General features: G+C 29.3%; 1 protein-coding gene across 1 annotated transcript; it reads left to right on the top strand.

Moving 5' to 3' along the window:
• Positions 1-3,418: 3,418 nt before the first annotated feature.
• Positions 3,419-54,796, top strand: LOC142321115 (glutamate receptor 2-like). The gene is made up of 16 exons (XM_075359107.1): positions 3,419-3,554; positions 6,599-6,745; positions 11,205-11,411; positions 12,104-12,270; positions 13,423-13,602; positions 13,763-13,927; positions 23,607-23,828; positions 27,142-27,357; positions 30,724-30,823; positions 32,269-32,446; positions 38,068-38,251; positions 41,775-41,896; positions 45,266-45,413; positions 47,121-47,290; positions 50,460-50,581; positions 54,385-54,796. Exons 1-16 carry the CDS (start codon positions 3,419-3,421, stop codon positions 54,621-54,623), a joined length of 2,703 nt encoding a protein of 900 aa, XP_075215222.1. The 3' UTR covers positions 54,624-54,796.
• Positions 54,797-60,526: the final 5,730 nt, after the last annotated feature.

Below are 60,526 nucleotides of genomic sequence, written 5' to 3'. Positions count from 1 at the left end.
AAGGCAAAAGCTCAGTTATTTGCCTCGGTGGACACTTACATTAGTGCACTGATGTAAATGTTTACCAAGGTATTTACACCGGTGGCATCCCAACGAGGCCTGGCTTATTACTATGAGATGTAAAAAGTTAGAGGGCAAAGACGATTCCCATTAAAACCCATCAGGGCTATGAACGGGGAGAATAATGTGGCAACCAGAAGCGTCACAAGGAGGGTGTCTTCCCCTATGAGGTTGGGACGTGTTTGTGACGATTTAATTCAGCGATTGTATTATGTATTTCGGTGACAACAGGATATCTGGATACAAATAATACTCTAAAGCTTGAAGAGCCCTATACGAAACGCTACAGATAAGGTTGTGACAATATTTTGATCTAATGATATTCAAGGCCATTTTGATGGTGTAAAGTTCAGCACTGAAGGCACCTGTAATACCAGTTAGGCCAAACACATAAGTTTTGTCATTTACAACAAAAGCGCATCCTACGGTATTATTCTGCTTCAACCCATCTGTGTATACTACTGCATCTGGGTTTGCCTCTGATAGAAAATGGTAAAATGTTTGCTGAAAGATAAGAGGAGTTGTTAATTATTTATTACATTCGATGAGGTTGTAATTAAAATTAATGGGGGTCATCTCCATGGAGAATATGCACAGGAATAGGCTGGGAAAATAGGCGGTGGGTCAAGATGTAGAAGGTATATTAATCGCCGGGTACAGACACCCACTGGTGCTATGTGGCACCACCATGTGGATGGTTTTCACACCATTGGAAATGAGAGTTTGCAAGGACTGCTTTAAGAACCGGGTGATTTGGTTGTCCTTTAAAACAGGTAGAGTAAGATGCCAGTATCTGGTCCTGCCTATCCCAAAGTGATGGCTCACTGCAATCAACAAGTACCCTTGCGACAGGACTTGATCTAAATGCACTAATTGCAAGAGAAGAAAAGAGTGGTGTACAGCATCCAGCATCTTAAGCATGGTATGATATGCAGAAGAATAGATGATACAACCATAATGTAATCAGGATCAGACTAAAGAATAATAAAAACATAACATATGTGGTCGATAGCTCCTCATTTGGTGTCGCTAAGAACTCAAAGCATATCTAGAATTTTTAAGCATCTCTGATTTAACTATTTAATGTGTTTGGACCACGCAAAATGACTTTTGAAAAGTAAAGCTAGAAATTTAACATCAGGAGAGATAGCAATTGGCTCTTCATTGAGCAGGACTTGTGGAGTGAAATGGTCTAGTAGATGAGAAAAGACTACACATTTTGTTTTCTCCAGTGAAAATGTGAAGCCGGTGATTTTGGACCAAGTTTCAAGGTGAGATGTAGTATTCTGTATGCTGTATTTGTCAGCTGTGGCTGTTAAACGAGTCATAGTATATAGAGCGAATAAAGAAACAAGTGAAAACAAATGGTTGCTCACACTTAGTAATACTGTTGATGGCTGTAGTATACAAGGTGGCACTAAATACACTTTCTTGAACCACTCCATTCTCCAAGGTGATGCTAGTCGACAAAGAATCCTCCAACACAAACTCGAAATGAACAGTCATCTAGGAAACCCCTAATAAGGGCAAGCATATTACCCACAACTCCCCATTCTTTATGGGTATTTAGAATACCTCATCACCAGACTGTATCATACACCATCCTGATGTCAAAGAAAATAGCGAGGATTTGCTGGCAGAACAGAAAGGCATTTTGGATAGTTGTTTCCAGTGATACCAGATGATCAATGATAGATCGTCCTTGGCAGCAAATATTTCTATTCATGCAATCAGCAATGTTACTTCTAACTTAGAACCCAAACGCAATGGTTTTATCCATATCTTAATTAAATGTAACAATCCATCCAGTGATAAATTTTTTCAACTGCTATTATAGTACAATCACATTAATGCAAATAAATATCCTTCAATATAGATACAATTCCGTTAAGAGAGTAACAATGAATGACTCAAGATTTTGAGGCAGGTCATTAATAAACTATAAAAAAATCAACAGACCAAGGCATTTCCCTAAGGTACTGCAATTCTACACTTTGAACTGAAAATCTACATTTATAAAAAGAAGAAATTTTAAATTTCAGTTACACCTGGTAAAGTATGACTTTTACCTGTTGTAAGTTCCTCTTCTTATACAATAAGCACTAAGTTTTTTCATTGGTAAAAAATAAGGAACTGAATTGAATGCTTTAGTTAAATTGTAAAAGAATGAAAATGGCATATTTTTGTTATCTGTGCAATTTAAAATATTCTCTAAAACTAGGTATTGGTTGTGTTGGACAATTTTTTGCAAAAACCATGCTGAAATTTTGTTGTCAGTACGATAGTTATACTTTTCAGTAGATTTCAAAATATTAAAAATCAATTTTTTTATAATTCTTTTAAAATACTTAAGAAAACAACACAATAATATAATTAGCTTATAATTTAATAAATTAGGTGTTGAATTTTCCTAGAAGGATAAAATATGGAAGTCTTTTGACAGCTGGGAAATAATCCATTGTTGAAAGATCCATAAATTAAATTTATACAAGACAATATTACCATCTACGGATTCTTTTAAAATACATGATATTTCTGGTTTTTTTTCTCCTATTCTCACTCATTTAAAAAAAATGAATTTTTACGAAGTAATTTTTTGACAAATAGCAATATTTTAAATTTCACCTTGTTTTATGCCACTGTTTCAGATTTAAACTTCTGAAAATGTTGCACTTGGAAATATACTTCACATTGATAGTTTTGGTAAACGTATTCAGTGAAACAAAAGTAAAAATATGTAAGTAAAACATGTAGATTAGTTCATTTTGATTTTCAAAAATAGCAAAAGTTAATTTTATGTAGATTCATTTAAAACTTGTGAGAATATTAAATCAGTTTTAGTTAAGGTAATATAACTCGCTTCAACTACTGCAAACAAAAAGTGTTTACAAGAATTTACTTGCCAATAAATAGATGTTTCAAATGCAACTGGTAATTGTTGCTCCATATCATAAACAAAGTACAATATTATATAATGATGATACTTTTCTTCATGATAATTGGCCGTGAAAATTATATAACTTTTAATTTACATTTAAAGATTACACTACATAGAAGGCAACAAATTCTACAATAGAACTACTACTATAGTAACAGAGCAAGTACAACTACAGTTTATTCATTTTTATTACAACAGGATATTTAAGCAAATATTCTATAAACAATAATACAAAATATTCTTATATAATAGAGCAGCACTAAATCAGGCAATTTGGTAATACTACATAAAGTCTACCACTGATTCTTAGGCATAATGGAAATATCACTATCTTGTCCCCCTTGTTTTACCAGTTAATTATAATGGAGACATGGAGAGGTGCACACCATGTTTTTGCTATTAAAGTATACTACAGATACAATGGCAGTTACAAAACCATGCAGCGAGTGTTTTGGAATCACTTATGTTCCTTATAATTCTCCCCATGCAATAAAATTAACAGTTAAAATCTTTAAGAAATCATGCTCCACATTAAAAAGAACTGGAAGTGTTGAAAGTGAGCTCATGCCAGAAAATTGTGCGAGAGAGAAGACTGCCCTATGACAAAATTCTAGTCAATCATCTTAATGACACAAATTATCATTAGGCATTTCTGATCACAGTGTAAAGATGATTTTTCACCATGATCTCAAATACCATTTGTATAAAATTAAGATCATGTACGCAACCAATGATATCAACATCCGCAAATCAATTTGTTTTTTATCATCAGTTATCAAAACCTTTTATTTATTTATGTTTTATTTTCAATTGTCCAATTTACTATTAACCCCTTTATTAATAGGATGTTCAGGTCATAATGAATATTTAAAAATATTTTTATGTTTTAACTTTCTTTCTTTATTAGAAAGTTCAGTTTATATAAAATGGTTTACAAAAATGCATTCTATAATTATTTTGTGTTTGTGCAAATCAAGACAGTAAACTAACCCTATCTAGGATAAAATCAGATGCAGTTGCTGTGTAAGTTACTCATCTGTCTTCTTTCTTATTCTCCTTCCCTTTTTTCTTTGAATTGGTAACATGGAAATTGTGTTAGTCAATACCTTGGCCTCACTAATGGCTTTGTTGTCGCACCTTGTAATAAATACCAAAACCGCTAATTTGTTATTTGGGCTCACTAAGGTGACTATGAGGTGATCTATGAGGCTATCCAAAGACTTTGCTTGTTACCTAGATGTTGTACAGAATGCCAAACTACTTTTGAAAAGTCAGGCATTCAACTTCTAAAATCGAGATTAAAATCAATGCGTTTATAAATCTATGGTTGAACATATATCCCTAATTCTAATCCTGTGAAAATTAAAACTAAAACAGTTTATGAATGAGTTGTCATTTATAGTTCTTTTAAGCTTAATAATCATTTATTAAATATGTTTTTTTGAATTCAGCATGTACTGGTGGATTTTTGCACAACATATTAAAAACAAAAATTTCATTGTACAAACTACAACTTTTATCTTAGCAATATTAATATAATTTTTGCATTTTGACTATGTGTATTTAAACAGAAAATCCAAAAATTTTTATTTGTGAAGTACCCACAAAACCAGAGAGATGAATGACAATCCAGCTTCTAAAAGTAATACAGAAAAGAAAGAAAGGAAAACCCAAGTCTAAAATGACAGATACTCTGCCATTTTAAGTAATTTAATACTCTGTCATTTTTAAGTAAGGTAATTAAAAAGTCAGAATAAATGGCTGTGAAAATGAGAACGCTCAGGATAGAGAATTTAAAATGGGACACTACCTCATATAAAATAGAATAAAACTACATTTTCAACTACTAAAACTTTATAAAAATTTTTAAGTAAAAAATATATCACTATTACAAATATAGTAAAATCAAAAGTTCTTTATGACTAATAAACTGACAAACATCCTGTCATCTTAGAAAGTCATGGTTAAGCATTGCAGACTTTCTTGAAGTGAATATAACTGCCACACTCATACAATACAGTGCTATAATAGAATTATTTATTTAAAGCAGGCTGAAAAATTTGCCCTCCAGGAAATGGATGGAATTCTGTAAAGGATTCTGTAAGTCAACCATTTGACTTAGATTTTTGGAATGAAGTATTACAATGTGATTCACTGTAATCTACATTACTCTGTCATTACCATTAGCATTAGAAAATTTAATTTGACAACTGCAAAAACATCTTAAAAGGAAAAATTACAGTTCTACTGAAGTAAACAATTGTAATTTCCTTCTTTAAATCGTTAGATGAGAGAAATAAAAGAGATGAAACTATAAATGATATCTCCAATTGGTAATACCACATAATTGAGAATGTTTGGAAGAGAAATTAATTTGCTGTAGGCTGTAGTAAGAATATGATAACTATTAATTTTATAATCTATTTAAAAATAAATTGAATTAATTTTTAATTTTACCTTAACAGAGACAACAAAGAAATTAACCAAGTTCAAATTGCTTCTGAACACAGAAGTCATAAACACGGTCCTATTATAAAAGTTTATTATGAATCTATTCCAATACTGACACTCAACTGCCTGTTGAAAATAAGACAGGTCCACAAAGCATCAAGGTAGTTGTCCGGTAGCAACAAGTAACTTATAATCTTGTTACAAACCCATCTGCCGTCTATTTTATTTAGTTACAATAAGAACTCCAATAAATGAAGCATGATTGTAACTTCCATTTTTTGCTGCCAACTGTGGTATGATTTAATTTTTTTAAGCTGAAGAAAACTATGCTGATTGAAATGAACAGAGCTCACATTGTTTCTATACTAATAATAATAATACTTTGAAGACAGCATTATGAGAATCTGATGATGGAAGAAATTTACTTAAAAATTGAGAGCAGAAATTATTGAACTGACATATCATGGCAATACTGTTTTAATATCACAAAAAATCTGGCTGATACAATCCCTGTTACCTGGGACTACAATAACATAAAAAATACATAATGTAACATGAAAAATCTTTAGAAGCCAATCCAGTACAAACAACATGGAACGCTCATAAAAGGTGATGTAACTGTGTACGTCACTGAACAACCAACCCTCTCTGTAGGTGACACACAGGCTTTACTTGAGAAATTCAGGGGGGAAATTTTCAATCATCCTCCTATACCCACTGTTGCAAAGTGAAACCACCTCTTCACGAAGATGAATATTTGACTGGCTACCATGCTTTGAAATCCATGAGGACTTTGTCAACAGGTTTAGTAACTGGCTAGGAACCTAATGATAAAATTGTTTGATACATGTCAGAAAAAGCTTGTTTCACAATAAGATAAATGGATAGAGACTATGAAAAGAAATAATATATATATATATATATATATATATATATGTATGAAATGTAATTATTTCAATATTGTCCCAATTTATTTTTTTTGCAAGTTAAATTTAGAATAGTCTTTACAGGTAGGTTATAATTTTACAGTCCTACTGAAATTAATATATTTTTATTTACATTTTACAAACTTTTATTTTTCTCAACAAGAATAATGAAATTCAAAACATGGTGATTTTTTTTTCATTGTGTCTTTCTTTCATTATACAGTAGTAATACATGAAGAAAATGACATTTTGGCAGCCACATTTTCAGATACTCTTAACAATACAGAAGCTAGAATAGGAAATAACATTTTAATATCCGAGCAAGCGATCTCCCTTTCAAGACAAGATGAAGAATCTAATTTTCATCAAGGTCAGTAATTTTTATTTATACAAACATAGATTTTTAATTTGTCATAACTCTGTTTTTTTTTGTTTTTGTTTTTTTTAAAACCTAAGTAATATTGTTTATAATAAAATTTTAATTTTACTATAATTAATTAAATTATAATTTTAGTTTTATTATTATTCTATAATTCTAAATGTTTAAATAAATAATATAGATTTCACCAAATACATTTGAGGGCTTTTAATTTATTAATCTTGTTATTTATTAATTTATTTTTTTATTAATTACTCGGAAGCTTACAAAGAAGTGTGTATGTTTATATGGAATATGGAATTTAGGAACATTTGCCATGCCTGACCAGGATTGAACACAGAACATCCAGATGAAAGACCCTACCACTCTGCAATGGAGATTGGGAGAGTGTTATTATTTTAAATCAATTAATATTTACAATTAAACTCATCTAAACACTACTGCATTATAAAAGTGCTGTGAGAAATAAAGCAACAGTTTATCAGGAGTGCAGAATCACAACTACTTTGTGGGTCAATGTGTTTTATGGTGTTATAACCATTTTTTAAATAATTTTCAGTCATCTGTGTGGTAATAAGATTGTTACCACACTGAAGTACTGGAGTTGCCTGTAAATTTTTAATTAATGATTTGTGATCAACTCTAATAATAAAACTATTAATTAACTCTACTTGCATACTCCTACCCATTAAATATATTTTAATCAAAATCCATTAATATAAAATAAGAATATTACATTTTTTGAATACATATATATATATATTCAAAAAATAATTTAACTACCAAAACACAGTAACAAAAAAAAATCTAATATCAAGATTCTTGGAATTAATATAAGTTTAGTTTATCAACTTTTGGAGGTTTAAATTGCATTTAATATAAGATTCTATTACCCAATATATTAATAATTTTAAACTATAAAACAATATCTTAAATGAATATGTTAAATGAATTAAACTTCATTTTCAAAAAAAAACATATAACTTATATATATAAAAACATATTGCAACATTGGAATTTGATAAATTTATTACTTCACAAATATAAATAATTATTTTTAAAAAAATGTAACCACCAAAATACACTAAAAAGTAAAGATAATTTCATCCAAATACTTAATAATAATTCCATAGACACTTTTTTAAAACGGCGCCTGCTTCTACAGAATTAATTTTTAAATATAAACCTGTTTTATAATAATACTACATAACGTATACTTCATAAAATCCAATACTAATATTACACCAGTCGCATTGATATTCATGTGCTTCGACTGCTTTTGCAATTATCACGTGTTTTTTATATACCCCACGTACGGGCATATATTAGGTTCATTTAAGTACCACATAAGTTTTGGTGCAGATTCAAAAAAGTGTTAAGGAATTAATTAAGTATTTGAACAAAATTATTTCTTATGTTTTGGTGCATTTTGATGTTGGTTCCATTTTTTTTTTTAAATAATTATTTCATACTTTTCTGCAGAGTTTATTCAGCGGAGTTAATGAGCTCCTTTTTGGTAATAATGCAGCTGCCTCCAGTCAAAGGCCACTGCTGTTTTGTTCAACCTCCTTCATGTGAAGCAGAAATAAATTTGTGACATCAGTTTTTATTCTGTGAGCTAATAATAAACATGAGACAAAGAGATGACATGGAGTTCAATGATATATTAAATAACTTTTAGTGAATTTACAACTGACCAATTGGAAATACTTTGTAAAAGAAGCAGGGTACCTTTACAAAATGAATTTGCAGATGGAAATGCTGTAAGAATATTCCCAACTTTTACATTAATTGATGAATATAATCGTAGTATGACTGATATGATATAAGAAACAAGTAGAACTTATATTATAAATACTATTGATGAATCATGAGAAATTACAACATATGTGAAACTACTTCTGGGAATGTTATTCCGGTAGACATCAATAACTGTGATGACCTGTTGCACAATTGGAAGAGGGTTCAAGAGTTATGTTAAGGTGTAATATATCGATTTCTGATGGTTTAGTTAATGGTGTTAAGGGAATTGTAAGTAAATTCAAATAGTCTGCCCTACAATGGGATTAACTGGAAAGGGGTAAGTTACCAAGATCTGTGTTAATAAAATTTAATGACAAAACAATAGGTACAAAAATAAAAGATAAAAGTAGTTGTGTACCTGTTACACAGCTAAGTACAATGTTTCAAGCTAATAAAGGTCATGGAGATAGAAAGACATATGCTACCTTTAATTTTAAGTTGGGCTGTAACAGTGCACAAATTGCAAGGTACAACATTAAATAGAGCTGTAGTAGATTTGGGGAAAAAGTATTTGCAAAAGGACAAGTTTATGTTCCTCAGACAAGTCAGAAGCTTAAATGGTTTAGCTTTGAGTGATTTAGATCAATGTAAAGGACTGAATAGCCCTCACAATTAAAAAGCACTTGCTGAGAAATGGAAAGATTGAGAAACCTTGCAAGCACAGGATTGAATAATGTGCTACAATTCACTCAAGGTGTCGATACATTGATTACTAATGACATATCAACAGTGTTATGAGTATTATGAAGAAATTTAGTTGTCTGACCTTGCAAGAGGCCACAAAAGACCACTAATGTGATGCACATAGATAACTCAATTTTTGCCCTACAGAAGAACATATAACATCAACAAATGTGTGCGTGATGAATACATTATCACTTTTCCCACTGTCCCAACCTTTCAGCTAGACAGTGAAGAACTTTTTTTTGCCAATTTTCAGACTGATTTTTTGTCAAAAATTTTTTTTCTACATCGTGGTACCACCACAAAAGGTAGCTGTGTTGATTGCAACATTTATTTGAATCGAATTTATAAGAAAAAAGTTATGCGCTAACAAAATAAATAAAAAATACAGGTTGAATATATAACCTCCTTTTACAAAGTGGTTAATAAAAAGGAATGTTACAGCATTTGCCAGAATGGTTCAAGAGAAATCATAATAAAACCTTTATCACAAAATACATAATATCACAAATACATAATTAGTTATAAAATAAGAAATACATGGAATTAAAAGTTCACATTAATTATTCAAAATATAAACACATGAAATAATATTAAATATAAGTAGATACTAAGTATAAAAAACTACAAAATAATTTTATAATTTAAAAATGTCCAGTGAAAATTACTTGAGCACATATTTATAAGCGTATTGAAAGAATACAAAAAATTCAGGTTTTTTTAAACATTTTTTATTAATATTTAAAAATTAATCTACACATACAAAGAATTCAAAGAAAGATCCCCTATCTTTTTCTACAATTGTTAATTCAGAAAATCCTGACCAATGCCAAATTAATTTTGCATGCTAATACTATTTTTTAACTTATTTTAAAATCTTGGTTGTCATCTTGAATTTCATTGATTTTTTCATATATCTTATCATTCCTGGTTAATAAACATGTAAAGGCAAGTAAGAGATTGCCTCAAAATTTAAAAAATTCATGTCATTACATTACAAATAATACAATCAAGTACTGTATTGTTGTACATGTTATGCAAACATGGTTTATTTTCAAACTCTTTTCATTTTTCCACTTTTTTGAATTGCTTCAGGAATTGCTTTGAATACAAAAAAGAAAAAACGTTTAGAAAGTTCATATTTTAACCTAGCTAATAATGATAGCAAATGTTTCCCTATTAAACAAACCACGTTAAGGTTCAGTTGTTTTCAAAAAAAAAAAAAAAAGTACAACAAAAACAAACGCTAAGAGTGGTTATTATAAAATCATGGAATTTGCTTGATTTGTTCAACTAATAAGTTGTCTCCTGCACAACTCAATTGTGTCAAATACTGAGGTACTATAACTTTATCCAAAATTTGTCTAAAGTAATAAACCAAACTCATTTTTTTTAAACCATTCTTCTATGTCCTTTTGTTCAACTAGAGGCATACTTATAACTACTGACATTTGTATAGTTAAGTATATTTATAGTTGTATATTACAATGATTCAAAGAAAAGATTTTTTATCTTTGGCAGAGGCAGCAAGCAAATGCATTCTGGACTTTCATTGTTTAGAAGATAACCACTGAGTGCGAATAGGTACACTACATATATATGTATATACATACATATTATATATGTAGTATACATAATATACATATATAGAACATATAGGTTCATACAACATACATATGTTTTTTATTATTAATCATGTTGTCCAGTATGTTCCAATTAATAACCAACAAAAACTACCAAAACACATGAAATATTAGTCTTACTTTACCTGTGATACCTTATTTAAACACCTGATGAATCAATCGATTCAAAAAGTAGTTTATTATGTAGATTGGTAAATTTATATTAAACTTGCTAATAATTTGGAGTGTTTATGGTGATTTTTGTTGGAGATTATACGTGTATAAAATAATTACTATAAACTGCTTTTTTCATGAGGAATATTATAATATTTTTTTAATAGTTTGCAGAGAACTTGCATCAGGTATAAGCCTCATTCTAGATTTCAGTTGGACTGGCTGGAAACAAAGTAAACTGTTGTCTAAGGCAGCTGGAATACCTTATATTAGAGCAGGAGTAACAATTCATCCATTTGTGCAAGTTATAGATAATACTCTTACTACACTTCATAATGCTACTGATGCTGTCTTGATCTTTGAAAATGATATACGTAAGTAATTTTATTTCTTAAGTAAGAATATAATTTCTTAATAATTTGTAAACTGAAAGTATTTACAGAAATAACTGCATAATTTATAGTTTTCAATTAAAATTGTAATTTATAATTAAAGATTGTAAATTTGTAGCAAAATTATATCTGATAATTGCATAAGAAATGTAATAACCAAAGTAAATATTAATTTAAATATTTATTTATGGCTGACTTCACAACAGAATAGTAGAATGTTAGAAATTTACATAGCATTTATATTTTTGATTGAATTAGACAGTAGTTGTTTTCTTCTTGTTAAAAATCTATTTTATATTTCGATTTTCAGTTGACTTTCATAACTTGTTAGTAATGAACATAAATAGTTATGATCTAAACTTGGAATTAGTTACTGGTAGTAAATATGTTAAATTGTAAATTAAATATTTGTCTTAAAGGATTTTAAGTTTATTTTGTAAAAATGCCTATATTGCGCTTACGTTTACATACATCTTCAATACATGATTTTATGATGTTATTCTAAACTACTGTATATATTCAAACTCTAGTACTAAAACAGAATTTTCTTATCATAATTTGTTTTCAAATAGTGCATTAAACATTGATTTTGATCAGATTTTTTTGTTAATAATAATAATAACTTGACAAATAAAATGATTTTCTATTAATTTATCTATATTAACTTTTTTTAGAGCTGGAGCAAAGCCTTTATTATTTGGTAGAATATTCTCACCTCAGAGTACTAGCTCTAAATGGTTTAAATGTAACAACAATGAAAACAATAGCAAATATGCTTCCCATGCCATCATTTTTTGTCATTATTGCAAACACATTTCATATCAACACTATATTTTCTCAAGTAAGTGTAAATAGTAATAATTTAATTAATTTTACATTCATTTAAAGTACTAAAATGCACAAAAATTAATGTTATTACAACATCTAATATATTTGATATTTAGATTTTGAAGCTATAAAATAATGATTTTACTATTTTTTTTTTTTAAATTTCCCTATTCATAAGAAAAATATTACAAATATTAAGTTTGCTAAATCCAATTGATTTAAAGGTAGTAGTAACGTTGAATTAAACTAAGCTGCCAATTAAGGATACATCCTTTTGTTTAGCAATTAAAAATGTCCTAAACAAATTATTACACAAGATTGGGTGTGTTTACAGTTCTTGACATTCCATGACCAGCAAAAAAGCACAATTTTAACAATGAAAACTTTCAGGATGTATATGTACTGGTCAGGAGTGAGGGATATTAAACCTAATTTTGTTTTTTTTGTCAGTTATCATTTTGTTTGATAACTTAAATCAAGACTTTCATAAAAATTGGTTATCTATGAAACAATTTTTTATAAAATGTTGTATAATGGACTTCTGGATATGGATCAATGAGTAAAATGTTTCTTTTTTTATATTTTTCTTAAATATTTAAATACTTTAATGAAAATATACACGAAAAGAAATTTTTTTTATCCTTAGTATTACTCTGTCAAGGGGTTTTGTCCTTGGTAGCCAAATTAGTAAAACTCTCCCAGCTTTTCCAGGAAATTTACGCTAACATTGGGCAGCTTTTTTTTATTAAACAGAAATTATTTAACTTGTACTGTTTAACTCTCTTTCAATTACTCTCTTATCTCACTCTCTGTCTCCCGTACCCCTGACTGTCATTTTTTATCTTTAACTTAATTTTTTATTATTATTGTAATTAATCTACGTATATCATATTTCTTGGGTTGGTATATTTTGTTGTTTCATATTGAATAGTAATAAATAAAAAAATAGTAAAAAATATTTAAAAAACAAAATAATATTTTGTTTTTGTATTATTTTATCAACAGATACAAAGTAGCGATAAAATGTTCAGTAGCAAATAGAACTTGGGTTGACAGGGTTGGTTAACTTGGGTTGGCAGCCAAATAAATAAAATAAAATAAAATCTCTCTCTCTCTCCCCCTCTATTACTGCAAATTTAAATAAAATCTGAAATTTGGTTTTCAGGCAATCGAAGCAAATTTACTAAAGAATGATCGTTGGAATTTAGTATTCACTGACTTTAACTATGAAAAGTTTCATACAGGACTTCTATCAGTATCTATAACAAAATATGTCATGAAAAAAACTGTTTGCTGTCCACTAGCTCAACTTCCAGAAACTTGTGCCTGCCCAGAATCTGTTAAGGTATGTTGAAAACCTATATAAATATATACTACTATTAGCCACTAATGTCTCAATGGTGGGCAAAAACCTCTTCAAATTAATACACAGTTTTGTTGGTGTAATTTAAATAATCATCCCATAAATTATGACTATGAATAGTATTTTTGTATATGAATTACAGGTAACTCCAGCTTTTATTAGTTTATTATCAAAGACAATAGGTGAAGTGTTTGCTGGTATGATAAAAAATAAAAGTTATATTGAACCAGTGAAATCTGATTGTCTCTTAGCAGACACAAAAACTCCAAACATTCTAGCTTCAAGGTTTAATAATGCTGTATTACAGGTAATAAAATTATTAATTAATGATTTATATAATGTAGATGATAATTTAAATTAAATGTTTGATTATTGATATTAAAATGAGGGTGAAATATTGTAAAATCCAAGTGCTATTAAAACAGTAATTAAGAGAAAAAATTAATGGAATACAATCAGCCAAAGTTTTCCACTGGAATACTGAGAATTGTTTGATAGACTAAAGTTATATATAAAAGTGGTAATAATTATTCCGAGATCTGTTTAATACTTCACAGTTGTTATAAGACTATTGTATGATTTACATATGACTAAAATGAATGCATGAAATTCATTTTTTTATGCTACAAAGAAATAATTAAGGCCCATTGTTAATCTGTATCACAGAATGGTACTGCCTTTGTCTTTTACCAAAAGATATATGTTAGAATCCCATAAAGATAATTTTTCATATATTAAAGACAAAATATCTCTTTATAGTTGGTCTTGTCACCTAAAATATTGAGCTTCTCATCTAAAAAAATTAAAATCCCACCATAAGCCAATCGAAAAAAAGATTTATTGCATAACTTTAAAATTATATGTTTTCAGAATTCAAGGTTTGATATATTTTTTTATAAAAAAACAACAACTATATTTGTAATGCTTCTTCAAAATACTAACAAATTTTATGTTACGATTTTTATTAGAAACTTTTTACAGAATGAATGTTATTTTTCACAACATAATAATTGAAGATATATTTTAATAATCATAAAATACCAGAAATTGATATCAAGCTATCTAATTTTAATTGGAAAATAATAATAACTGGAATCAGTCAATAGTGATAGATGATGTACCATCAGAATTGTTATTGTTTAAGATAAGCAGGTGTAGATATAAAGATTAGTATTTAGATTTTAAGAGAGTAGGTATATGATCAAATTTTCAAAAAATAAGAATAATTGCATAATAGAAATAGGAAATGATAAATGTAAGAGGTTTCTGCATTATCAGTCTAATGATTCATGAACAAGATGTGATTCATTTTTTAATAGAGATCAGCGAGTTGTAAGGGAGACCATTCTGGGCTACAATAAGAAGGTAGACCTAAAAGGAATAAAACTGACTAATTGATATCAACAAAGCATTAAATAATCTAGAATGGAGCAAATTATTCACAATTTCAAATAGAATAAAGAATTAAAGTATAGATATAAGGTTATACACAACTTAGACAGTCAGTAATTGATTAAGTTGAGTTCCAGCGTTCAAGTCCTAGTGAAGCAGATATTTTGAACAGATTTGAATACTAGATCGTAGATACCGGTGTTCTTTGGTGGTTGGGTTTCAATTAACCACACATCTCAGGAATGGTTGAACTGAGATTGTACAAGACTACACTTCATTTACACTCATACATATATCATTCTCATTCATCCTCTGAAGTATTATCTGAACGTAATTACGTTCAGATAACTAAGAAAGTCAGTAATTGATTAATTTGAGGTCCTGGGTTCAAATCCCAGTCAGGCATGGCATTTTTCACACGCTACAAAAAACATTCATCTCATCATCTGAAGCAATACCTAATGGTGGTACTAGAGGTTTAAAAAAATCAATGTAATTGATTAACAGTAATAAAAGAATGAAAGATAGCTCTCAGAAAGAAATGAGACATATAAAGGAAAAGCAACACAGGAATGAAGGGCAAATTTAAGATTAGAATTCCTATCTCTTTTTACTTCCTTGTACAAAGTAAAGGTCCAAAAAAAAGAATTAGTGGGCTCTTTGCAGATCCACTACAGAAAGAAAATTAGTGGGTATTTACAGACCCACTAATTCTCTTTCTTTTGATATTTTTATTGGCCTCAGGCTGAGAAGTAGAGTAGATGGACTCTAACCGGGAAAACGTTGAGCAATGTTAAATCTATTATTGACCTTACCATCACTATCAGATAAATCTGATCCTACTTCAAGATCTCAACCTTTATCCTCATCGTCTACTTCTCCTTTAAATTCAGAATCAAAAATTACTTCATTTAGAATTTCAGGTCGAATTTCATTTAAACTAATATTTATCATCAATATCAGAATCTGAAAGAATATCATTTATCAGGTTTAATGTTTTCGCATCGTCTACGCTATCACGTTCATTCATATTGAAAAAATGTTTACTTAGATCAAATAATAAATATCAGAAAACAGAATAATAAACGCACCTGGAAAAATCAATACATCACTCGCATTTGAAAAAATAACAGCATGTACACCACAAAGTACACAAAACGTTACCGGCGTAAAATAGGCAAATATTTTATAAAACTAACATACTAAAAAGAATAAACGCATACACAGTAATTCTTTCACTAATAAAAACTAAACATATCATGTTGATATCTTAGTGAAATATCAACATACACACACGATAAAATCACGCACTGCCACCACCAAAGTGACCACAGCCTAGATTTTTGCCGGCAAGAAAATACACGTTAAAATAAAATTAAGTAGTTTCCGAAATATCTAACAGATCGCGGGAAGAGATAATCAAAATCACCGTTCAAAATGAATTATAGATCATTGTGTGTATCTACTCACCAGAATAGCACGTGTGCCGGTTGTAATAGAATTAAATGTGCGATGCGGGGCTGTACATGGGTTTCGGTCATCCGTCCGTGTTATTCTACGCGGGCTATACTCGGGTATACAAAGAGATTTAAAGTGCTAAAGAGTCACCCGACAGCTTTTAAATATTTCCGTTGAAGGAGCAAATCTTCTTATTGATGTAAAACCTGATGATAACTTAATCATTAGACAACCTTAATGCCTTCTATTTCAACAACATGAAAAATATTCTTAACAAATTAAGACTATCTGAAAGTTGATTGGACACCCATTACTTTATTTAATTAAATACCGCGTAACGATGCTTAGTCCTATATTTCCATACTTTGTTTTCTTTATTTTTTTTAATTCAATTTATTTTTTTTTTTTTTGGCAGTCCAGGATTTTTAATTATTTTTATTATTTAATACTTTAGTGATCAAGAAAAATACACTATTAGAAAAATTAAGAATATAACGAGTGATCCAAATTAGGACATTGTAAGGATTTCAATTTATTTATTGGCGTATGCCAATCTAAACTTACAGATTTCTCAAACGACTGAGTTCCTCAAGAGACTTTTTATCGTGCGGATCATATAGTAATTTTCTGAAATCCAAACTAATCGCTAAACACTTCAGTTGTCTTTTACGATTCAGTGCTACGTAGGCCTGGGCCCTTGGCAAAGATGTGAATGCCCAGATCTACGACAGAGCTCTATCTAGGATAGTACCTTGTAATTTATGATGCACCATCAAAATCCCAGCACAATAGTAGTGGTAGCATACGCCGTTCCACTTTGTCCTAAAGCATCAAATTCGATAATAGTGGGCTGGATTATTAATCCGATGCCGACAACATTATCACTAATCGTACCGTTTGTGGGAAGCTGGTCTCGGAGCGCAGACCACTCGATTTTTGTTTGTATACAAGTTAATTTTTTTCTTGTTTGGTTCTATATTGATTTTGTATTATGTTAGCCAATACCCAGTTTGAATTTTGAAAATCGGAATATTGGTTGCGAAGATATACATTTCTGAATAACCGTGATCTGTTAGATCGAGAGTGTACTTGATGCATGCAAACGTTAGCCGTCAACCTACTAACAAATACCCGTTTGAATTTTGAAAATCGGATGATTGTTTGCAGAAATACTGTAAGAAGATACCACTTCCCAAAAAAGAGCTCCAGAGGCTCTGCGTTTGTTACCAGTTGATGATTGGTGTAGCCTTGCACGAGGTGCTCACATTATCTCACCACTCTAGCCTCATATGCAGTCCACACGGTAAAGCCTAAACAAATTAAATTACTAAACAGTCATTTTTAAGCGACTCCCAAAAAGGAATGTAATCTATTTAGGATGTACTTATGTATGTTTGTTCCACTGTAGCGGCTTAACGGTTGAACCGATTTAAATGTATGACCCCGCGTTGGAATACTTACATTACCGGGAGAGTCAAAGGCTATATAATTATGTACGTACGCGTACCCAGCATTTTCTGCAGGGGGAGGAAAAAATAAGATAATTTTATTATTAAAAAATTGCTTTATTTGAACATTTGAAAACGCTAAAAGTAATTTGTTGCAGTGCTATTCAAACCTATCTAAATCTTATTTCAGCACTAGCCTACAAGAGTTCTTGCTAAATCTTGACAAAATTTCTTTCTCAAATTTATTTTTAGTTTCCCGAACACTCTTTTTATGCACACTAATCATACAAAGATCGACAAGCCGATTTTCTCTTACTGTTGACCGTAACCAAGTTTTTACCCTGCATAAGGTGCTGAAGGATCTTTCATAATGCACGTTGAGCAGGGCTGTGGAGGTGAGATAAGTAGCGGCCGTTTTATGGATGGGTAGAACAATTAGGTTTTTTTTAACTATTGCAGCTAGTTCTAACTCCTTCAGTTGGGCATTTGGCACATTTTTTTCCTTTCCATTGGTTGTTCCAAAGTTTAGCTTCACCGAAGAAATCATTCAAATTGTAGTAATTACAAAAACTTGTTTTTTGTAAAAATCTTCATACGTCACATCAGGCATTAAGTGAGGGTGCAACGTAAGCAATGAGAATGCGAACAAGTTCTGCTCAGAAAAACGCTGTTTTAGAGATATTATTAATGAATCTATGTAAGAAATAATTAGTGATCTCCAAAACTCGCTAGGAGACTGTGCTGGTGGATTCGCAAGATGTTTCTTCTGATTTATGACAAGCGACATATTGAAATCCGTTCCAAGATGCTCGGAGATTGTTTCAGCCTCTGCTATAATACTTTCACTTTCACCAACCGCATTTACACATTGTTTTCTCATGTGATTTTTTTTATGTGATTTACACATGCATAAACTTGTTGGCTGATGAGCATTTACGACTGGTTACAGGGTGCCTAATATTTTGCTATGAGACAACACCAACAATGAATTCTGATTTTGTAGCAGCGCAATACATTTAAAAAACCGTTTTTCAAGTTGCATTGTTACCGTCAGTATATAGTTTATCAAACGCCATAACGATTTGCAAATCATGAATTTTGAATGTGACGATACTTTTTATTTTTGAGATCATCGGGTTTCACAGAGCACTGGTATATTTGGTATGCATTTTCGACGAAAGGCTGATTATCGGAAGAATCGTATTATTTATTTTATTGTGGAGACCGTATTTTGTATCGCTGCTATTTTAAGTTGTTTACAATTAAGTTCAGTTTGTGACTATCACACTGAAAGTAAAATATTCTTGTATACTTTTGTTGAATAATTTTCTGGACACCACCATCCTTTCCTGCCATACTGGAACAGCCATCGTATCTCTGTCCAATGCACTTTTCTGGATCAAGGCCAACCTTTTCCACAAATATAGTTGCAGATTCTACAGATTTCGCATCCATGTCAGTCAACTCTACAAAACCTAGAAATTCCTCATGAACTATCATCTTTTCTTTGTGAAAAATCTAACCCCAATGTAAAGTTGCTCTTTCCCTGATATGTCACTGCTTTAGTCTGCCAGGACACTGTATGCACATGCTTTCTTTACATTAGTAGTGATGTTGTAACCACCACTTATGATTATTTCATTTTGAATCTGTGGTGACAAGTAAGTGGCATTTTTTGCACTCTTTTCTAAAATTTTTGCTAAATTTTTTTCTATATTTTTTGCTTTTGCTTTTTTAAAATGTGGTCACCAGCATCAATTTTGAGTTTTATCAAGTCTTCAAAAACATCTTCATGATTTTCTTTGCCACTCAAAGCTAAGTCATGTGTACAACAAAACATCACAGTCAAAATTATTGATAGAACAATCTTCTTATTGGTGTCTGTTACTTGTTGGTGGACAGAAATCAGTTGTACATCCATGAGTATATTTCAACAAAACATTTTGCTGCTGTGGCTGCCTGTGTCACTGGATAACGTGTGAGAATTCACAAATTCATGCATGTCTTTATAGCATCTAAAGGGCCTTACTATGCAAGTTAGTTGGTGGAAACAACCCACAGTAAATGCACAATACATCTTTTAATTTCTTGGAATACACCAGCCAAGGAGCATAATCTGCCAACTAGCTGTATTTAAATTTTCTTTTTAATTGCACAGCATCCTTAGCAAAATCATAACTTGGAGTTGGTGACCAACAGTTTTTTAAAACTTCCATTTTTTGAGATGAGATTCATACTAAACAAACATCAAAGTCAGTGGCCCACATCATTATCCAAATACATTTGATCTTGTACACCAGAACCAAATAGTAGCAAAGATCCACTTGATTTTTTCTCCAACATTCTGCTTCGATTTCTCTTCTCTGTCGCTATCACTTTTACTACTACTTCTTTTTGGTTGTTCCTCTTCTGTCTCCCTAAAAGAAAAAAATAACTACTACTACACTTCCCCAAAAAATTAAAGCAATTAAGAATTTAAACTTATGAACAGACTCTCTACTAGAAACTTCAAGCTTAAAAATGTTTTTTTTCATCATCTCCATACAATAGTTTTTCACAATGTTATAGCGTTTTGAAAAGTAGTAAAATCTTTTTTGTTCATGAAAAATGTTCTTAATCTAAATGAGTTGATGAATTCCAATACCATTAAACTGTCATCGTTTTCAAATTTATGAAAGTAATTTTTTTTTTCATTTCTATAAAAGTGTACAAGTGGAGTAAGTAGAAAAAAAAAACACAAAGATACTGATGAAATGGTCAAATCTAACAGGCTGTTGCTGTGTACAGAATGAAATTATTGTGAACCAACATGGTTCTGATTTGAGATTAAAAAATTTGATGTCAAGATTGTGTTGTGTTTAACATAACTTTTGTAGTGGTTGAACTTGATGACAACAAAAATTGGACTATATAAATTTTGAACCATTCACTATTTCTTAGCTATTGAACTTTTAATGGTTTTTTATTATTGAATGACTGTACTTTCTTAAAGACCTTTAATATTTTGTACAAATCTGTTTTATTGTTTGCAACTAGCAGAAGTAGCTAGTTGCAAAATCAATCACTTCAAAATTCAAAACCATCTAATTAAACTCCTGCAAAACTGACAATAACTCCTACAAAAGTAGCTAATTACAATTTTCAATCATTATTTATAATTGTTGGAGTATGGTATAGTCGTTACTATTTCCTTATTTAGTATTGTATGATTTTTCTTAAAAATTCAATTATAAAGACAGTATCAAAATCCACTATTATTACAAACAAGAAAACAGTCTTCGCATTTCCTGAACATTTTGGACTACTTTAATCAGATGGTTTTGCAACTCATCAACTCAAATAAAAATAATATAGATACCTTTTGTGCTAAAAAGGTTTCTAATATCTATTTTAGATTGCTACTGTTATGGGATTGCTGTCTGAATTAGCTCAAATGTGTCAACTCACTCAACTGACTCACTCGCACTGATTGCAGCACTTAAATAGAGAACAGAAGGTTCTTGAAATTTTCCGCTAAATTCAACCTCAAGCATTTTATAACTTCTGAGTTTTATCATAGACCACCCAACCTTGAACCGCCAGTTCCCCACTTGTTCACCACAAAGCGCTCCTGCTGCGATTTAAACATGTTTTCTTGCTGCGCAACACAATTATAACATATTAATATTGACCTATAATTTTTCGTTTGACTAAACAAGCCAGGAGGGGGCAAGAGTTCCACCCTGCCCCACTGTGGTTACGCCTATTAATATGCATATATATGTGGGTGTGTGTAGTAGTGGAAATCTGCCAGTTGAAACACAAATTTTAATGAATTGTGAACTGTGAGTTCCTATTATGTGAGCTGGGTTTGAACAGGATTATTCGAATAATCGAATGAATAATATTACAAAATTAATAAAATTAAATTTACGTTAAATAGAATAAAGTAGTATTAAATAAATGTTAAAAATTTCTGTTTAATAACAATTTGATTCCCATGGGGACTGCGTGTGAGGCTAGAGTGGTGCGATGATGCGAGCACCGCGTGTGAGGAACCTTTTATTTATGAAAAGGTGTAATTTGTTAATGTGATCTGTATATTTTCATTCATGTCAATGACATTAATAAAACTGTATATTTTCTTGAAATATTTTTTACCGAAAAAGGAGTGTAATGTATTTAGGATGTATATATGTATGTTTGTTCCACAGTAGCAGCTCAGCACCCGAACCAATTTAGATGTATGACCCCGCCCTGGAATGCTTACATTACCGAGAGTGTCATAGGTTTTATATATAACTATCACGGCACGTAAGTTGGCACAAAAATCGGCAAACATTTGGCACGGTACTAGGTGACTAAAAACATTGTCAGTTTAATATAGATGATATTTATAACCAAAAATACATACGATGTTATTTAATTAAAACTAGTTTAGTATCCCAATTAATATTATTATTTTTAAATATTTTAAATAATTATCTTTTCTACACACTTTATAGCTGTAGCTCCCAAATTCCGAAGTTGCTGTCGTTGGTAGATTCTAAAGAGCTCATGTTTGATTCTGAATTCACATTTACCACAAAACTGTCGATGTGCACATCATATAAATTTTCATTTTCAACATTGACAACATGCTCGCAGGCATTGCTCTACTCGGCTTTACACTTTATGAAATTCCTCTTCGGCTAACTTAAGAACATCGGACATGTTAAAAGTTGTATTTCTTTTAGCTACTTGCCCTTTCATTTGAATCCAAATCATTTCAATGGAATTTAAGTTAGGGTGATAAGGTGGCAACTGCAGAAATGTGTGATCATAATTTTCGAAAATGTCATCTATTAGAAATTTTTTTTGGTTTTCTTTGTGTAATTTTATATCATATAATTCGGTCTTTGTCGTAGCAGACAACAGTTAATTCGTTGTTTGGAGGGGATTTTATCATATCGCTTTTTAAAGAATTAGTATTTGGCTTGTTAGAATTTGCATTGTCCCAATACAGAATCAAATCAAAACCATATTAATTTGTTTGTTTGATAATAATGGCATTGTCCATAAGGAGTTTTTGGCTACAGGAGAGACTGTAAATCAATGCGTTTACCAAGAAATTCTTGAAAGACTGCAGAAAAGAGTTGTCCACATGAGACCAACCATCAAAGATAATTGGATGCTGCATCATGATAATGCACCTTGTCACACTGCACTCTCAATTATTTAGTTTTTGGCAAAGAAAAACATTCCTAAAGTTCCTCAACCACCTTTTCACCTGACTTGTCCCTGCGATTTTTTCCTGTTCCCTACTTTAAAAAAACACCATTTTGGAACATTAGAAAACACAAAAAAAATGTAACCAACCATCTGGAGGATATTCCAGTTTCTGAGTTCCAACACTATTCTATGGAGAGTGGAAAATTTTTTGAATTGTTGCGTGGTTTCCCAAGGAAACTATTTCGAAGGTGATGTCCATGTACAATTGGATTGTAAATAAAAAGTTTCTTCTGAATCAATCACATTACTTTATTTACAAACCTCATATTACAGAATAAATGTACCCATATTACTGTGGAATTAAATGCACAATAATACAATTAGTAACAACCACTTTTAATAAATAATGTATGCTATACTGACAGGTGACAGCAAATTAAATCAATATTAAATAGATAACATAAATAAATAGATAATAATTTTATGTCACTTGCATAGGTAAATAGAAAACCAGGGATACATTTTTCATCTAATTCTTTAGAAATTTATCCTCAGTTAGAATTTCTAATCACAGTAACATCTAGCAGACCATCTTCCTTAGAAGGTAATCCTGCTGGTGATACCAAACTGGCTAATTGGGATACTGAAAATGGTCTTCAAACTGCTCCAGGACTTGTTGTCAATCCAGTGAAACGCTTTTTCCGTATTGGGATGTCAAAGGTACTTGTAAATTTTAATTACAGTTCATTTTTCATTGTAAATATTTTTAATTAATAATAAAATTATAATATAGTGTAGCATAGTCAACAATTGAGCCTTAATAGCTCAACCATTAGAATTAATGAATATTAATTGAAGCTCATCAGTTTGATTTAGAGTAAAACAAGATCACCTTTGAAGATATTTCTGTCAACAGAAGTCCTACGAAAAAAATAAACTTTGAATGTTATAAGAAAATGATAGGTACAGAAGTTTACTGGATAAAAATAAATTGTTTAATTAAAATTTATTTCGTATTTTTAATGAACAGTATAATATACAGATCATCAACAAGCAGAAAGGACTTCACATACCTCCTTACTACATTTGTTGAGGAGCTGAAATTATGATAATGAAAATATTAGCTACAAACCAGATTTCTCGATTTGGTACACCAGCACAAAATATCTGCTTGCTAATATTGAAATGCATGCACAAATACTTTATCAAATAATATATTCATAAAGTGTCTCTAAAATGGTGGGATGACTACTTTTTCGCATTCTAGTTGTAAAACTGAACAAAAAATTTCCATAGGAAAAATTGTAATTTCTCCTTCGTTCTCCCTTCGTCTGTCATTTTGTTATTTTTATATAAAAATCTATTCCTCAAGTTCAGATAGAGGAATCACATTAATATTTTGTAAGCGTCTAGATAATGAAGTTTTAAAATTAGCAAAAAATACTTACAAAAAACAAATACTTACAAAATACTTTCACAAATTACAAAATGTTTATTTTTCAATCTGTTATATCTCCATAAACACAAGTTTTACCAAAATGTTTTTGCTAAAATACTAAGCCTTTTATTTTGAAAAAAATGACATTGTATTTTTTTAAATCAGTTAAAAAAATAGCAAAGTTATGGCAGAAAATTGATGTAATTTTGTGTCTATTTTCATGTCCTTCACTTATGTTCAATTCGATTAAATATTGGTTGTTAATTCTAAATTACAGAATTAACAACAACTGCCCGTGACAATCCTACGTTAATTGTTGTAGAACATTAGGTATACTGTTTTTTTTAAATAAACGGTTAACAATTGTTAAAAGTTATAAGAGATCTCCAAAGTGTCCACCATTAGAAATTACACAAGTCTTCAGTCTTTTTCTGAGAGATTGTCTTAACCATTTAAAAATTCTAGGAGTATCCCAATTTCTTGAAATCCATTTTAAATCCTTTGTTGAAGATCCTCAATGTTGAGTATTGAAGTTGAATAAACAATACGTTTCAAATGACCCCACAGGTAGAAGTTAAGAGGGTGTAAGTCAGGTGATTGAGCAGGCCAGGGCACTGGCTCTCCGCTATCCATTTTCATCCATTTTTCATGGAAAGTTTCATGCAGGAAATTTGATACCTACTGAATGTGCTCGAGCTGTATCGTGGTGAAACTACATATTTACTCTTAATTGCAGTGGTAGGTCTTCCAAAAAATCTGTAAGATTTTCGGTAAATGAGCAAGATAATTTAAGTCCGAGCTTCAATGGCAAGGTAATTTTCCGAACGAACGCAAGTACAACTTACCGCTAAAGATTTTACGGCATCAATGATTTCTGGCGTACATACAGAGAATACACGACCGCTATATTTTATTTTCAAAGCCGAACCAGTCTCTTTAAAATTATTTATCCAAGTTTTGATTGCGTGTGATGAAAGAACTTGACTGCGGGGGCATCTCAAAGAGTCGCCAAAACACTCTTTGTATGGCTATCAGATTGTCACCATGTCTTTAAAACACCCTTACGGCAACCGCACGCTTTACACCATTCCACTGCTCCATCACAATTCAATGTCCGTTACTGCTACTAATTTTACACCTATAGAACTGTCAACACCAAATTCAAAATTTCGCGTTTCTCTACGCTATTCTATATAATTAATTTATATAATTTGTCTACCAATCTACATGGTCAAATACAGATTTAAAGTCTGCAAAAGGTCTTCAAAAAGTAAATTTTTTTACTTCAGTAATTAGAAATCAGATTAATTGCGCAGAAAAAATGAAAAATGTTATCTACTGTGGAAAAATCCCTTCTAAAGCCAGGCTGATACTCATTTAAATCTCCATTCCTAGAAATCAATTTTCCATTCTACTGAGCTAAATCGTCATAAAGATTTTACTGTTTGCATTAATGAATGTTATACCTCTGTAATTTTCTACTAAGATTACAACTCTTATCTTATGAATTGGAAAAGTAATTGATATACTATACTGGCATATTCTCCTTTGACCATATTATATTGTATAATTAACACTGAATTTAGAAGGTAATTAAGTAGTTCTAGGATTTTCTATTGGCTTTCTAAAAATTACTCTTTATATCCAAATTCAAAATCTTTTGCTCATTTAAAAATAATCAAACATTTCTAAATATCATCATAGTTTTATATTTCATATCTATAAAATACAAATCAGAATAATAATAGTGTCATTTTTATATGCTTTTATTTACATTGCTCTGCACTGTGGAATGGTCAGAATTTTGCCAACAATATTTAACCTACTTTCAAATGAGATAGAGGGCTAAAATTATGCACACATGCTTGTTGTCGATGAAAATGCATTATGATAACAAAAAATTCATAAAAAATCTACTTTCATAGAAAATTTGTTGTTTGCAAAACAAAATGCGTATTATGTAGAAAATTATCAATGAAAAGATTATAAAATATAATGGAATAAAATGGAGGGCGCCCCATGCTTTTATTATTCGTGAAATAAAATGTAAAGGAATTTTGTTAATAAATTCATTCAATATGCATTATTATAATTATTCATTATGTTATCAATATAAAATAAAATATACATCATCATTATCAATATAAAATATTATCTGAATTTAATTAAACAGTTTATTATAAATATTTATGCTTCATTTATTATGAAAGTGAGATTATTTTTCTTTGTTTAGCACATCTAATATATCTACTTGGGAAAATTTTTCCAAACAATTTATACTTCAATTGAATAATTTCCAAATAGTGAAACTTTGGTCCTTTTTTCTAATTTTTTTCATTAGTTAAATAAAAGCATATTTTTAAATTACAATTTTTTTTTAATTATTATCTTCAAAATTCAATTATTATAAACTTTAATTGCACCACAAACTACATATTACAAATTTCTAATAAAAGGACAACTGCCAAGAAAACTGTTTAGTCCTATGACAGAAAATAAAGAAAATAGACACAATAACAAATGCTATCACATAATATCAAATACGAGTAGTTCACCTGTTTCATTACAGGAAATAAATCTCACTTTTTCTTTTAGTCAATTCCATGGGCATATCCATCAAGAGATCCACTTACAGGAAAAGTTAGGCTTGACAGTAATGGAGCAGAAATCTGGGAAGGATACTGCATCGATTTTACAAAACGCCTTGCAAAGGATATGAATTTTGAATATGAGTTAGTAATTAACAATAAATTTGGAGCAAGGGCAGCTGATGGTTCTTGGGATGGCCTTATTGGCGATCTTAGTGCTGGAGTAAGTAAGAATCATTTCTTTTGTTTAATATAGTGCATAACCAATAATTTTATTATAAAAATCATAATAAAATGTTTTTGTATTCATTTTTTTATTACCTTCTTTTAAAATATCACAACAATAAGTTTAAAATGCTAATTGGTAAAGTAAATTACATTAATAATACTGCAACCAAAATTTCAGTCCACCTAAACAATAGTGCTGGAAAGATAGGAAAATGATCTAGGGCTCAAGGTATAATTCACACACAAATTTACAAACATATATTATTGTATTTTGGAATATGTCCTACAAATGAAAATAAACAAAAAAGTTCATAAACATGGGTCTAGAAATGCTTCATTTTCAAAGTATTACTTGTGAAAAAATTTTCCCTGATTTAAAGATAAAATGAAGCAATACTGATCTTTGGAACTTAAATTAAGAAGTAAATTTCGATACTTAATATGGTGTTTGATCTGAACAATTGAATTAAACGGGTCTTAAAACTAACTGTATCTCTAGTAATTCTTTTCAGAAAATTATAAAACAGAAAAAAATGATATCACAAACACATTTTTGGTACTTTGTTCAAGTGCCAATAAACAAACAAAATTTTGTAATAAAATTTTTAGAGAATTTAATTCTAAGATACTCTATGCAAGTAGTATTAATTGAACAAGAAGAGTAAAAGAAATTCAATTTATTTTGGTTTAAAAAGATAATATAGTATTTTTCTTCCATGTTTTGCTTTGTTTTTCCAAATTTTTTCCAAAGTAATTTACTTTTTAAAAAAGACTCACTTTCTAATTATATTTACTTTCAAGAACATCCACAATATCTAATTATAAATTTAATGACCCTCTTTTGTGGCATAGCTTTCTGGTGTCCATTTTGGGTTTATTAGAAGATTGACTTTAGTATGTCACCAAAGATACTTTAATATACTACAATAAAAGAAAAAATCAAAAAAACTTTTCACAATGTAAGTGTTAAACATAATTTTGACTTTTTGTATTCTGATAAAATACAAATAAAATTATGAATACTAAGAAATAAAGTAGACTGAATTCACATTCAACCACAATACAAAATATACTTCCAAACATATCATAATTTTATTTTCTAACTTAAATAACTAATGAAATTTGTTTAAAAACTATCTTCCTTGGATGGATATGCTATAGATTAATTGTATCACTACCTGGCTGGTGTAAACAACAATTAACCAATCTACACTGGTGCAAAATTTCCCTATCTAACTAATTTTTTCTCTATTTCACAATTTTAAATACAGATAACCTATAGTATGTCAGGAGAGGTTAAAAAATGCATAGAAAAAAATAAGTAGGTACTTTTTGACATCAATAATAATTACCAAAACAAGAATGATAGAATATTTAGCAGGAAGATTTACATTTTTTATTCACACTTCGCCTGGATAAATAGAAATTCTATCAAGAGCTTTAGGCAGTAGTACTCATCCCTTAGTTTATTACATTTTCTAAAACATCAAAATAGTGGGGTGTAACTCAAGAAAAATATGCACAATAGGGAATACTGTTATAAATTATCTGATTAGCTTTAAACCTTTTTCATTTTAACTGGACTAACTTAATATAAAAATTATATCAAGTTATAAAAATTTTATCAAGAAAAAGTATTTACAGAAAAAAATTGCAGTCTTCATCTTAAAAAAAATGATATCTACAAGTGCATTAATTTTATTTGTTAATCTATTCAAATCTATTCTATTAACAAATTTGATAAAATTGAAATTATAGTACACTGTGTTCATAAGGTTGACACAAAATGGTTGCAATCCTACACTTCTAAGATTGCTGTTAGTGTTCATGGCTTGACAGATATTTTGCTGAGATTGAACTAAACAAGGTCAAACCCCAGATCAGTTGATCCATCGACACTTCATCTTTGTCATTAGTTTTACCATAGAACAAGCGTATTGTTTTCAAAAGCCTACCACATATTTATTGTGTAACATTATTTAATCACTCAATCTTATTCTGAATTCCAGAATGTTTATATAATTAGTTTTTCTAATGGAAAAATTAATCGTAAATAAATTGTTATTGTTCCAAGTAAATTGATTATTTTCAGTTGTCTAGATTTTATGAAATAAGAAATGAAGCTGATCATAAAAGTAGGGGTTGTCTGTCAGTATTATATGATGAAGTTTGTATAATATTCATTAATCATTTGTATGTTCTCCAGGGAAGTCAACCCAGAAACTTTCTTGACGGAGTGGATTTTTTCGATTAGAGTTGTTTACAAGGAGATAAAAAACTAAAGTTATTCCCATATTGAATCTAATAGCGCATAACTAGTTGTACCATGTTATTGACAATTTTTATTTAGGTGAAGGATGGCTTTATTTTTTGGATATGTTAACAACCAAACCAATATAGTAATAGAGTTCTGAGAAGCCTTTCATTTATTATGAAACCATAGCACTCTTTAAAACTGGTATTTGGTATAAGACTTCATTTGGTAATGAATGGTCAGACCCTTTTTTTTTCACAGAAATATTAATTTCTAAATAAGATTGTAAAATTTTCTTCAGAAATTATTACAAATTTTATAACCTTGAATGGTTTTGAAGAGCAATACTCTTGGTTCAAGTAAAATAATGCTGCATGCCACATTTCCAATTTGACAACAGAATTGTTACATGGATGTTTTAATGATGACCACATAATTTCCAGCAGACTATGAACTCCAAAATTTTCAGATGGTTTTCACAAATAAATTTTTATTTAGGTTTCTGAAAGGTCATATTATAAAGTGCCTGCAAAATTCTGATGAGTTGAAAGAAAATATCAAAGACAGTATCTCTAAGGAAAGTTGTAGTAAATATAAAAAAATGAGTTCATACCTGCATTAATATTGAAGGTCGATTTTGAACATTCATTGTGATATATAAATGAAAAAAAAGTTCATTGTAGTTTGCTTAGTATCCTGTATCGCATAATTAAATTACTCTTATTATTAAATATAGTCGGTTTAACACGTGGGTTTGGGAGACTTTATGAAAACTTTTGTGTTTACGTTGATACAACTTGTAATATAATATAATACCAAGATTCCAGTTAATATCACCATAAAGGTGAAAGATTAATACACCTATTATAACTTAATGTAAAGTAGCTAGGGCAAATTTACTTTTATTTGAAAATAAATGAACATATTATCAGAATATTTTTGTTATAAGGGTTTCATTAATGGCACATTCTCAAGACTAGTTGATTTAAGTTAAGATAAACCACTCTCAAACAGTGATAATGAGTTTACAATTTTTTTCTCAATTCAATATTACTTATAAAACCTTTAATCAATAATGCAATGAGTCAATTTTTTTCTTTATTTCAGAAAACAGATATTGTAACGGCACCATTAACTATGACTTCTGATAGAGAAGAGGTTGTCGATTTTGTTGCTCCATATTTTCAACAAAGTGGTTTTACTATTGGTAAGCAGAAATAGTAGTGTTATACATACTAATAAGAATTATTTTCTGATTATTTTGGCCAACATTTAATGTAAAATGCACTCTTTCTGCCTAAATTATGCAAGAATCAGTTTTCATTCATTATCACAACACATGATTTTTTAATACAATATTCATGAAAAATGCATAAAATATATACTGATTCTTCAAAATTGTGATAATTGTTTAAAAAAACTACTTGCTATGTAATCTTTACTTTCTGGCTGTATCTCTGCTGCAGCAACATAGCTCTAACAAGTAAATTATAATGATTGCCAAAATTTTGGGTACTGGGATTTTTACAAATTTCAGTAAAGACCACTTATCCAAAAAGCACGAAAATGTTATAAAAATTTCTGGAAGATGTATGTTTGTATGCTTAACATAAATATTTGAAATTATTTAATCTTGGATTTGCTGAGTGCTATGTGTGGAGTATCTTATATGAAAATGAGGCATGGTTGATGAGGAAGAGGGAATAGGAATGGATTGAGGTTTTTCATGGATATGGAGGAGGATAGAGAGAGTATGATAGATGGATAAATTGAGAAATGAAGCAGTAATGAACTGGGTTAAAGAAGAAAGAGAGAGCACTTATGTGAGAAGTATAAAAATAAAAAAATTAGTTAAGACTTGTGGTGAGAGAGAATGGAATCTTGAGAACTGAATTAGAAGGATCAGCTGAAGGAGAAAGGAAATAAGGAAGAAGAAGAAGAAGAAAGAAGTTAATAGATGAGGTGAAGATTGGAAATTATGAGGGATGAAGGAGAATGCTTGGGACAGTGATGGATGAAGGAGGCAGTAATGCCGTAAGAGACCTGCCACCAGGTAGAACACTGGGTGATGATTGACAAATTGTGAGGTTGTCACGAATAAAATGCAAACCCCATAAAAAGTAAATTACCACTAGAAACTTCTGAGTAGACATAATCTACTATTGTTTCTAATACAAATTAATACATTCATTTTTTGTTTTCACTTTCCGTAGCAGTCACTTTATGATTATATGCAAATAAACCATGTACTCTCTCTGAAAGTTAAGCTGTTTTATATAGCTAATTCCTCTGGTTAACAGAATGATGTCACAAAGAGGCCTGAATATCACTTGTATTTTGATTGACTTGATTTATTGATGCCCAAAACAAAGTTCAACTCAATGAAGAAAGCAACTGGAAATCACTTCAAATTTTTGTTAATAAATCTGATATGGATCTTGTTATTTTAAAGAATGACTACACCATTTTAAGAGCAACTTAAATTATTGCAAGAAATCACTGCAAATATTTCATATCTGACTGAGAAACACTGCATTTATGCAATTAATCCAATGTGTTCTTTCATTCAACTTTTTTCAATATTTCATTAAGTTTTTTAAATTCCACATTCACTAACAGAGAAATAATATGCACCAATTGTACTTGTTTCAGTAATACGGAAACCAGTCCATAAAACATCTCTATTCAAATTTATGACTGTACTAAGATTAGAGGTCTGGCTCAGTATTCTAGCATCGCTTATAATAACCAGTATTATGATTTGGTTTCTTGATAAATATTCTCCATACAGTGCACAGAATAATAAAGAACTCTACCCCTATCCTTGCAGGTATGATTTTAAAATTTAAGCCAATAGTCACAGTAATCTGAATATAATTATTTAGATTACTTGGGGAGTAATCTAAATAAGTATTATCCTTAAAAAACTATTTTTTATACATACCTTCACAAAGAAAAACCCTAGAATAAGCAAAATATTAAGCTAGTTTTATTTTAATATTTTATTTTACTAATACAATATTATTTCTAGGATATAAAATAATATTATTTGAAAAATATTTAATGTATTAAAATATTCAAAGTGTATATTTTAATATTTAAAATATATAAATGAATTATATATTTATTTTAAATTAAAAATTTTTATAGTTAAAGAATGTTTTATATTATTTAAAATAATATTATTTCTAGAATGAAAAAGTAGAATAATATATATATATATATATTCTACTACACTGAAAATTTATTCTACAGACATCAGTATTATTATAAATTATTTAACTATAATAGCTGAAAGGTTCATAACTACTGAAAGATATTGTGTTGATGTCAATGAATGAAAACAAACAATGTACCTACAATCTAACCAAAGAACAAATAATTATTTGGTTGTAAGACAGAAGTGATAAAAATATTACGATGACAAGTAATGAAGAAACAACATAAATTTTGTATTCTACATTTTACTGTAAAGCACTTAAGAATTGTTTATCATGTGCTTATGAAAATAATCTTAAGCACATGTAACAATCATTATCATACATACCAATCTTTTACTATTTTAGCATATATACTGTCCTGCAATTTCTTTTAAAAAAAAATCACAAAAAACAAAATTTTTTAAAGAAAGTAGACTAAGTATTAGCTATAGTGATTATGTTATATAATGAAAAGAACAAAAATATGAAGCTGTATGTGTAATTTAAATATTAAGTCAATAATTAATTAATGACAATACTTTTACATCCCAAAATCTAAATGGTTTTGTCATTCAAATGAATCTGACATTATAAGTTTCAGATTGTTGTGACTGTTCTATATATAAATTGTTCTATTATTTTATCAATTTTTAGTGAGCATAAATGGCACATTAATAAGTTTCTTATTACTTTTCATTTTATTTTTGATACTGATTTATGATAGTGTAAATTCAAAGTTAAATAAGAAAAAAAATTAAGTGATTATTTATGTATTTTCATCTAATTTAAATGTTTATAATAAAATAGTCATTTTTATTATGTCTATTAACATTTATTCAGCTTTCCCTGCTATTTCTGGCTAGATAGTAAACAGGTACCACATCCAGGTTTTACATAGGTAAACCTGAGAATGATGTACTGTCTTACATGTAATTTATAGAAATCCTAATCATTCTGGATTGAAATCAATCAAAGTTTTGTAGAAATATTCTCAAAATTTGTTGTTGAAATTCATTTAGAAGTTCAAAAATTTTGCAAAAACAATATAACATGATTTATTCAACTTGAATGAGTTCATCAATCATCATTTGCTCTTTTCCCATCATTGTTGGTATCAGTTCATCCATCTCCAAATTTGTAGCTCCAGTCATCCACAGCATTATCATTTATAATATTATTGCTAGAGTATGTTCGAAAAGTTGCTGTGGAGTATGCTTTAGAATTATGTGGTGCATTCTCTTCTTTTGGCATTAGGTTTGGTTGTTCTGTTGGTTCGTTGGGTACTGCTCAGTAATAAATAAAGACAGCAGTTGAATTGTGATTGAACGTGCTTCATTTCATTTTGTCTTGTTTTGTTAATTGGAATCAATTGTTGAAAGAAACATAATGGTTCTTTCAGTAGAGGAAGTCATTTTTCTCATTGAACATATCTTTTGTGAAGGTGATAAGTATACTGATTTAGTTAAGACAAGTTTTCTGAAAAGTTTCTAAATACTCTTGTTCCTCACCACATAGCAGTTTGAACTCTTATCGAAAAATCTCAGGTAACAGGCACTGTTGAAGATGTTGATTGAAGTGGAAGTCCACTTAACCTAAACGAACAGAAGCTGCTTGATATTTCAGATGCTATGGTCGAAGTCCATCAAAGTCAATGCACAAGTTAGCACAGCAGCAAGATATCGGACTTGTTACCGTACATAAAGGTGTAAGAAAAGAACTGAAACTTTCCCCCTATAAGATAATGTGTGTTCAAGAAGTGAAACCTATAGATTATGCCAAAAGACTAAATTATTGTCAATGATTTAAACATTTTATTGACCAAAATTCCGTAAGTATCCTCGACATTACGTTTTTTACAGATGAAGCATGGTTTCATCTAGGATGGTATATTAATTCACAAAATATACTATTGTGGTCAACAACTAATCCCCATGAATTACACAAACAATCTTTACATGAAGTGAAAATTGGAGTCTGGGTTGGTGTGAGTAGAATGTGCATTGTGAGTCTTTTTTGAAAATTTAGTTAATAATAATAATAATAGTTATTGTGCTGTTTTGACAAATTTCATTAGTCAGTTAACATAAGTGGATATCAATCAAGATTGGTCCCAGCACACACAGCTAACAGGTAAATTACTTTTTTATAAAATGTCTAGTGAACAAATCATTTTGATGTGTTTGTGGCCTGCACGATTGCCTAGATCAACCACAATCTGACTTCCCCATTTTACTTTCTATGGGAGGGGAGCAAAATATGAAGTGTATCATAACAGACCATGCACATTTGACAAACTAAAAACTGAAATAATTATAAAATAATTTTTTATATCAATAAAAACAGAAAAATTATGCTGAAAATTGGCTGTCTATTTTTATTACTCATTGAATAATGCATCATTTTGGCACTAGGGATGCAATAATACTTGATAGTATTTATCAGTAGTGTTTATGTATGTGTGTGTTTTTCTTACAGTATCTCATAATAGAATATTACAAATCATATATGTTTAACAAAATTAGCACATGCATATTAGTTAGTTACCACAACCAGAGTGGATTAGGTTTGATTCTTCCAATACTCGCTTACATAGATAGCTTTGTAATTATTTTCTATTAGATTGCCATGGTTACTGGAGTGAGTAATCAGAGGACATGCTAACAGGTGTTTGTAGTCTTGGATCAGTCCGCAATGATATCTTGTGAGTTCTTCAGCATATCTCAACTTAGTGAACTTTGTTTTTGGATCCATCACGCCTGTTTGTAGGCAATTTAGAGTAAGCGATTCAGAGGCATGTGGTAACTGTAATCCCACCAAAAATTTTTTGTAATGTTATGAAGGATTGTAGAACTAGATTTTGCCCTATCTCTAATTTTCATGTCTTGAAAGAAACAAGAACTACTTCTGACAAACAAAGCAAGCTTTTTCTCGACTTCAAGTGGTTGGTCTTCATAGTCAAAGACAGGATGACAAGGGTCTGAAGTCTGTTTCTTTTGCTCACCTTCTGTCTCTACATTGCATCATATTTGTAGTGAGTTGACTCCAATGAGGGAGAAGATCTTCCTAACAGTCATAGGTCTAACAACATGCAGAAATGATCCAAGTCATCTCATTAATTGCCACATCTACTTGTTTCAAGAGGCCAAATTTCTGCAAACTGGCACTGCATATTTCACAGCTAAGAGGCACACAGCCATGGCTAAGGTTTGGTGAGGTGCACAGCCCATGGCTGTGCAAACCTCATAATGTACCTTCAGTTTTCTAGCACAGACCTTCATGTTGTTTCTAGCACAGACTTTGAATTTTGTTCTGTGATGAAATTTAATTGAGTGTGCTGGATAGTATATGATTAAATACCATGCCTTACAAGGCTTTGAATAGATGATATAAAAAAAGCCTGGTAGGGAATACATTGTTTCAATTGGTTTTATCTGGTTTCAGAAGAGCCACAACTGGGATTTTCCTCCAGTTTTGAGTATTTTCAGGATGTGATGCAGTTGTTCATATGATCCACACCCATTTAACAGTTCTTTCATCAATCCGCTTTACTAAACATCTAGTCCAACACCGTTGTTTTTCATTTCATTAACAACTCTGTTAAATTCTTTAATTGTGAATGGGGTACTCAAAGATGAATGTTCATTTCCATGTCTTAGTTAATTTTCTTTTGTTGTGATTTTTCAGTCTATCATTTTACAGTAGTTGGTCAGCTACTTGGTCAGGTGTCACATGGCTATGAGTCATTATATATTATAATAGGCATAGAAAGCTGTACGGTCATTACTCATATTCTTCAGTAGTTTATGTCTATGCCTGCTGTTCTCCTTCATGTATAATCATTGAAAGTGGTTGCACCATTTCTCCTGTTTGGATGCTGATATTGCAATCAGAAATTGCTCTGGCTTCAAGAGTTTGGTCTGTTACTTTGAATAGTTACTGATATCCTTCCAATGATCTTTGAGATTGAAAATTGAGACCTGCAATGTACTGCATAATGCTCTCTCTTAGTATATGATGTTGAGATATTTTCTTGACAAGATTGATGAACACTTCATAGAATTTTATTTCTTGGAGATTATCTCTAGATCTAGTTGTTGAGCAAAATTATCCCATTTAGACTTCTTAAAATTAAATAACTTTTGAAAGGAACTGTGTATGGCTGTATTGATACTGAAACTATGTAGGTTATGAGTTGATATCTGAGAAATGGGTCTTCTACATGCATGACAAGTAACTGAGAAATTGTGGTGCTTGTGAATATTGGTTCAAATAACTGTGCTTTTTATTATTCAGAACTTATGCTGCTGGATCATTAATATCTTTAAATAAAGTCCTTGTTAGTCTGATCAATATATGTTTTATTTGTACTTAATTTATAGTACATTTAGATACATTGTCACTTCTTTAAATATTATGTCATTAGTAAATTATCTCACACTGTTAAGTTTAAAATAGTGTAAAGATAGAATATTAATGTTTAAAAAGAGTATTACTAATTAATGTATTTATATTTAGTTTAATATTTTAAGTTACATCCTTTAGTCATTGATTTAGACTAACAATATAATTAGAAAGAAAAAAAGTATATCATAAAAAACAGCTGTTGAACTCATCAACTAGAATAAAAAATTTATATGCTTTAAATAAGTTAAGAAGAAAAGAATTAGTTTATTTACCATTAATAAGGACATGAAACTGAACAAATATGTTGTCTGCTGGGTTATACTTTTGTTGCCATCTCCTGTGTTTAAAAAATGATGTTAGCTTCGTGTTGTGGTTTAGTTTTAGCTCCTTTTGTTCTGCCCAGTTGTTGAGTTCTTCACCATTTAGATCTGTTTCATTGTATTCCTACAATATTGGCAACTGAAACCACCCATGACAAACTTAATCTTATGGTTTTGGAAGTTACTGAATTACGTTCTGAGGTCACTGTATATGAATCCAGTTTGATGGTTAGAATTTCAATTTCATTACATAACTCGTAACCGATTTGATGGTTGGATCTGATTTTGAGGTAAATAGTTTCTGGTGTGTCAGAATAGTGGCTCCTATAGGTCATGCAGTCTTTTAATGACTAATTTCATTCCATTAATTTTTGATCCATATTAGCTTACCCTCTATGGGTTTCTTATAAAACTAAAATATCATATGTCACTGAATAAAATTTATTTATTTGAAGATATGCCTTTAAATAATCAATATTCAACTACACCTTTGTGAGAAAGAAATTAATGATAATTTTTTTCAATAGGTATTTCACTCTGAAAGAAAGCTTCTGGTTTGCATTAACTTCTTTTACACCTCAGGGTGGAGGTGAAGTACCTAAGGCATTGAGTGGAAGAACATTAGTGGCAGCATACTGGTTATTTGTTGTACTAATGGTAGGCACGTTTACAGCTAATCTTGCTGCTTTTCTTACTATTGAAAGAATGCAGGTTAGTCTCATAAACGTTTTTTAAATTGAAAGTTCATAATTATCATTCAACAAGTATTAGTAAATTTTTTTTTAATCTATTATTAGGTTTATTTTTTAATGTAATATCAAAAAATAAAATGTCTATTTTAATTTGAAATGGTTGTAACTAGGCTTATTTCTGTAATAATTAATTTAGTTTTAATATTTTATTATGCTTTTTATATGATCAACTGGTTTTATTTTAATAAAACATTAAATAAATAAATAAAAGACATCATTTACTCTGATTTTTTCTCTGTAAGTAATATACCTACAGTAGTATACTGTAGGTAAACAATTTGGAAAACAATAAGGAATTGCACACTTCCTTCTACTTACACTGAGAATGAATGAAAACCAGCTAAATAAGGAAATCTCTGACCAAGAATAACAATAGAAAAGTAACTACCAAGTGGTTAAAATGAGTCAAAGAAGATCTAAAAGAAGCAAAAACAGAAACAAAAAATCATAGGCAGGGACACACTCAGGGAAAAACTCAAAAATTTTGAAGGATTCCAGGATAAAAGGAAAAGAAAATGAACCCAGCAAAGGCGAGAACACTAATACAAAATGAAAAATTACTGGAAATAAATGAAAAGGGATGTCAATAAGCAAAATAAATATAAATATAGAGATGACAATAAATAGATGTAAAATTATGGTTCTATAGATATGTATCGAAAAAAAATTAAAATCATTATATTCAAGAAGTATTTATTTAATTGATTTACCTTAGATAATGTTGAAAACAAACAAATTCCACCATTCTTAGCTTATTACTTAAGACTTCATCTTGCTCATTTCAAAACATCTTCAAGTTACTTTACGAGGACAAAACTATTTAAAATTTGAGTGATCAGTTCAAGTACCATATTAACTTTGAATTTTAAGACCTCACTTCATCCAACCCCCGTGAGCAGTAATCTAATGGAGTGGGATTTGAAGACCTTGGTGGCCAATTAACAGGTCATCTTTGAACAATCCATTTTCCAGCAAAATGTAAATTTAAAAATTATCTTAAAAGACAAGTCCTTGCTGAATTTTACAGTAGAGAAGCTTTGATGTTGAAAATAGTGTACATTTATTTTGAGAGTAGGTCATTTTCGAGTAGAGAAAAATTCATTCAGTAAAAGTTCTTGATAACACTGCCCTGCAAGATGATCTTCTAACATGAAAGGGCCAATTAACTGATCATATCAGTTAATTATCATATCACATCACACGATCACTGAAAATCTATACTGAAAATTTGTATTCAGAGTAGCATTTGGATTCTCTTTTGACCACCAGTGCTAGTTTCTGGTGTTGTTAATACAACCACGGATAAAAAATCTTTATCTGTTAACAGTAGTCATGAAAGTATGCAGTGGTTAACACTTTCCCATTTACAAAGTTGTAATTGTTCAGCATAATCTCCTGGCTGAAGGGCTGCACTGTCTTCACAGCAATGGATATCCACGAGAATGTAATGTTTGGTAAACTCAAGTTTGTTGAGTATTAAGGTGTCTATGTATTCTCTGCAAAACTGTTGTGTCACTATGTTCACTCTTTAGAGAATATTTTCAGTTTCATTTTCATAACAATGTTAGATTAGAGCTAATAAGTCAATGTTAGCTCAAGGAAGAACACCTACTCTCATGTAAATTGTTAAAAATTCTATAATACTTTATGGTTGGAATTCTGCCTCTGCGATATCTGCATCCATATTTTACTACTGAAGCTTTAACTACTCTACTTCAAAATCCATACTTTTAATCCATAACTGTGTATTTGGCATGAGTGAATAAGTGAGGCATTGTTAAAACTGCTTAACACAACTTTAGTTTTTATAAATACAAACTGAATTTATTCAATTTTAAACATAAATAATAAATTGTAAATTGGGTCTGTGGTGTTACATACGAACGCCTGTGCCTGCATGCACATATGCATTCCATTGGTGCACTCAATACACCACAGGTAATGAATGGCAACTAGACGCACTGTTGTTTGTTATTTTTCACGAAATTTTCTTTTTGCATACTTTATTTATTCTTTTATTTTTCAAATTCTCAATTATATTTTTCAGAAAGGAAAAATAGAACAGTATTGATTGGGTAGATTATAAATCATGATACTGTATTATTTTGTTTTTTAATAAACCATGATTTATTTTAGACAGTCAAGTGGCTCAATGCCACAAAAGGCAATACTATTTTATTACAACTAAGTGAAGCACTAGACAGGAATGCTACTGATGGTCGCCTTTCCCCTCCACAAACACACAAGTTGTTCTGCTGCATATTGTTGTGTTTACACTAAGATAGCTTTGATGCCCTCTACCAGTGCATAAAATTGAATGGATAAAACAGTGAATCACATTCAACTTAAATATTGATTCATTTAGTCAGTCAAATTAATAAAACTCAATTGAAAATATTTTACTATTATCAGCTGATGTGTAAATAAAACAGTTGTATTAAATTACATTCTGACTTCTTTATTAGCTTGGCCTTTTCTTTATGCTTTTAAGTCAAATTTCTCAAACTAGTATTTGTTTTTTTACTGATTTTATTTATATATTTATATCAATTTTTTCACAATTAGATCCTTAAAAAAATTCCTTATAAAGTTTTATTTTCTAATTGGCAATTTAACAAAGTTATTTTACACCAAACCTAAAAAAAAAACTCAAATAATCGAAGGATGTTACTTAATGAAAATCCATATTAATAAAAGGAAATAAACAAACACTATATAAATATATATATTTTATATAAGCTTTTGTAACACCTGAGGAAGATAATGTGTACCAATGTAAAATGTAAAACAACTGTTGTGGTTTTTTTTTAAAATAATTTTGTGATAATCAAATAACATATTTGTATATATATTCCTTTTATTAAAAAATTCATGTTTATTGACTTGAATGTTTGGTTTATGTGATTTTTATAAAAAGTATTATAGGTACAGTTCTAGGAACTTTTTTATAATCCTTAGATCAAATAACATAAAATAAATAGATTTTTACCGTAACTAGTGTCCAAAAATGTTAATACTGTGTTATATGATACAGAACAAAAATCAGAATGAAATCTGCTGGCAACTGTTATTTGAAGAAAAAAATGAATTTCTGAACCTATATTTTTATGTCATTATTTCCTTTTCTTTTGCTCTAAAATCATCTCAAAAAACAAGAATAATGGTGCTTTTCATACAATGAATCCTGTTTATCAGAAGTACTGCAACCATCATACTACATTATTTTATAATCAACAGAATTAAAAAAATATATTATAAAATTAAGAAATATGAATTTAAGTTCAATTTTAAAGTTTGATAGAGACTTCATCCCTGCTTATAGTTATAATGAAAAATAATCTAATCTGCCGTTTGTATAATAATGATGGAAGGGAATTATTTAATATTTTATTACAATATTAAAGTTTAGATATTTATAATATAAATGTACTATATATTGACAATAATAAAATATTTCACTGATTTATTGTTTCTCATTTTAGTTACCTGTTCAGTCACTGGATCAACTAGCAAAACAATCACGAATAAATTACACGGTAGTTGAAAATAGTGACGCTCAAAGGTATTTCCAGAACATGAAAAATGCAGAAGACACATTGTACAGGTAACAAAAAATATTTATACTATACTATAATGCTTTGGTTATTATAGGAAACATATATCAATAGGGCAAGTATTAAAATCAAATAACATACAATTTTCTTAAGGCTAAACTGTTAGAAATTCTTCAAATATCAGGGGAATAATTATCCTGAACTGCCACAATGGCATCACTAACGAATAACTATCCTCAAAATTGATCAAAAATAAAATTATGTAGCTATTTCTAAGAACTGTTTAAAGCCATTTAAATGTAATTAGAATAAACATCTATCAGTGTAATGGAATGATTTCATCACCACATTCTAAAAACAAAATGATAGAACTAATGAAAGTGCTTCATAAAAGACAAAAGTTGTATTGGCTAGAAATAATATAGTACATATTTTTTTTGGAAAGCACAAGAGATAATAAAAATAGATTATTCTGAAAAATAGAAAACAAAACACAGAAGAGTATTATTTCCAGCATGTATTAAATAACTGAACTAAATAAAGTAAAAATTACAATTTTTCATAAAAAAAATAGTACTCTTTCATCATTAACAAGCTCATACAGTAACAATTACACAACCAAAATCCCATGAATTACATGACAAATTTCTTTCACCCACATTATATTCTCTAAATGTAATGCCACATGAGTTATTCTTCTTTTGAAAGACGATACAAATGGCTGTAAGAAGATTTACACCAAACAATAAAAAATTCATATTTTGGTAGTTTTAGAAAATCATGGAAGTTCTTTTAGTAACAGAAAGCTTATTCTAGAAATTTCTAAAATAGGAGTATCAAGCTAAAATGAGAGCACGTTGTATTAAAAAATTACAAATAAGCACATAACTATTCCAAAAATCTTTCTAACCTGCCTCTTATTAGAACCTTCTTTTTACATGCCATTAATTTAAAGCAAATCATGCAGCAACCAGTTCATGTTTTTATAAAAATTTCAGCACTGTAAAAGATAGCAATATAGTTATTTTTTTTATAAAATAATTCCAAGCTGTTTAATTTGTTTAAAAACTGATACAAATATATGTATATCCAATAATATCATTAAAGAATTAAACTAAAATTTACAATAGATGTAAAGCAACACATAAATATAGTAATAATTAATATTGCAATTCCTAGTAGGCTAGATTAGCAACATAAAACCAAACTGAGCCAGCTTGAACAACAGTTATTTGAGCATCACATTTAATACTGTTACTGTCGCTTCTACTACTTGTGTAACTGTTGGTTATGTATGTTACTATTTTCATCTACTTTTGTTAATTGTAAACTGTTGTTTATGCTTCAGTCTAGTATAGATTTGTTCTTTAGTGTATTTTTCAAAAATATCTTATTCAATTGAGGAAAGGGTACCACGGTGGAAACTTGTATACATTCTGAATCATTTCAAAAATGTGTCAAACGTTTGTAGAAAATCTCCAGATTCCAGTTTCCAGCAAAGAATAGTATACATGATTTGGTTAAAAGATGGTGTACAACAAGATTGTATACCATTTTTTCTGGGGCAGATCTTTTTTATCCATGGCATAGTATATTTATCCTCTCCTGATATGATCTACATAATGTAATATTATGTACAGATTCAATAAAAGTAATATCTGTTAAATGACTATAAAATGTCAGGTCATTAATTATTACCATCTTCATAGATGATACAAAGTATTCATATATATCAGAAGGTAATTACTTAACAGTGTAAAAAAATTCTCATCAGAATCAATAAATGATTAAAAAAAAATCATTTATTTGATGGATTATATCTATTTTAAATGGTGAATTTGTGATTATTTACAGGTAGATGTTCAATTTCTAACAATTATTATTCCTACTGATATTAACTACTGTGTGTTTCAAAAAGAATTGGTCATCTTATCACATGAAAAAATTTGGTGTCATTTACAAGATCAACAGATATTCTTTCACTCTGAACTATTTAATCAGTCACAAAACAATATCCTTATTAAATATTTATTTACCTGTAATATAATATTACATTCTCAGACTACCTCAAAAACGCAATATGTTTTCATGATATGAAAATATATAAGATCTCTGGTGCTGCTGAATATACCAATTTTTTGTAAATCAAAATTGCTAACAATTACATAAGTTCATACTTACAAACACACTACCTTTACTAGAAGAAGATTTTTATATCTAAAAATTAACAATGTTTATTTGTACCAAACCAGATGAGTAAATTATATTCATGTTGCACAGTACCATGACACAGTAAGCCTATCATTAAAGTTCTTCTTATGATAATTACTGCTATTTTTAATAAACTTCCTAATAATCTAAAAGATCACCTGACCAATTTGTACATATTAAATTACAAGAATTCATTTTATATTAATAATATTACTTTATTGATAGATTTTTGACAATATTATTTAAATAAACCTGGATTTCTTTTTTCATACTTGCTTATCAAGTACCTATAATGTGAGCTTTTAGATATTTTTATCAATTAATGCTATTAAAATTGTAATACTTCTCTACAAATATTTTATAAAAATTCAAAAACTTGAAAAATATTTTAAAAATTCACTCATCACAGGGCAGTTTCAAAATATAACAAACAACTTGTTCAGAACAAAAACACAAAAAAGACAAGCAACCTACTCAATCGTTAAGAGCAACATCTATTTAAAGCAATAACTTTACAGTTTATTCATTTTTAATTAAAACGGCCCTATGGCAAGAGAATCTTCATAATAATATATATTTATTAAATTTTTTTTTTCTCTCTGAAGCAAAGAATTGTTATAGAGAAATTTGAGAGTAGCATATAGTATGCATATATTCTTTTTATATAAATTTTTTTTGGATTCGATGTAAACAATTTTTTTTGGAGATACCTTCACACTGTGTTTTTTGGGTATTTGCATTATTCACCATTATTTTTATATCATTCTGTTTTTACAATGAATTGTTTTTTTTTTTTTGGTGGTTGTGAAATTACTTCTTACTCTACTAGATATTTTATCTATTTATTGTCTTCACACTGTGCATCATTATTAATATACATAATTTTAATTTTTATATATTAATAATGATTATTACTACTTATTTTTATTTACCAATTTTATAATGTTGAAAACACATTAACATAAAAAGAAAACATCAGAAAACATTCAAATTAAACATATTATCTTATAAAGATGAATGAGTGACTTTAACAGTGTTTGTAAACTGCTTTCTTTTTGAACACAAAATTTAAGTAACACTGAAAAGAAAAACTAATAAACAATAAAACTGATGTTAGCCATTTATTTAAATGACGTTCTCCATGTATGTTAAATTAAAATTATAAATTATAGTTGTAATGATAATTAGTTTTTCATTTATTTTTTCAGAATGTGGAAAAAGATGACAGTTGATAGTTCAGGTGTTCAAACTCAGTATCGTTTGTGGGATTATCCAATTAATGAAGAATATGGTCATATTCTTCAAGCGATTGAAAGAACTGGTCCAGTTCCTAATTCTTCTGATGGGATTAAAAAGGTAACATTTATATAAACTACATTTTATAACTTTTAGGAATACATGAAAAAATTCAAAATGGTTTACTTAAATATGTGAATACACAATTTACTTTTTTTTTCTTTTTGAATGATAATTCACCATATAAGCTTAAAGCTTGTGCATGGGAATATGAAATGGAAATTTTGAATCATATGAAAAATGCAATACCTGAACAGGATTCAAACCCGGGACCTCCAGATGAAAAGCCAAGATGCTACCACCCTGCCATGGAGATAAGTGGAATGTAAGAATAAAACCACTAAAAAATTTACAGTATCAGAAACGTCACCATGATTAGAATGAATAGAAAAAAATTGAAGAACACAGTCCATTTTGTAAAAAAAAATAAAAAGTTATCGTCCATAGAAACAGTTTAATTATATATCTACTAAATAACTCAAAATACCTTTGAATATATGAACAACTGCCATAAACAAAAAATATATTTTTGTACCAATTAACATTTCAGGTATGTTTAAATCATCATTTACAGTGACAACTGTTCAGTTGATTGCTGTAAATCAGTAGACTTTATCTATACTAAATTAAGACCATATGTTGCTCTTACAAGTATTGTAACGTAGACTGATTATCACTGCATTGTTCATATTCATGTCTTCTGTATTTGCAACATAATCATAAAAGTAGTGATACAAGATAAAGTAATGAAGGATTGGCTAAACTGAAAAAAAATTGAAAGAGCACGCTATAATCAGATCCACTTGACTTAGTTCTTCCCCTAGCTTTGACATCTAATGTAAACAGCAATTTCTAACAAACAGTATCAATATGCTTCTTCTAGGTGAGTTTGGAATCAGATTGTAAACTTAATGACTGTGCATGCCCACTGAAATCATAAACATCTGGTTTCTTCTGCAGATCAACATTTCTTTATTTAATATGAATGTGTTACTGAAAACCAGTTTTTGACATGGTCAAGTAAAACAAATAGACCCAAAATCACATTATCAGCTCTTCTGCCTCTACTTAATAAAGTTATGTCAATTGCTTGCTAAAGATCATGACCAAAACAGTCAAGATCACTGATCATAATTAGCAATAGAAAGACCAAGAACAATCCTGGGGCACACCATAATCTAAATTCACCAGATACTGCTGATCAAGTTAAAACTTTTAACAGTTTAAAAGACACTAAATGTCTGTTAAAAACCGTGTTAAATGATAAAATGAATCTTCATTCATAAAAATATTTTTCATAATTTATAAGTTTTATTATTAATTTAGCCTGTCTTCTGAATGATGGGGCTGTTTGATTCTAATTTAATTCTTTCATATTTATATAACACAGAGATTATTGAATTGTTCTAAGCTTAAAAACTCTTTGTAAGTTAGAAGACAAAGAAGCAGTCCACAAATTAAAGTCATACTTAATTTTGTTTGTTTGTAATATTTGTTAATATTTTGTTGTTTGTTTGTTAATTTGTTTTTGTTATTAAAGTCATATTTGTTTGTTTTGTTATTTAATTAAAGTCATAATAAATTAAGACTAAATTAAATTATTGCATTAAATTGTACAATTATAGAAGGAAAATATTGTTAAAATTATTAATGTTGTATTTTTCACCAATAGAGAAAATATAAATAAGCTTTGCATAAGAATTTCATTAATATTTCTTTGTTATAATTTAATTTTTATTATATAATTGAATCAAAATTTACTGATAGGTACTTGAAAGTGAACAAGGGGAATTTGCATTGATTCATTACTCACCTGAAATTCGATATTTAATTAACCACAACTGCAATTTAACTGAAGTAGGTGATATATTTGCAGAACAACCACTTGCTATTGCTGTGCAGCAAGGCAGTCAACTTAATGAAGAAATCAGCAGAAGGTACTTACATTGTTTTTATTACCTTTTTTACATCTTCAGCTGAAAGTATAATGTTCATTAATTTTACAGCAATTATGAGATGGAAAGCTTCGCTACTAGTGAAAAAAGTTATTCTTTTATATTTCTGGATGCTTTAAGGAAGCCTGAGTGTGATATGAAAATGTATGAGATGAGGCAGCATGGGGACAGTTTTCAATTGTTTTCACAGCAGTAAGGAAACGTATCCTCCCTCTTTAAACTTTAAAAAAAAAATCAATCTGTATCAAACCAAATAGCACAATATTTTTATGCAACTAAGCACAAATCTTTGATGTTCTACAAAGAACCATATGTTTCTGCTGAAATTTTAAAAAAATTACTGATGCACTAAAATAGATCTTCAACAATACATTTAAGATAAAATTTAAGAAAGCTGTTAAAGGGTTGTAAAATGTTTTTCTGCATCTTGTTCAACATGTACATGTAAATATGTGGTAAAATAATTTTCAATAGTGCTTTCTGTATTCCATGTTATTTTAAGATAATTTTTATACTTAATATATCTATCTATCCTAATATTATTTCACAGGATTGTTTTGATTGTTGTATTGGCCTGTTATAAACCAGTATCCTTCTTTAAAGTATTAAGAACTTAACTGAGATCTACTATTTAAAAAAAAAAAATTCCTAGTCAGCCACAATAATAGCAAATTTTTTTTACATGAAAATATTATTTGTTTTCAGAAAACCTTTAAAATTTTTTTTCAATTTATAATCAGTTAATTTTTGTTTTTTTTTTCAAATATTAACTTTGTAATTCAAAAATGGATGACCAACTTTGCTTTTGGAAGTAAAACTAATACTCAAGTAGTCCATACTTTCCATGTTTAATGTCTGGTTTCATTCTTAGTACGGTTGAATGATTTTCATAGTTAATATTTTGCGTTATTTTTACTTAACATTGTCAAGAACTTGAATTGGAATACTTAATTTTTGAGCATTCTTTCATTACTCTTTCTTACTTACCTACTAGTCAACACTACAGTCCATTTTTCCAAACATCCCGATTCTCAGCAATCTTTCTTTATCTCCTTACTCTCATTCTTTTTAAACCATTCTCCATATTTACCCAATCATTTCTTTTTTGGTCTTCCTCTCCTTCTTCCAACTGGTTTTCCAGCAACAACTTTTCTAATTAACATTAAGAAAGAAGAATAATTTAGAGCAATTATAATAAAATATTCATACTCTGCAACTTCGTAAAAACATTTTTTTGAAGTGAAAACTTCTTTAGGTGCGTTGTGTCAGAATTTTTTGTACATATGAATTACATGGGAACATGGGAAAAAAATCAGTGACTCTAATAAAAATCTGTAACATAACGCAAGATGCCAAGCATTTACATATGAAAGAGAAAAAGGCATAGAGCAAGAATATATATATGCATATATGAGTGTATAGTGTAATATTTAGTAGCAGAGGTTGGGAGGTGGGAGAAAAATCTGCCGGTGATTCACAATAATTCTCCCTCTCTCTCTTTCAATATACATGCCCATACACACGTATATGTATAGATTAATATACAGTAAAGATAGACTGTGAATTTTTTCTCATGTTCCCATGTAATTCGTATGTACAATAATTCGTACGTACATAATTTGTGTGTAATACATAATTCGTATGTAATATATTTTTGAAGTTTTCACTTCAAAAATATATTTGGGTCTGTAACATATATTTTTTTCTTACAATTTAATATTTTTCAATACCCTTTAATAAAAAAAAGTTTTTTATAGCATTTATTGTTTGTACAATAGTTTATACAGTAGCTACAACTGTAAATTAAAATAAAGAGCAGAATTCTTTCAATATGAATGAGGGTCATTCAATTGTACAAATTGCTCTCGAGCTAAAATGGTTATTTAATCATTCTACCTTTGTTCACTTTTAAACATTAATATACTTGTCCCATCTCTAAATCAGCTTATTTATACCTGCTGTAAAGAAATCTCTGTCTTGATGTTGGAACCAATTTAGCACATTTTATTTGATGTTATCATTACCATTGTTGGATTGCGTTTTACTACATAGCGCCTCCTTATGTGAATCAAACAAATGGAAATCCAATGGGACCAAGTCAGGACTGTGTGAGAGGTGAGATAGTACATCCAGATGCAAGTCAACAGTTTCTTGAGTTACCTGAGCTGTGTGAGGCCAGAGGTTATTGTGAAGTAGAATGATGCCTTTGCGCTGAGATGCAGGCATTACTGCAGTACTGTGTGCTGTTTATTGTTTGCTAATCTTCTAGAAAATTGACAAAAACTGATCCTTTTTTCATCCTAAAGATTGTTATTATGATTTTTCCTGCTGATGATCAGGTTTGGAATTTTTTCTTCTCAGGTGAATTCATGTGCTACCATGACAACCATTCTATGTGCTACCATCTTTATAATTCTGGTTCATAATGATGAATCCATGTCTCATCACAGGTTTGAATACTGTGAAAAAAGCATCCCCTTCCTGTTGTTTCAGCTCTGTACACATGCAAAGTATTGTCTCCTTATTGTGACAGTAACAACCCAACTTGTACTTGTTTTACAGTATCTGAGTTTGTTGGTGGTAATGTTATGAAGTGTACTGACACTAATTGTAATTTTTCAATTATAATCTGAACTGGAATCCATTCATTTTCTTGGAAGAGATAGTCTATATGAGCTTCAAGTCCTGCCAATGAAACTTCAACTGGATGCCCAGAATGGTATTTGTTAATTACTGAAGTTTGACTGTCTTTAAATTTTTCTACTCACTTGTAAAAATGTCTGTGAATTCATACAACTTTGTGCATACACTTTGGTGATACGACATAAATGTTAATTAGTTTTTCACCTTCAGAAAATAAAATCAGATCGCTGGATGCAAACTTTAAAAGGACTTGGCATTGTTAAATGAGTTTTAGAGGTTATAAATTAAAAAAATGTTAGTCAAACAGCTGATCCAATGTGATCACCAACTTACTGTTCTGAAACTATCACAATCCACACTCCAATTGTTTTGCCTCCACAGCTATTTATGAAGTTATTCAATGATTCTTGTATTAGGACACAATTTATATAAGTTCATAAGTTTGTATGCAATTTTTATTTAGGAAACTGTGCACATTGAGTAAAAATTATCTTTGAAATATTTGTAGAGTCTTGGACTTACAAAAAGATCGATACTTTGAATCATTAACAGCAAAATACTGGAACTCTTCAAATAAAGGTACCTGTCATAATACTGATGATTATGAAGGAATTACTTTAGAAAGTTTAGGTAAGGTCGTCGTCATTTTTACATTCATTTATAACAGTCAAGTATAAAATCAGTAACTTACATTGTTAATATTTATTTTATTTATATTACTTAAATTAAAAATAAAACTATGTATTTAAGTTTTCTGTGAATCATGAAAGATTGCTATTTGTGAAGGAGCATGTGTGTCACTGAGAAGCAGATAGTATAGTTATTGGATATGCAAAGTTAAGCTAAAGTAAGAGATAATTTTTCTTTTTGGAAGTCCTTTCAGTAATTGTTGAAAAGTACCTTAACAAACAACCAGAATTTTATATGCTCATACATTTTGAAATATATTGATGAAGAGGGAAAACTTTGGAGTAATATCTAGTAAAAGGAAGAAACAGCTTGAAGGTAACAGATGTCAACTAATTTAGCATTAGAAGGAAGTGTAGAAGATAAAATCTACAAAAACAGACAGATTAGATTACATTAAGGCTTTAAATGAGGATAAAGAAAATACAGTAAACATAAAAAAAATAGTATAGATCAGAAAGTAATGGATAAGTGCATTTAATCAAAGTAATGTTAGGTTTTTACAAAACAAAAGATTAGTTTTCTAATGTTTATTTAAGATACTCACATTGCACGGAATTTCTATTCATTTCATGACAAAATAAGAATTCTGTTTGGATATTCTTAAGAAAATATTTGAATGCAGACCATTACAAACATTTACTTTATTAGAGAAAAAAAAACCTCTGTTCATGATTAAAGTGACAAGTGAAAAAAGTAATGGCAATGACTTCATAACTTTGCTTTGGTACTTTAAAAAAGAAACAAATCTCACTTTTCAACTACATCATGCACTAAATTGGTTTGTACAGTATACTAAATTATAACATTATCTCATCAAGTTTAAGTAAACTTAAGTTTATTGATCAGCTTGATGAAATATTAAAACAATTGAAAAAATTATTAAAAACTCATTTTCAAAATTATGAAGGAATTCTTTTCTCAGATTATTTCAAAACTAATTATGCATTTACTTCTTTAGTAGAAATACTGGGTACATGTTAGTAGTGCCTGTCATGTTAGTAGTTATTTGTGTGATTAATATTTAATAAAATAAATGATATTAATATTTATGAACAAAATTAATATTTAATAGCATATGAAATTAATATTCTTTCATGTTTTTATCAAATTTAGTATGTTTGTAAACTCTACATTGTTCAAGTATCTTGAGATTGTGATTTTAAAAAGCTCTGAAAAATTTGAATGTTGTGAATATTTTTATACAATACACAATAACAGAATAAACCTTTAGAAATTTTCTCATAGAAATAGTGCACATGAACTGACATAATCACAAAATTGTAAAGTTTACTTAATATATAAGCTAAATTTTTAATTGGCCAAGAAAGACCTTTTCCGATCTCATCAAGAAAGTTATGGCTACCAAGAACTACTTAAAAGAAAAATTATTAATAAGATCTTAGCTTTAATAACTTTGTGGATTCACTTTAGCATAATTTGGACCAGTTTTATCACATTTTATTGCTAATGGAATCAAATTGCTCACTGATTTTCTTACAAAGAATGTTAGTTAATTGATGTGTTGATGGCTACAAATAATTTGTAGCTTTTTAAATGGAACCACAAATTTTCTATGGGATTAAGAGCTACGTTTTGTAGTTTCCAATCTAAAGTATCAAATTTGTGATCATTGAGCTAATTCACGACTGATTTCAGTAATCGATTTATCCAGTCTGAAGTAGTCAAGCGAAACAAAACTGCAAAAAAATTAGGGTTATTATCCAACTTCCTTGAATGAAATGGCTGTAATTCATAACTTAAGTGACAAAGTAATGAAATCAACTAATTATTTCAGCAATGTGACTTTGAGTACAGAAACTACAAAAAAAAAAGAAGTTTTTGGCCCTTCCTCTTTATGAAGGTTTAAATAAGACCAAATACTATCAGAAAATATCTTAGTTATCTAAAGTGCATTAAATTATGTGAAAAAATTCACCAACAATTTGTTGGGGAAATTTTGGGTTTTAGGACCTATGAAGTTCATACTTTTCTGTCCCCTTGACAAATTGTAATCAAAATGAAATGGGATCAGTGCCCCCATATATCGTAATCGTCAGGTCTAACTTCATCCAAATTGGTCTGTGAAGTCTGGAATTAACAAGTAAATAATAGGCCATAATTCATATATATGTACATCCTTAAGAATACCTCAATATTTAAATTTTGTTTCTTTATTAAAGGTGATCATGAAACATCAAAATCTGCAAAATTTGATCCCCCAAAATGCAAAATTTGGTCGGGATACTTTCCCATACATAGTACACAGCAGTGAGTAAATTAATATGAACACAGATATTATTTAACATAAAATAACTTTATTTAGAAAAATAATCATATCTGTACAGTTTGTGAATATTTAGTAATTAATTTGCATATGACCTTCTTTATTCTTGATTCAAGTGTATTACACACTTTTTTTAATATATTATGAAGCCATACTATATACTTGCTTTAATGATGTCAATTTTTGTAGTACAGTCCATTTTTTAGTCTTTTTTTGACTATTGCTCAAAAGATTTTCTACTGGGTTTAAATCTAAGAAGTTGCCTGGCCACAGGACCACTTTAATGTTTTGTTCTTTGAAAGATTTTTCTATTTTTTTGGCAGTATGGCATGGCGCCAAATCTTGTTAGAATATTTTGTTATCTTGTGGGAATTTATGACATTTTGTCACAACCTTTTCCTTCAGAATCTTGATATATCCATCACTTTTCAACATACTATCTACTGTTAAAAATGAATAAGGGCCTCAAATGTGAAACAATCCCAAAACATTTTTTTCAAGGGATGTTTAATTGATTTTTGGGTTTAAGGTTTGGGTTTACATATTCAATAAAAATAATTAAATGTAAACTACAAAGGCTTTATTTATTCATGAAACAACAATAATAAAGGATTAGAATAATTACATCTAATCAAGGTATGACACCAAGATTACAATTATTCAACACAAGGAGTGTAGCCACAACATAAAAATAAACAGAAAATTCCCTGTGTTCAGATTAATTTACACTGTACTGTATTGCTACACAGTATAGCTGTAGGGGCAAAATTAGTCAAACATCTTATCATATTCACTTATAAGTGAATATATTTTTTATCTGTATATATAGTAGAGCGGGTTTGTTAACTATTTTTTGATGGGTACTATTAAAAATAGTGTTACCAGTTACCCAGTGTTAAAATATATACTCTATAATCAGCTCTGAAAACATTTTTTCAGAGAACAGTTTTTGTTATATTTTGAGAATGAGTCATTAATATTTTTCTTCTATTTTGTACATTGAAGTTATCCAACTTTCTTAATGATTAAATGATTAATTACTCAGTAAAATTAACTATTCACGCATTATATAATTAAAACATCTTGGTTCTAAAACAACCAAACTGAAAATGAATTAAACTTGGAAAATACTTCATCATCAAAATATAATAATAATAATAATAATAAAATATTTTAATTGTAATATGATGGCTAATAAAATGATATAATAATGTAAAGAGAATTTTATATTCATAATGAAGTATCAATAAAGTTATTTTAACTGGTACCATTTTTAGTAGAAAAGTATAAAATCTTAGCATTTATAATTTAATATAACTTCACAGTCAGATTTAAAAGTAAATATGAATCAATACTAATTTATCTGCATGAAACATACTACAAACCTCCAATCCTACAAACTTAATGCATTAAAAGTTAACTCAAAAATTGATAATTGTGCATTTACTATTACTTGCAGGTGGAGTTTTTATTGCTACATTATTTGGATCGGCATTAGCAATGATCACATTGGGTGCAGAAATTATTTATCATAGAAGGAAGAAAAGTACAAAACGGGTTTCTAAACAGTTTCATGAAAATGTACATTTAGCAATGTTTTCAAAAAATGAGTGTGGAACATCTGTGAAGCAACAATCACATATTATTAAACCAAGTGTCACACACATATCTGTATTTCCTCATTCTCAGTTATATTAAGGTGAAACAAAAATATACTTGATGACATGGCTAGTTGAGACTACTATTTGAGATTAGTTGATATGTACAGGTATACATATAAAATTAATTTATATGGTATAGTCATAAGATAAACCAGATATTTGTACGAGGAATGATCAGAAAATAAGTTACACCCCCTCTATGAAATAAACACATATTTATAAGACAGTTTATTTTTTATTGAACAAAAAACTACATATTTTTATCTATTTTTCGACATAATCACCAAATTTTTCTAGACACTTTTCATACCTTATGACAAGTTTTTCAATTTCACTCTCATAATAATTTCATCCAATTTCCTTCAACCATTTAAGGACCGCTTCCTTCAGTTCATCCTCATTAGTGAAACGGTCTCCTCCCAGGTCTCGCTTGAGAGGACCAAACAGGTGGTAGTCGCAGGTTACTAGGTCAGTGCTGTAAGGTGGATGAGATTACACTTCCTACTTGAATTTTTGGAGTAACTCCTGAGCTGAATGAGGAGTAGTGTTGTCGTGAAGAAAAACGACCCCATCACTCAATCTTCCAGGTCTTCGATCTTTAATGGCTTTACACAATTCTTTTAAAGTCTCATAGTAAGATTTGGAATTGATTGTTGTTTCTCAGGACATAAATTCACTGTTAACAACTTCCTCAGAATCGAAAAAGACTGTCTCAGTATAACCTTTCGAACATGTGGGAATGAATTTTTTTGTGTCTCCATTCATGTAATGCTCGTTTAGTTTCAGGAGTGTAATGAAGCACCCAGCTCTTATTCCCTGTAATGATTTGTTTCAAAAACTGTGGACCAGTTCTGGAATAAAGTTGAAGAAATGAAAGAGCAGACATAAAACATTGATGTTAGTGGTTATCAGTCAACAGATGTAGCACCCATCGTGCACACATCTTACAGTAACCAAGCTGATCATGAATAATTGCAAACACACTACCATAACGTGCGCCAGTTACTCAAGATGATTTCATTCACGCGTTTGTGTTGCTTGTCGTGTTTGCAGTTGAAGGACGCCCAGCACGCAGTTCATCACTCACATTTATTCTGTATCTGACATTTGGCACAATTTTGTGATCATGGGGCATGACATTATATTCTCACAGTATACTTCAACAATTTGGTGATGAATTTCACAATTGTAATTTTTTCTCACAAATATTGGACCACAGAACACACTTCTATGCTGGACGAAAACTCTAGAGGACACGCCATATTGACAACACCACACACATACTGAATGTTGTTCAAAGTTGCTGCTGGGGGAGCGTGAAGACAATACAACCAGTGCTTCCACCACAAGACATTAATATATACCTTTCAGTTCAAAAACATGGCAAGGGTGTAATTTAATTTTTGTACCACCTCTCATAACTTTGTTAAATCATTCAAGAGAGTTCATTTAAATTTAGAACTGATTCTAACCCTAGAATCAGATTTGTAAAATCATACAGATTTATTTGTTTAATCATACAGAATATTTGTTTGCCATTTATAAATTACACTGAACTGGAAAATATCTAAGGAAAAAATAGAAATGCTGAAATCAATTTGCCAATTTTGTCTTAATTAAAAATTCATAGTTTTCACCATATAACAAAATTAACAAAGTCTATAATTTTTTTATCAAGAGACATATGACATATTTGATTAAATGATCTTTTTGATCTTGATGAAAGAAATGTTCCCGAGAGAACATTGTGATATACTTTACTGTATTATCCTTTTTTTTCTAGATCCTCGATGCCAACTGCACTTTTCCTTCAACCATCTTTCTCTAGCTCTTTATATATTCCTCCTTAATCTATTGTTTAATTTGTTATTTATCACTCTCTTATTTTCTATTCTCTTATTTGTATACTGCCTCCTTTCTTCCAATTTCTTTAACATTTCTGTTGCTAGTCATGGTTTCTAAGCTCTATTTCCCCTCATAATAGCCCTTTTTGTCTGTTATGCTTGTTGTGACACTTTTTATTCTTATCCAGGTCTTCTCGCAGTTCACATTTTCCTTTTTTCTTTCCATAATTGCTTCAGCTAGCTTTTCTTCCACTGTCTTCTCATCCAATTTCTTCAACTTTTTTAAGTTTCATTTTTTAATTAACTTTGCTTTCTTTCCCTTCATTAAAGCCACTTTCATTTTCATCACAAGTAGCACATAATCACTGCAGATATGCGCCTGGTAATCCAGTGGCGTTCTTAACATTATTTCCATATATTCATCTACTAAGATATGGTCTATCTGATAGTGAGCTTTATCTCAAGGAATAATATCTTTATAACTGTTGGTTATAAATAATGTTAACATTTTATTTTAATTTTAAGACTGAAAATTAGATATTAAGATTTTAAGGTCATGGTAAAAATATTTCATTCTAAATAATTATTTTTCCATAAATACATTTAAAAAATATTAATCAATTAATATTTTTTTCTCATTTTTAGATGCAGCTTTGCTTTCTAACCAGCTTCCTTTGAAGTTCCCAGTATTAAAATAAAGAATACAAAGAGGAAATATTAAAGTAATTTAATTTAATTTCTATGGCAATTGCTAACAGTATTGTATACATTTTGTATCTCTTTTCAATTTTATACTCAAATAAATATTAGTAAAAATGCAAACTGCATTATTAAAAAAAGTTGAACAAATTTATAAACAAAAAGTAAATTACAATAAACCTACTGAAAAAAGATAAGAGGTTTTGGGCAAAATAATTAAATAATTGAGATAAAGGTCATTTTCTGTTTTTAATGAAATTATTATAGTAGACACATCATTATCTCAACAGCAAACACCATATCTTCCAATTATTACTTATATAATAGAACTAAAGAAAGGTATATCATAACAGTAGATTATTTCTTTCTAATAGTAAAAAAAAATCATCTTTCATTCAATTTTTCCTTTTTTTTGTAGTTATTTCAAACAAAATACGAGTAATTCAATTTTTTTATATGTGCAATTTTTCAGTAGTACACTAAACAACATTAAATATTATTAATAATTCTATCATATTTCACATTAAATATACAATTATAACCATAAAAAATGATGGGAAACTTTTTTTAATAGGTGATGATAACCTTATGTGTTTTTTTTTTGTCTTCAGCCATTTGACTGGTTTGATCCAGCTCTCCAAGATTCCCTATCTAGTGCTAGTCGTTTCATTTCAGTATTCCCTCTACATCCTACATCCCTAACAATTTGTTTTACATATTCCAAACGTGGCCTGCCTACACAATTTTTTCCTTCTACATGACCTTCCAATATTAAAGCGACTATTCCTTATGTGTATTAAATACATTTTTAACAAGAAAAAAGTAATTTATAATAAAGGCATGTAATTCATTTGTAACATGATTTTTAAACAAAATGAGTTTAATTTTTTTAAACATGAAAAATACATAACATATAAGACACAACTTGCATCAATATTGATGAAATTATCCAATATTACAATATTGGATATTATTATTATTACATAATAAAAAAATTGTTACCCTACTCTCTATACAATTAATTATTATCTTTGCATGTATTTCTTATGACATAACTACAATGATTGAAAGAAACATGTGTGATACAAGTCACTCGTAAAATAGGATAGACATTATCAAGCATTACAAGAATCCTATTCCAAGCTATTTAAGGAAGGTGAAGATTTTGTTCATCACCAAATCTGGTTGTACAGTAAATATCATTACCCTCAAGGAAAGTAACTCTGACTGTGGGTCTGTAGAAGATTATTATTATTATACATTATTATTTAACTTGTTTTGTGAACTGTGTATCATAGCAGGATTGTCAGAATTTCGTCAGCAATATTTAACATACTTCCAGATGAGATAGAAAGCTAAACTTTCGCACACATTCTTGTTGTCTATGACAAAGCATTATGATAAAAAATTTATTTCGGTAGAAAATTTGTTGTTTGCAAATAATGAAAATTTAAACAACTGCATGTGTATATGAAAGACTTCAATGCAGAGTACCAGTCAGCAGTGCTTTCTGCTAAGCAAGAAAATGAATAGCCTATAATGTGAAGATGGGTTATATTTGGGCAGCTGTCAACTAGTGTCAGTGAATCACTGCTCTTATATTTATGCATAAATGTGTTTGAGTCAGTTATTCATTTTGCTACATCATAATACTTCAGAAGAAATCCATTTACAATTGTGAAGAGTTATGTAATAATTTATACAATACGTTTAAAAGTGATAAATTAATACATTTCTCTGAAATTGTGTCTGAGAAGTTTCATAATAATGCACTGTCTGATTGTGATAATAAGTTTTAATTTTTTTAATTTAATAGAGGTAAAAAGTACAATATAATTTTTTTTTTTAATTTTAAATATACTTTGGTTTAACTAATGAAAAAATTACAAAAAAGCACCAAAATTTCACTATTTGTAAATTATTGAGTTAAAGTATAAATTATTTGTAAAAATCTTCCAGTACAAATAAATTTAAAAGTGCATTAAAAAAGAAATATAATTCACTTTTATATTAAATCAAGCATAAATATTTATAGTAAACTCACTGATTAAATGCAAATAGGCGCCCTTCATTGTAATACATAGTAAATTCTCAATGAAATGATTATAAAATGTAATGCAATACAATGAAGGGTGCCCCATGCTGTTATTATTTGCAATATAAAATGTTAAGGAATTGTTAACACATTCAGTCAATATGCATTATTATAATTAAATGTAGCTGAGAGATGTAATAAATAAATATTCGCATAAAAGTACATTCACGACCGTCAATAGAAAACAGATTTATAGATCATCGTTATCAATGTAAAATGTTATTTGAATTTCTTTTTTTAGAAATTAATATATCATTAAATAAATAAATCTTCCATCCTCATCGGTACAAAATAATACATTTATGAGTCCTGATGGTAATGGATACATATGCCACATTAAGGATAATGTAATGGCACATTATTTGCCTGGATGAATCAAGGGAAACCACGATAAAAAGTAGATCAGTTGAAGCATCACAAAATATAAAATAGATCTAAATAAAGTTTATATTAATTATTTATAATAAAAATACATGGAATGGTAAATACATGAAAATACCAAACAAATAAAAAATAATTCACAAATCAGAAGGCGTTAATGAAAATTACTTGAGCCCGTAGTTATGTACACATTGAACTGGATGCAAAAGATTCAAAGTGCTTTACATTCTTTTTGTTTAATTAGTATTATTTAAAAATTCATCAATAGTTATGTTATTTCTGGAAATGAGAACCATTTAACTGAATTTTAAATAAATTGGTGAGATAATTTTTTTAATTGTTAGGTAGTTCATTAAAAATGACAATGGAAGCATAATAAGGCCCATTTTCATAAGACAAAATATTGTATTGAGTTATACAATAACAGTTCTATTGTCTAGTTTGGTAAAGATGGATACTGTTATTTATGAAAAACAATAATCAATCTTTTTTAAAAAAGTTTCCACATTCATAAACTCTTGAGTTTAACTTATAATTGAATAACTTACATTTTTAATTTTTTCAAATAGCAGTCAATATGATTTATAGTATGTGTGCCAAACAGTGATCTGACAGCATTTCAGAACTATAACTGTGGTAATTACATTTCTTTCCTAAGACTAGCAATTCAACATTATATTTAATTTTTAAATATAGATTAAGGTATATGATCATTAAAAAACTTACCAAATATTTACTTTAAAAAGAGATATTCCAGAACTATTCTGATTGATTATTGAAAATAAACATATTGACATCATTTATTGATGCATAATGTTTAAGGTAAAAATGTAATTTTATCAAGGGAGTCAAGATGGGATCAAATCTTTTTACTGAAAATTTTAATCTTTTTTGAAATTTTATTCTAAATATTGCATAATT

The sequence above is a fragment of the Lycorma delicatula genome, chromosome 3, assembly GCF_047948215.1.
Source record: "Lycorma delicatula isolate Av1 chromosome 3, ASM4794821v1, whole genome shotgun sequence".
Classification (NCBI taxonomy): Eukaryota; Metazoa; Arthropoda; class Insecta; order Hemiptera; family Fulgoridae; genus Lycorma; species Lycorma delicatula.
The sequence above is the reverse complement of the archived record's forward strand: the minus strand, read 5'-3'. Positions and strand labels throughout refer to the sequence as shown.

Bases quoted from the DNA above. Each gene is read 5' to 3' on its own strand.
- LOC142321115 (XM_075359107.1), top strand. From the start codon at position 3,419: ATGGCAGTTACAAAACCATGCAGCGAGTGTTTTGGAATCACTTATGTT. The intron at 6,746-11,204 runs GTCAGTAATTTT...TTTTTTTAATAG, and splicing joins AGAATCTAATTTTCATCAAG to TTTGCAGAGAACTTGCATCA. The intron at 41,897-45,265 runs GTAACAAAAAAT...TTATTTTTTCAG, and splicing joins GCAGAAGACACATTGTACAG to AATGTGGAAAAAGATGACAG.